Here is a 67,716-nt window from a genome sequence, read left to right as displayed (position 1 = left end):
TTGTTCGCTTTCTAATGCTTTATTTTATGTTTTTGGCTTTCTAGATTGATTTCACATTCTATCTAGAACATAAATCGCGTTAACATGTTTTGGCTTTTTTTTCTTCTTCTTTATCTTAATTATTTAACGACATCTAAAGTTCTAAACTCTAAAGCTTCTTTCTTACAGAAGCCATCTCCTACTCGAGTGGAACAAAATATTACAAAATGATTTTTATTCTTATTATATTTTCAAAGCACATATGTTTGTTTTCGTAACTAGAAAAATGATATTTGTAGTACACTTTTATGTTGGCAATTCCGGTGGATATGTGGATGTCTTTCATATAAGCCAATAAGAAGGGACACTAATTTAATATATATTTTATGTTAAAGGACACGAATTTAATCTTATGATAAGTTAAATTAAAAATTAGAATCAAGAACGGCAAATGTTGCTTTTGTCTTTCTTCACCTAACCAAATAAAGCATTGCATGTTGACAAATGACAATACGTCCTCATTCAATTATAGTATGTTTGTACCTGCTTGCTTACTCATCTATGATATATATAAATCTGATTATCTGATACAAAAAAGGAAAATAATATACCGAACACTCAAAATGAAAATTAAGATTAATACCATTAGCTGACTATGCTTGACGATAATATTCCAGTAATTATTGTGATTCATTTTTCCGTGTGATTTTAAATAGCGTAGATTTTGCGTGTGATTTTAAAATTTATCATATTATTTTACTTGGTGAAAAGTTTCTATAACAAATTATGCACCGTGAAAATGAACCACTAATTTTACAAACATGCAACCGTAGTTTTCCTTCAAATTATTCCTCCAACCCTTAAACCCTCAAAAAGTTACCAAACGAAAAATGGATCTCTGATTGAATATTGAAATTTGAAATATTACATCTGTTTATGTATTTATTTGTGTAAATGCAATATTAATTTTTCAAATGTATTAAATGTGACGCTGACTAATTTTGCCTATTATGAATTATGAGCTTTTAAAAAAGAAAAAAAGAAAAAAGATATTTTGCTGCTGTTATATGAAAGAATGGCTGAGAAGTCACAAATGAAAAAAAATTAATCTACCCTGCCATAAATTAATCTGAGTGTTATAAAGGACATGATTTTTCGAAAATGCCCTTAATGAAAAGTAAATATGGCATTGCTGATTGTCTTTGTTTTCTTTTATTTAAAAAATCGAAAAAGTTGAGAAATGAAAATTGGAAAATTATAAAACCAAAACCGAATCTGGTTTCTTCCCATAACCCGAAATTATGGGTTAACATATTGAACCGAAATCCGAAATCGAAAATTCTTCCCAGAAATCGTCCGATCGAATCTTCTATCCGTTTTCGTTTTTTATCGCTCGGCGCGGTGCGCCGGCCTTCTCTGAACCCGTGGTGTTCGGCAAATCTCGGTGCAGAGCCGTCGTTTGGTAATATGGTAACTTCTTCTACAGTTTGGGGATTAGGGTTTAGTAATCGATTTGTCAATTCCGGTCGTTTTAGGTTGCACATTGGATAGTAGAGTGGCGTATATATGTCGATTTAGTCTTCTGAGTGTTAAAATTTAACTTGTTGCCGTTGAATCGAGCTGAATCGGAGGTTTGTAAAGTGAATCAGTGAGATATGGGACAACTGGTACAATTAGGTTAACTGAATGGAAATGGACAACTGGTACAATTGGGTTAACTGAATGGAAAAGGACAACTGGTACAATTGGGATAACTGAATGTAATGGGAAAACCGGTACAATTCGGGTAAGTAAATGGAATGGGACAACTGGTACAACTCGGTTTACTGAATGGAATGGGACAACTGGTACAATTGGGATAACTGAGTTGAATTGGTTAACTTTTCAGGAATGGGACAATAAGGATAATTGGGACAATTGGGACCCGGAATGTATTGGGACAACTGGTACAATTGGGATAACTGATTGAGATAAGTGGGACAACTGGGACAATTGGTACAACTATGGGAAAAAAGGAAACATTGTTATTCGTTAATGACTTAGTTTTTTTGGTTTTGTGAACAGAAGAAGATGAGCGGCCACACAAACATACATTTTGAGTATGGAGGATGTTATTATAAGGAAGGAGAGGAGTTTAAATGGATATCAAGAAGCTCCATCTATGCTATATCATTTAAAACCTCTTTGGATGAGGTAACATATTCGATGGTGGTAGATGGTATATGCAAGAAAATTGGGGTAAACGATAGTGAGAAGAAGCTCAAGTTAAGCTACATTCCGTTGGTAGCTAAGCCACTCAATGAGTCATGCATTGTTGATGATGGTGATGTGTATGTCTATCTAACAACTGTGGATAAAGAGGGACTTAGATCTCTGTTGCATGTGGAGATAATGGAAGATTTGGAAAGAGATAAGATTCAAGAGCTAGAAACAGGCGATATCATGCTTGAAATCGTAGAAGCAGCGAAAGAACATGACGAACTTGCTATTGTGGCTGTACCTGAGACTGAGACACAGATAGTGATTGATGATACTGTTTCACAACCGGATGATCAGGGTTTAGAAGAGCCTGCAGAGTATGATATGGATGAGCATGATCACGTTGAGCCTGCTGGGGCTTCAGAACCGACTCAGTTTGTTATTGAATGGGAAGATGGTGCTGGTTTTGAGAAAAATCAAGAATTTCGATCGAAAGAGGCGTTGCGAGTATTGGTTGGCAGAGCTTCGTATAAGGGATGTTTTGAGGTTAAAACAGTGAAGTCTGATCCTGGCCGACTCAGTCTTAGATGCCGTCAAGCTGAACATGGTTGTTCATGGTATATACATGCTGTAAGAATGAAGGATTCAACTTACTTCAGCCTTAGAGTATACAGGAAAATGCATAGTTGCTCTCGGGTCCTTACCAGCACAATTGAGAACAAAAGAAAAGGTACTCCACAAGTTGTAGCAGATGTTTTGCGTGCATCGTATCCAGGTGTAGTGGACACACCGGCTCCTAGAAGTATTGTGAAGGTTGTTCAAAATGAAGCTCATGTGAATGTGTCCTACTCTACTGCGTTGAGAGGAAAAAAACTGGCGATTAGTCAAGTGAGGGGTAGTCCGGAAGAAAGCTTTCAAAGATTGCATTCTTATCTGTATGTGTTGAAGCTGGTGAACCCCGGAACAGTGACGAGCCTGAAAGTGGATGCTAATAATAAGTTCAAGTATCTTTTTGTTGCTTTGGGTGCCAGCATTGAAGGCTTTAGTTCAATGAGGAAAGTCATAGTGGTGGATGCGACTTTTCTTAAAAATGTTTATGGTGGTATGCTAGTATTTGCCACGGCTCAAGATCCTAATCATCACCATTACCCTATTGCAATGGGTGTAATCGATAGTGAAAAAGACTCTAGTTGGAGGTGGTTTTTAGAAATGCTGAAAACTGTTATACCAGATAATCCTGAGATCGTTTTTATGAGTGACAGACACACAAGCATAACGAAGGCAGTGCAGGAGGTATACCCTCTGTCTCAGCATGGATTTTGTGTGTGGCACTTGTCTCGTAATGTGAGGGGTAAAGCAGCCAATGGTTGGAAGGATTTGTGTTCTAAAAAATTCATTGAGTGCGCTCATAAGTACACCGAAAGTGAGTTTCTAATTGCATACACCGAATTTGGTAGAATGTTTCCCAAAGCTGCGGAGTACTTAGAGAATGGTCTTCCTCTTGATAAATGGGCACGGTGGAATTTTAAAGGGGACAAGTATAACTTGGACACAGGCAATGCCTGTAAATCAATGAACAGCATCTTCAAGAAGGCGAGAAAGTATGCACTATTGCCTTTGATTGATGCGTATGTTGAGAAAGTGTCTAAATGGTTCAACAGGCATAGGAATAACATAGCTGGTGCATCATATTCGAAGAAACTGGTGCCGTATGTGGAAAACGAGTTGCATAAACAATGTGCAATTGCGACCAAATTAGATGTGACTGAGCTAAATCTACCTGGGCTTGAATACTGTGTTGTTGGAGTTGATGGGAAGAGCTATCTGGTTAATTTGGAAACAAAAAGTTGTGGTTGTCGCATGTTTGATATTGATAAGATTCCATGTGTTCATGCAATAGCCGCAACCATTGCAATGATGCGGACGTCCTCAAGAAGAAGAGACTTACACATTTTCGATTTATGCTCGAGATACTACTTGATTGATACTTGGGCGATGGCTTACCACAGAACCATCTATATGGTGCCGCATCATTCTACTTGGATTATTCCGGAGGAGGTAGCTAATTTAGTTGTTTACCCACCAGACTACACCAAAAAAGCAGGAAGAAAGAGGGAGAAGCGGTTTCCTTCCACCGGAGAAGCTCGCAGGAGTCAGAAGGCCAACCCAAACACAAACATTGGCCGTTGGTTTCAACCACCAAACCCAAGGGGCGGTCAGAGCGGTCAGAGCGGTCAGAGCGGTCAAGGCGGTCAGAGCGGTCAGGGCGGTGAGAGCTAGGCCTAAGGAATATTTTAATTATCTTAGATTTCTTGCAATACTATGTATCTTGCAACTAGGACAATTATGTGCAACTATGACAGGGTTTAGGCAAAATAGAATAAAGTGGACAATTGGTACAATTGGGACAACTGTGAGAAACAAGGACAACTATGACAAGTCGGACAACTAGAACAACTAGGACGACTATGACAATTTGGACAACTAGAACAACTAGGACAACTATGAAAATTTGGACAACTAGAACAACTAGGACAACTATGACAATGTTGGACAACTAGAACAACTAGGACAGCTATGACAATGTTGGACAACTAGAACAACTAGGACAACTATGACAAATTGGACAAACTAATTTCTTTAAATTCGTAAACACTAAACAAATACAGCCCTAAACCATTAACTACTGGGTACTCAACGACTACCACTAAACACTTTAAAAAAACCCATTATTTTCTGAAAATAAGATATACCATTTGTGTTTCTAATGAAATAACTCTTATGGTATAAGGCATTTTTTGACAATGGTTTCCATCTTATAAGAGGCTACATGTAAAAATATGGGAAATACAAAAGTAAGGGCACGACACCCTTGGGGCATGTATAAAATGTTCAAGGGTTAAGGGGACAACTAAAAAAAGAATGTTCTTGTTAAAGGACAACTGAAAAAACTTAAAAATCGTCCAAAGGACAACTTTGACAATTTTGGGACAACCGGACAACTAGGTACAACTATGATGTCAACATAAAATGCACGTGTTTAGAATGGCGGCTGAGGATAAAATTATAAGTTTTTCCGCTGTACTTGTCTCTTTTTGGTTGTCGTTTAGCGTTTTCTCTTTCATAGAAAAGGGTCAAAGGGTTTCTTCTCCTCTTATTCTCTTTCCCAATTTTTCCCCAAATAGGTTTTCTAGGGTTTCCGCCGCATAATGGATAAATATCAGATAGCCCTTGCGAAATTGGCTGAAAAGAAGAATGATGGCTCTTCTTCTGTCTTGCCTAAGAAGGATTACGGGATGACCACTAGATGGGGACCCGAAGTCAATGGAGTCAGGACCATTCTTCCATGCTCTGTACAAAAGGGAATTCCAAAGGTTTGTTATTGCGGCATAGCTCCAATTGGGTGTTTAACTGACAACTCCACGCTTGACAGGGGCCGAAAATATTATGGTTGCTTCTACGGCTGCTGTGGCCCCAAAAATTTCCCTGAAGTAAGTCAATTGGGTTTTCAATTTTGATTTATAATTTGAGTCTCAGGGTTTATTTCTGAGTTTGGGGATTTCAGGTTCCCAGTTGTGGCTTCAAGAAATGGTGGGATCTCGCTATAATCGAAGAGATTGAAATGTTGAATGATACTCAAGAAGCCATGCGGGCTTTGTTTGACATTGTTTTCTCGAAGTTAAACCAGTTGGAGTCAAAGGTGGCATCCCTTGAAGCAGCTATAAAAAAGCGTTAAGGATGAAGAAGATGACCTTTTCAGTTTGACCTTTTTTCCCCTTGTTATGTTGCTACTATGCTTTGATTTATTTTGAACTATTTCTCCTAAATAAAACTACGCAGTTGTACCAGTTGTCCTAATATATCGCATATAGTTGTACGAGTTGTCCTAAATAAAACAAGGAAATTATACCAGTTGTCCTAAATAAAACAAGGAAATTGTACCAGTTGTCCTAAACCCTAAACAGATTGTACCACAAAGAAAAACATATAATCTTAAACATAAAACATCATACTTCTTGGCTTTCTTGGCTTTTCTCGCAGAAGTATAAGGCGACTTCTTGTACTGTGAAATCTTCCTGGCCCTCTTAGTTCCACCTCGACCTCTAACGGCCTTTGAGGAGGATGCTTCTGCTGGTGCTGCGCTTACATTGGCCGATGCAGGTGGTGGTGCAGTTGATGGCCGAACATCCCAATACATGAAATCAGCTTCCTCCGATGTGTCAACCAGTTTTACCTTGTAACGGTTGTTCGCCACAATTGCCCTCACTATCCCTTGATGCCAGACATCACGCTGCAACACCTCCACACGATCCAACAAAGCATACGACGAGTTTAGGGTAGGACGTGATGCACCTCGTCGTCCGGTGGCAACTGGTGAGGACGCGGCTGGTGGTTGACCGATGGCAACTGGTGAGGACGCGGCTGGTGGTTGACCGGTGCCAACTGGTGAGGACACGGCTGGTGGTTGACCGGTGCCAACTGGTGAGGACACGGCTGGTGGTTGACCGGTGCCAACTGGTGAAGAGGCGGGTGGTGCAGGGGATTGGTGAAGGACTAACTGCTCAAGCGTCGCCACTCTTTTTTCCAACAGACCAATGGTAGCCCTGAGCTCCAACAATGATGTCGACTCAGGTGCTGGTGCTTGAGGAATCTCGACTGTGCTCCCTACACCCCGATGTTGAATCTCTAACTCATACAAAGATCTCCAGAAGATCTTCTTCTTCTTCACCGTGAGATGATGCATCCAATCCTCAACACCTACATCAATGAGTCCTATCCCATCATCATATCTAGGATCTAATATCCGAGACAATAGTTTTTCTTCACCCGAGTCTGCAGGCTTCAAGATGCTATGGATGTCCTGGCAACAAAACAAAAGAAACAAATTAGTGACAAACCAAAATAAAAGAAACATAGTTGCACCAGTTGTCCTAATTGTCCCACGACCAATAATCTGTAATATTGCATAGTTGTACCAGTTGTCCTAATTGTCCCACGACCAATAAAAGAAACATAGTTGCACCAGTTGTCCTAATTGTCCCACGACCAATAATCTGTAATATTGCATAGTTGTACCAGTTGTCCTAATTGTCCCACGACCAATAAAAGAAACATAGTTGTACCAGTTGTCCTAATTGTCCCACGACCAATTATATTACATAGTTGTACCAGTTGTTCTTATTGTCCCGCGACCAAAAATTTTAATATTACTATGTTGTACCACTTGTCCTAATACCACTACCAACAAGTCAAACATAGTTGTACCCTATTGTCCAATAACCAAACCAATCAAATACTAACCTTTACACTTGTTCCAATTGCTGAGTTTATATCATCCAATGGAATGCCTTTCATGCATACATCGGCGAACTTGTGCTTGCACATCCTCGGACAGTCTTTCTCTGCAGGTACGGCTTCTCGAAATTTTCGCCCAAGGCTAGGAATACACTCAAAAGCAAGTATCTAGACACAAAGTCAAAAAATTAAACCACTAATAAATGTAAATAATTTAGATTCTATAAACTATTGAATGAGAATTACCTGTAGAGGAATAATGAAACCAGACAAGGGACATTCTGCTTTTTTGCCTTTCATGGTGCCATCAAACTTTGCCATCACACGCCGAATCTCCTTCATCATGTCATCGAATGTGTAACACCCCCAAGGGAATGATTTACACATATTCAAATCACTGACAACTCTGAGCAAGAACGGATCAATATTACCATCAGTCTTGTATTTCGCCTTCACTACCTTGCATAAAAACCAGAGGAGGGCCATTTTCTTCCTGTCCACAGAGGGATCCTTCATTTCATCTAATTTTTCTTCCACCTCCCCAATCTTGATTTTATCATCCCTACCAAAGTGCTTCTTAACAAACTTTGTGTTCCCCAAATTGTTGTAGTCAGCCGGATAATCACGACAGTCAAGTCCACTCAAAAGCGCATGCTCTCCCAGAGAATACCTTATCGGAACTCCGTTAACAACAAACCAGCACTCACTAAGCCTATCAGTATGAGCAGTGTGAAGGAGAAGCATCCACAACCCTTGATTCATGTGGTTGGGCTCCTTGAACATGTGAAAAATGTGCTTAAATTGAGGATGCGCTCTGAACCATGATTTCTCCTCATCAAGTTTTTCAATCTTGTCCACAACAGCTCTAACTGAGCACCTTGTCAATATCCTACAACCCTGGCTGTACTCGGTTGGACCGAAGTAAAGCTTCTCAGGCACCATCGGTTGCCTGCCATCATCGGCATCCTGAAATAAAAACAAGAAACACAATCATGAAATTTAGTTGTCCCAGTTATCCCAGTTGTCCAAATGCCAAACGTAATTTTGTGCAAATAGTTGTCCTAGTTGTCCCAGTTGTCCGAATGCCAAACGTAATTTCGTGCAAATAGTTAGTTGTCCTAGTTGTCCTAGTATTCCAAATGACAAACGTTATTTCATCAGTCACAGTTATTCCAGTTGTCCCAGTTGTCCAAATGCCAAACGTAATTTCTAATCACACATAGTTATCCTAGTTGTCCTAGTTGTCCAAATACCCAACATAATTTCATTCAAATAGTTATCCTAGTTGTCCTAGTTGTCCAATGACCAAACATAATTTCGTTTAAAGTATACTTACCTCTAAATCTTCATCTGCCTCTTCGCCATCCTCTTCTTCCGCTGAATTTTCTTCCTCTTCATTTCCTTCCTCTTCATGTCCTTTCTCTCCTTCTCCCTCGTCGTCTTTCTCGGGTGTCCCCCCTCCGTCTTCGTCTGCTTCTTTCTCGGACTCCTCTTCTCCACTATCTTTCTTGGATTGCTCATCCTCGACTTCCTCTTCCCCTGTTTCTTTCTCGGATTCCTCTTCCTCGGCTTCTTTCTCTGATTCCTCTTCCTCGGCTTCTTTCTCTGATTTCTCTTCCTCGCCTTCTCTTCCTGAAGCCTCATCCTTAGATACATCTCTCTCGCCTTCTTTCTGGGATTCTACCACACCCTCTTCCTCAGCTACTGTATCCGCTAAACCCACTTTTTCAGGTTCCTCGCGAGATTCCAACCGCTCCTCTGGTTGATCCGTCGCACTTTCTTCCATGGGTGTTGGTGCGGTTTCTGGGGCTTCTTTGGTGGTTTCCGTACTGACTGGTTTTGATTCCGTCAATGATTCTTCTTCACCCGAGTTTCTTCATGGGTTGTTTCTTCATCATTCGCTGGAGGGTTTGGTGTTATTCCGGGTTCTTTATCTTCCATATCTGCTTCTTCGCTGCGCTTGGGTACAGATTCGTTCGAATCATAGACCACACCCTTAAGTCGAATTTTAGCCATCGAGTTACGCTGGATTTAGGGTTTGTCTTGATGGAGTTAGAAGGCTCAAATTATGTAATATATAGTACGGGAATTGAAGAAAGGAAAGTTGAAGAATGAGCAGTTACAAAATCGAGCAAGTGTCGTTTGAAGGGGGAAGTTACAGAATTTTCGGAAGAGAGAAGGAAGTGGGGAAGAATCGGGGAAGATGAAAAGAGAAAGGGGGAGGACAAAATTTGATTTTCGTTTTTAAGGTTATGTTTGGTTTTCAAAATTAAATTCATTCGATTCGGTTTTCTTTACCCAATTCTCGGTTTACCAATTTCAATTCCCTGATTTTTGATTTCAAATTAAATAATTTTTTTTTTTACCCAGATATTCGGATCGGGTATAAAACGGGTGGGTTTAACCCAGATATTTTCGTGATTTTTGAGATATATAAGGATAAGGGTATAATTAACCAGGTTTCTGTTAATAAATTTAATTCGAAAATAAAATTGTTTATTGGGAGATAGCTTTTTAGCCAAATTTTTCTCCACATATGGCTTTTCAGCCTCGCTCTGCTGTTATATTGTACAATCTTGCTAAATGGTCCAATTCATGTGGGGCTATTTCACTACTTCTCATGATCTAAATAAATTTATGATGACCCCATGATTAAATGTAACGTTGGAAAAAAAATTCTTTTTAGTTTTGATAACAACGTTCAGATATGTATCCTAATGAATTATCCGAATATTTGAATTCTAAAATTAAGACGGAAATATCGTATCAAAAAGTGTTCAAGGTTGATTCAGCCTAAAATCGAATTTGCCGCGATTTAGGTTCACTAAAGATAAACCGGATTTAATCGAGTAATACATGGTTGAAGACGGAGACGAAAGGAGCATCTTAACTCGAGTGGTCGTTTATTATTATTATTGACAGAAGGAATAGTAAAATTAGGAGGTTTTACCATTCTTTCATTATTATGGTCTAGAGTGGGTTTGAATAGGCCCAAATTCACAATGTCCAAATATATATAAATCATCACACATTTGTCAATACTATTATTACCCTATATTGGGCCTATCATATGAATACTAGCCATACTACTATTAGTCCACCGCCCAACTTTCCGTTGCGATTTTAGAACAAACATCTCTTTATTTTTTTTAACAAACATATTTTTTGGATGCAATTATACCAACCAGATTCCATCAAAATTTCACAGTTAAACATGTTTAAGCGAGAATAATACTAGAATAGGTAACTTCTCGAGAAGTTCTCGTGTTGCACCTTTTAGAAACAAGAACAAACATATCTCAAAAACAAATTATTAGAAAAGAAAACCTACATGAGTATTATAATTTACCTTTATTCACCCACGGGCCACGGGAACATGTATTTGTCTTCTATTTCACCCTAAAAAAGATAAAAATAGATTATTGTTAGTAACTCTTACATTTAAAGTTAAAAAATAACCAACAGCCAATACAGAATGGATTAATCTATAGATTGTTAGTTTGACAACACTAGTTGGAGTATCTTTTTCTACTTTTATTATTTACTAGATGGCGCAGTAAATAGTGTAACTAATGGCATAGCAGTTCAGACCCATGACCGAGTACTAGAGCCGTGCCTTCCATTATTCAAAAAAGGCATTTGCTTTAGGCCACAAACAAAATTTCAAAATTAAGGGTCACATCTCTGTAACAAATAGTTTAATTAGTAGATTGAATTAACTTTTATATGTGGTTTTACCTATTATAAATATAAATTGTATGATTAAATTTTAGGATTTTAAACAAAATATTATATACTTACATCTATATACTTATATCATTATACTAATACATACATAAAATGGTTAAAATAGAATTTAGTTTATAATGATATATAAAATCATTAAAACAAAAGTTTTTTTAAAAAAAAATTACAAAGATTTAAAATTTGCCTTAGGCCTCTATAAGTTTAGGCACGGCACTGCCGAATACTAGTTTGATGTTTGTACTGTAGAAGTGGACGAAAATCAACCCTAAACCCTCCTCGTGACTATGATAGCGCTTAAAATCGACAAGAGGTTTTTCTTCGAACATAATTAAGATCCAGCCATTAAGTCTAGGTGGCATCTAATGACTACTTATTTTTAGGTGCAAAAGAAATAAAAAGACTTCAATCAAGTATCGTCAGTTACTATTGAAATTTATCGTAAATTTTTAAATAATTTACATCAATATATAAGGGAGTAACTAATTTTTTTTTTCTAGCGGTGATTACTAATTTAGACACATGTGTTTTCAGGATTCTTTTATAATGGCTTACAGGTACCGCTATAGGTTTCAAGATTCTGTTTCTTGTTCTTTCTTAAAACTGTTTACAATTCAGGCACAAACGTAAGCTTTGTAGAAGAAATATCTTGTTTGAACTTGATTATTGTTTTTTCCCAAGTTACGTGTATATATAACATATAATTCCCTATTTATTTTGTAATGATTCGAGTTGTGATTGTTTGCTGATTTATCAACGATATATGATGATATCAGTAATATAGTTCCCTAATTATTTTGGAACGACTAAATAATTCTAGCTGTGATGTTAGCTGATCTCAGAACAGATAAATATATATATATATATATATAATATTCTATTTATTTTGAAAGGAATAAATGATTCTAGTTGAGATGTTAGATGATTCTCAACGATATGATCTCAGTACAAATTATTGGTCTATTTAAGAACTTGAGTGTCGTCCCATTTACATCACGTAGTCCACTTTATCCTCCAGCTCTAGACAAAGACATACGTGCATACGAATCTATGCATGTGTCATGTGTACATCTGTTTAGCTATTTACGGTAAATATACATATATATTGCATAAATTTTATTTTAATATGGTGAAGAGAAGTTATTTGTATATTCTAGAACAGGAGAGAAACTTTTTGAAAAATATATACTAAATTAGGATATAAATGTTTCAAAAAACACAATAAAAAATAATAAGCTATTACATGTGACTATTAGATATTATAAATATTTATTTCTTATTGTGTTTTTTGTTAACTTAATAAGAAAATCGAATCTACAATTTTTCAGTGATACTTCAAATAATAATTAATTTTAAGTATGGTTAATTATTATATATAATTACAAAGGCAGACGTCTTTCTTGAAACACAACTATGGAAAGAAGAAAAGTTAATAACGAAGGCGTTGTCAGTTGTCACCGTGTCATCGTAAAGACGGCTTAATATATCTCTTTCTGCAATGGTATTTTTTGTTAACTTTTTTGGTGAATATAAATACTAAAACAAGAATAATTGTTTAGCTTTTTTAGTTTATTTGTTTTTTCCCATGAATTCTCTTCTCTCTCTCTTCTCTCTCTCTGGGTAATCTGTCTTCTAATGCATAAGAAAGAGGTAGGTCCTGAGTTCTGGCATGGTTCAGGTACATTTTTTGTTTTTGTTTTCAATTACACTACAAGAAAAAGACAATTTTACAACGGCCATAATGGTCGTTATTTCGTCGTAAAAGGGCCATTACGACGGACTACCGACGATTTCAAAATCGTCGTAAACTCATCGTCGTAATAGACAAATCGTCATAAAATCATTGTATAATATACGACGGTTTCGTTTCGTCGTAACATCGAGGGAAACAAAACGTCGTAATTGCGTCGTACAGTTTACGACGATTTTACATCTAATTGCGTCGATTTTGGTCTTCGCCGTCGTTAATTCGTCGTTAAGAATCGACATCAGATCGTCGTAAAATATACGACGACAAAATTCGTCGTAAATCAATCGTAAATTATTTTATCATTTTATCGTAAAATCGTCGTACAAACCGGACGTATAGTCGTCGTATTTGTCGTCGTAAATTTTGGTCGTAACGTCGTCGTACTATTTACGACGAGTATACGACGGTTTTTAAAAATAATAGTAATTATATTACGACGATTTTACGACGTTTTATTTAATTGAAAATAAAAAAAATTAATTCGAATTAAAATTTAAATTAAAAAGGAATTAATTTACTATTTAAAATTTAATAAAATTTCAAATTAAAATTAAATTTAGTATTTACAAAAAAACCCTAAAGATCTAAATCTAAATCTAAACATATATCGTCGATCCCGTCATCGGCCTGCTTTCCATCGTCTTTGACGTGTTCTTTGCCGGGTCTTCGGTTAGACTTCCGGCGCCTGATCTCCGGCTCTAGGAGGCTCAACCCCGAGAGATCGGAACATCTCTTCGTCCGTCTGCACCGGTGGTTGCCTCCTAGAAGATGACCCGGCAGACGATCCGACAACCTCATCAGCCCGCAGCCTGTCCAACTGCGCCATAAGCACCGGTTGTCGGCTCCCATGATCTCGAAGATACCGTAGAGCTGGTCGATCCTCGTCTCGTAACGGGTCCGCATCTGATCGATCTCCTGGCGGATAACCGGATCCGGGACCCGGACGTGACCAGTCGCCAAAGCTCTCGGGGTATCACGGATGGATCCCATCCCTAATACCCGCCTCTTTTTCTTTGGGGCAACCTAAAAATATTTAAAAACATTATGCTTAGAAATTCAATTTAAAATTAAAATTACATTAATTAAATATATTAATTGAATTTACCTCTGCGAATATCTGGTCCATCTCCGCCACCGTCAGCGCCGGAGTCGATTGGACCGAGCTACCTCCGGGAGACGTTGGACACGCTTGCTGAGTCAGTTGCGTCTGCCGCTCCTCGATCGCCGCACAGGCGGCGTTGTAGATCTCCTCCGCCCGAGGATCCGTGAATTCACCGTTCCGCTTCTTATGCGTCTCGGCGAAAACCTTCGTCATCGGACGAAGTTCTCCTCCGTTTTCTTCGACCTACAAAATCAAAATGAAAAAATTTATAAGACAAATAAGGGTTAATTATTTAAAAACAAAAAAAATAATTTTAATTTACTTACCATCATAAGGCGTCTTCTGGCAAAATGAATCTGGCCGGAAGTGTGCGGAACGTTCTTCCGATTTCCCGCATCGTCAGTAGCCTTCCTGAAAAATATTTTCATTAGAATATATTATAAGAAGAAAAACAGATAATGTAATTATTAAGGGAATTAACTTACCTAGATCCGGAAAACTTGGCGGCAGTAGTCTGGTTGTGCGGATCCAACCAGTATTGGACAAGACCCCGCTAGACGGAATTGGCCATAGGCGCCGGCTTGGCCTTGTCGCCGTCAACCTCCCACTTCCGTTTCCAGTCGGAAACAGTGTTGTTGAGGCGGAATTGGACCTTCTCCTTGAAGGCCGTCTCCACACGTCCGTGTGCGGATGTTTCCCGATGCGAGTTTTGCTAAGAAAAAACAAAAAAGTTAGTAATTATTGTAAATAGTAAAAAATAATAATTAAAATTAAACAAAATTGTAAATTACTTACCGCAAAACACTTGAATCAAGTGTCAAGTGTGGCTGATCCAGCTTCTTCCAGCTGGTATGGGGTTGTACGAAAAACCCCTTGATGATATCTGCAACGTTACGACCGACTGCATTGTCGGTCGTAAACTTAGTCAAATACAAAAAGAAAGTAAATTAATTTCAAAAAATATAAATATTAATTATTTTAAAAATATTTTTTTAAAAAAAATTTCGTACCAATATGTTCCCGGGGCTCGATCCGGGTCGAGTTTGTTCATACTCTAACGACCCGGCTGTGCCAGAAGATCATGTACCGTAAACTGGGCATACATTACAGGCTGGATCGGATCAGCTGCAGGATCGGCCGGTGCGGGGGCCGCTGGTTCGGCTGGTGGTGGTGGAGGCGGTGCCGGCTGCGGTACAACGACCGGTTGGGAAACCGTCCGTTGTGTTCCCGAGGACTCCGGGATGACTAATCCGGTCGCCGAGGTAGACGTGGCCGTACCGTCAGAATCTACCAGCTGTCGGTAGTGAAACCTCTTAGCCCGAGGAGCCATAGCAACGTAATTAAAAAACATCTGTTACTAATTTATCAAATATTTATTTATAAAATCTGAGTTTATCTAAATTCCAAAACCTAAATCTAATTCCCTAAACCCTAAATCTAAATTCCGAACCTAAATCTAAAAGAATCTGTAATGAAATTATTTAAAAAAAAAACTTACAAGTATTTGGCTGGGAGACTAGGGAGTGAGGGAGAGGTTAGGAGAGTAGGGAGTTAGAGAGAGAAAGCTTTTAGAGAGAGAGAGGAGTATAGAGGAATGAGCGACGGTGGGGGAAAACCGCGTCCCTTATATAGATTTTGTGATCGTCGTAAAATCGTCGTAACGTTACGACGATTTTACGACAATTTGGTTGTAAAACAGTCGGTCCATTGCATGACATGACACGTGTCATGATGAGAGCGTTTGACCGTTACAACGGTTTTACGACGATTTTACCCAAAATCGTCGTAAATCGGTCGTAACGTCTAAACATTTATAACCTCATACTTCGGATCAAGAGCCTATCCGGTGCAAACGTTACGACGGTTCAACGACGGTTTTAAATGAACTTAGTCGTAAAACCCTCGTAAAGTTACAATTATATTACGACGGTTTTACGATGGTTTTTTAAAAAGTTATTAAACCCTAAATCTTAAAAAAGGGATATTGCATAAAGAACAATGCAAAGGTTATTGTATCCTAACATATAACAAAAGGTTTACAACTTTGCATGTATGATGGATTTATGACATGAGATAGTAAATATTGAAATTCCGTAATCTAATAAATAACCTTTCACTTAACATTTACGAAAACATGCATGAACTTGTAAATATGTATGTTTTTTTCAAATTTTTGATTTTGATCAGATTGATAGCATTTCATATAAAATAAGATAACCAATCAAAAACATTTGTGAAATACCTTACAACCAATAAAATATAAAAGATTCAAATTCTTGGATTTCAACATTACGACGATTTTACGACGAAATAGTGTACTCGTCGTAAAGACGTCGTAATGATTAAACCCTATTCATTCAGGGCTTAAAACCTAGACTTAGGGTTTAGGGTTTATAAAAACCATCGTAAAATCGAATTTTTTCCATTTAAAAATTTCAAACAAACAAAGTTACAAATTACATAATAACAAACATTCACTAAATACAATGCATGAAACTCAATCAGATTCATCTTCCTCTATTACTTCATCACCATCACCATCGTTTTCCGCCAAATCGTCATCATCGGTTTCAGCAACTTCTCCATCTACTTGTGTATGTTCCGCATGTCATCTCATTGATGCAGCCGTCCTTTCAGATTGATAAAGCCGTTTTAACCTATCAGTTATAGGGAGATACCACATACGTTGGTACGGTATCCTTTTACGCCCACCAGTTTGCGGCCTGTATCTTGGTTTTTGGCAAAATCGACATTCCTCCAGCTGATTATCATCTTTCCAAAAAATCATACAGTTGTCAACACATACATCTATCATCTCAGAAGGTAGACCAAGACTAAAAATCAACTTCTGTATTTCATAGTATGTTCCCGCTGCCAAGTTATCCTCCGGTAGATACTCTTTCAGAAGATCAGCCCAATCATCCATGCAAACCTCAGTCAGGTTATGATCTGTTTTAATTGACATCATCCTAGCTGCCAAACGATAATTTAGACAAGCCTTCTCTACATCCTTCGTAGATTGGCTGATTAGCATTGTCTAACAAATCATAAAATTGTTTGGCATCTACATTAGGTTCCTCAACAACATTACCAGTATGCGTTTCATGAAATGCATCAGTCACCATTTCGTGCATCCTATCATGATCTACACTTTGATCATATTGATACTGATTAGACTGATGACCATAATTCGATTCATCAAAATCAACATGACTTTGATAATTACTACTACTACCAGCATTCTCATGAGTATTACTGCCATATCCTTCTCCATGTAGATACCAAACAAAATATTGCGGCATAAACTCTCTATTTAATAAATGCGTCCACACGGTTTTGGTTAGTGTATACCTCGTATTCTTGCATTTCAAACAAGGACAAAACATCTTCCCACTATCTTTCGTTCTCTCCATATTTGTAGCCTGAAACATAAATATTTCTAACCCGTTCTTGAACTCTTCTGTCAACGCCCCATCTGAATCTTTACGCATATACATCCAACTTCTTAGCTCGTATATAGACATCTTGAAAATAAACTCAAAATACTATCTCTTTTTATTGATTAGACAATTAAGGAGCTGGTCTCTTGTGTCACGTCTAGCCACGTGAATGGAGTAAATTAACCTTTTAATATTATTACTTCTTTTTTTCAAAGTAAATAACTCCTAATTCGGATTTCCAGCAATGGACAACCCAAGATATAAGGATTTACAACACTATACTAAAATTTAAGAGACCTACAATGGGTCTCCAAGATGATGATGCTCTTATGTTTGAATGATGATGTGTTGTGATTGAAAGAAGGAATGAAGATCTATTTATAGGAAAATTTCGGGCTTTACAACGCTTTTACGACGACATTTTACGATGAATTTACATTCAACAATAATATTACGACGATTATACGACGATTATGCGATAAAATCTTTCATCTACAATTGTTAGGTAAACATGTTTTAAATGTTCTTCACCTAACTTCTTTGTCGACGTAAAATCGTCGTAATATGTACATCGAAATGCAGTCGTCGTATATTCGTCGTAATTTTGCATCTCATTTACGATGATTTTACATTTACTAGCAAATCTCTCGTTATCGATGTATATTCGTCGTAATTCTTCTTAAATTGTACGTCGAGTTTACGACGATTTTTTTATACGATGGTTTTTAAATTTGACGTAACATCGTCGTAAAATCGTTGTAAGTTTGCGACGATTTTAAAACCGTCGTAATGGACCGTTGGAAGCCGATTGTTTTCTTGTAGTGTTAGTCCGTGTTCTTTTCTTGGATGTATACGCTCGTAAAAAGAGGAAAAAACTGGTAAATGGGGTCGTCTTAGGATTTTAATTCCAAGTTCTTTTAATAGGGAATTGCATATAGGACGACAATTAAGAAAATAGAATTATTGATTATGACCAATAAAACGATAAACACATGATAGCATGTTACACGTTTTGTTGAATCGGTTTTCAGAACTTTTAAATTGCAGAATTGAATATACCTGCTTAAGATTCAACACCAACAATTTAAGTTAAAGAATCTCGATATGGTTTAGATATGAAGATATCGAGATGACGATGATAATCTTTATGTGTTCACATTTCACAATTGTAAAACCAGTGAAACAGAGACTTGTGTAGCACACAATGGAATTGCAAAAACCTTTTGCCTTTTATTAGAAATCGCTTAGACAATCTATTCAAGATCTGTTTAATCAGAATTACACGACCTTGCTTAACAAGCAACTCGACACTGACCAACTCCTAATCTACCCAACTATAACACAACAACAGTTGTGTTGCACACACTTAGAACACTCACCAAGAAACCTAATGCTCTCTCTAGTTTTCTTGTGAACTCTCTCAATAATTCCTCTAAAGTGCTAACCCGTTCCCTAGGTTAGACTACCGTATATATACCACCTTGCATTCCACAGCTAGCGAATATACACTTTCCTTTTGTTGAGATCTTCTATGATTCTTCAGTATCAGATCTTCCAAATATCCTTTCACCGCAATCCTGCTTGCTCCTCACGAAATCTTCTTGAGTTGTTCAATCAGTTACTGCCACGTCACTCCCGTAATGCTCTTCTGTCCACGTCATCTTTGTGTGTCACACACCATCCAAAACTTGGATCTTACATTCTCCCCCTTTTTGTCTGAATGTGCCAATTCAAGCTACCTACAAGAACCATGACCAAAACAGCACACACGCAAGCAGTAGCCAAGCACACACAGAAATCCAAGATAAGATCAAAGCAAGACATTGTCATTCCAAATTCATCCATAAGTTCTTAACAAAAACCGAGGAGAAAATAAGAGTCAAACACACACACGTGGTGCCAACACAACAACCAGAAAATTCAAACTAAACGAACAATAAAAGCAAAACACAGACAACTCAATCACTCGTCATCATCTCCCTCTTTCTCTTCCTGCTGCTCCCCCTCAGTGTCAGATTCCATATCAGGATCATGTGACGAGGACGATGTCCCATATTCTCCCCCTGCTTGAATGCACATTTAGATAAAAAAAAACGAGAAGGCGAGGACCAAGGAGGAAAACCAAGAGCACTTACCTTTGAGACGTAGCTGAATGCGGCGTATCCAACGGGCAAGTTGATCGAGATCAGCAGCCAAGGTGGGATGAGTAGGCGGGCCCTCATCCTCAGAGCCTTTCTCGGCTTTCTTGTCCAAGGTGATCCGCAGAGGAAATCCTTGCATTGGTAGATCGCCACGATGGCCTGGAACGATCCGTTGAAACAGCAGCATCTGATGAATGAGGTTGGGGAACATCAGCTTGAGATTCACCGACTCCAGAGTACGAGCAATGGCGACGATCTGATCATACACCAGACGGCCAAAATTGAGCAGATGACCACGAATGAGAGAGGCCACAAACTTCACTCGATCCTTTACCATCGTGGTATGGTTGGATGAGGGAATCCAATTCCGGCAACAGAGCTTGTAGAGAACCCCGTATTCTGGTTTGAGATGTTTGGACGCAAACCCTTCCCAGCGATGTTTCCGTCCACCTGAGACAACCTGGACAGCCTCATCAATATTCATCTGATTCCAGTCCCCAGACGGTGAATTCTCATCCAGCAGAAACATCCGATTGATGATATCAGGCGTGAACTCATACATCTCACCACGAATATAAACCAGATTAATCCCGTTACGATACTCCAAGTCCGGCAAATTGGCATAGAATTCGTGAACAACAGTAGGCCGATACGGTTCAACATCCAGAACCGTGTAGGTCATGTTCACCGCATCCAAGAGACAGCGCATTCCAACGAGCTTAAAATCATCCAAGGGAAGAAACTTGTGGTCTTGAAATGAGCGAAGACGGAGGGAATCATACCTCTCACGAGCTGCAGTGGAAGCAAAGTTGTCGCGAGAGTATCGAAGAGGACGAGCGAGCTCGGGTTGCATGCGGTCGCGAGCCAGCGTTGTCTCGCGATTAGCGCGATAGCGAGACTCAGAATCGACATAGGAGTTAGGAGGACCTTCTCTCTCATCACCGGACCCATCAAGTATCTCTTCATCACCGGATTCAGCAAAGGGATTGGAGAACAGATCTGCAGGATCTTCGAAGTGCGGCGGAGGCTGAGAGGAGCGACTGGAGTCGGAGCTGCGATCCTCATCATCAGACACGACGACTGCAGACTTGCCATTGCGTTTGCTCTCCTTCTTCTTGGCAGATTGACGGCAAAGAGCGGAGGCAAGGGTTTCATTGTCGTCTGGTTCCCGACGAGAGGCCGCAACTGCAGACTCCATCAGTTGGAAGCTTGAGATCGCGTACGGCGAGACATTTACTGAGCTCAGAGATTGACACAGTGTGAAGTGGGGAGGAATGAGTCGCACATGGTTAGGGTTTGATGGCACACAAAACGTCAGCACAGCATATATTCAAGCGGGAAACCGTGGCATGACCTAACACACACTCAGTAGACAAGATAAGCCCAACAAAAATGGGCTAGAGGCCCAAGAAAAAAAATCCACAGAATGACACAGACCCAAGCATGAGTAACACACATGACATCACACAGAAACTGTGATCGAGTGACCCATGAGCATCACCTAGGCAAAACAACACCTAAGCACCAAAATGAAGAATTAATGCGGAAGAGAACACTCTTATGTACAACTCACATAGGAGGAGGTGATTACCAATGGTGACAGATTGCAGGAAAACCAAGAAATCAACTCGTGAGCAAGTAAGGCAGCTAATCCTCCAGCTGAAGTGCTTTCACCTCACTCATTCTGAGTAGGAGACGTCCCGGTGCGATCCAGACGTACATGGCAGATGAAATGACGTTTGTGTGGAACACGGGTATGAGATAGGGGAGTCACGTGTCCACTTCTCCTTCGGATTCAGAGGGTACTATGCCATGACAACAACAAGGACATTTTTGACCACACTGTGTGTAACATAGTGCATGTGCTGCGTACCCTTAGCCAAGGAGCATTCACACATCTCCCCTTTGTTTTTTTTTTTTTTTTTTTTTTTTTTATGTGCACGAAGCATTAGTGGATTCTGTCCCAGTTGTTATCACTGTCTTTTCATTTGTGCTGCCATCCCTCAGTTGAGGCGCATTCACACACTTCTGGAATCGACCCTAGACAGGCATAGAATTTCTCCCCTTAGCACATGACACCTAGCCCATATCCATGTTCAACCATTCCTGTCAGTGATCATAACCAGAACTGAAATGTGGTAGCATCTCGATCCAGTATGAGTGACGCTCATCACGGCAACGTATCATCCTTGCACACGTCCTGGATTACACACAGAACATTCCCTGACACAGAACTTGCTCAACAAGAGGTGTTAAAACAGAAAAAACTGTACAAAAACATACACCTCGATAATCACCTCTACAGATATGAATTTAGTGTTCACAGACTCCCAATGCCTTTCTAAGATACAGAAAAGTATTGAGATCAAGAGGTTTTGTGAATATATCCGCAAGTTGGTGCTTAGATGCTACATGCTTGATGATGACAAGTTTCTCCTCAACTAAGTCCCTGACAAAGTGATGCCTAATGTCTACATGCTTGGTGCGAGAGTGTTGGACCGGATTTTTTGTCAGATTTATGGCACTTTTATTATCACAATGCACAAGAAAATGGTCATTTTGAATACCGTAGTCAGCCAACATTTATCGCATCCATAAGAGTTGTGTGCAACAGCTTCCAAGTGCAATGTATTTCGCCTCTGCTGTGGAGAGAGAGACGCAATTCTGTTTTTTACTGTGCCACGAGACCACATTGTTACCCAGAAAAAAATATCCTCCAGATGTGCTCTTCCGATCATCAAGACAACCTGCCCAATCTGCATCACAAAAGCCTGCAAGATTTGTGTTAGTCTCAGTGGTGTAAAACAAGCCATAGTCTAGCGTACCTCGTACGTATTTGATGATCCGCTTGACAGCAGTCAAGTGTGACTGGCGAGGACATGCTTGATAACGAGCACAAAGACCCATGCTGAGACACAGATCATGTCGGCTGGCTGTCAGATAAAGTAGACTTCCGATCATTGCCCTGTACAGCTTTTCACTCACTTTCTCACCTTCTTCATCTCTTGACAGTTTGCTGGTTGTACTCATTGAAGTTTTTGCAACCTTGCAGGTTTCCATCTCGAATCTCTTGACCTGGTTCAGAGCATATGTGCTTTGAAAACCAAAAATCCCATCCTTAGTTTGTTTAACTTGAAGGCCAAGGAAGTAGTTCAATTCTCCAACCATACTCATTTGAAACTCCTTTGTCATGGTTTTGACAAAGGTATCCACAAGGTTTTGGTGAGTTCCTCCAAAAATGATGTCATCAACATAGATTTGAACCACCAGAAGCTCAGACCTCTCATCTTTAATGAACAAGGTTTTATCAACACTTCCCCTCAGATACCCAGCACAAAGGAGAAACTGAGTGAGTCTCTCATACCATGCTCTTGGAGCCTGCTTCAATCCATATAAGGCTCTCTTCAGCTTGTAGACATGGTCTGGAAACTATGGATCTTCGAAGCCTTTAGGTTGAGCCACATATACCTCTTCCTGCAGAATCCCATTGAGGAATGCACTCTTCACATCCATCTGGTAGAGCTTGATTTTGAGTTTACACGCGATCCCAAAGAGTAACCGAATGGATTCAAGGCGAGCCACAGGAGCAAATGTTTCATCGAAGTCAACTCCCTCTATCTGTGTATACCCCTGAGCAACTAGTCTTGCCTTGTTTCGAATGACATTCCCATCTTCATCAGTTTTATTTTTGAAGATCCATTTAGTACCAACTACATTCACGTGGGATGGTTTTGGAACTAGATCCCAGACATCTAGTCGAACAAACTGCTCTAACTCCTCATGACATGCAGCTACCAAGAACTCATCATTCAAGGCTTCGATCACCGTACTTGGTTCAAAAAGGGAGATGAAACAAGCAAATTTTGCCAGCTCTTTGAAATCAATCTTTTTACCTCGTGTGACTCTTCTCTCATCCAGGTTACCAATTAGATCGTTTGGAGAGTGATTTCTATGAACCTGGACTAGAACTTGAGGTTCGTCAGACACATCTACATCTTGAGTCACCTCATCCTTGGTGTCCTCGATAAGGCTTTCCTCTACAGGAACTTCTGAGTCACACAAAGGAGCAGAGGCAATCTCATCCACAGAATAACTGCTTTTGTCATCAAAGACAACATTGATGGCATCTGAAATCATCTTGGTACGTTGATTGTAGACTCGAAAGGCTCTGCTATGTGTTGAATAACCAAGGAACATACCTACATCACTTCTGGAATCAAACTTTCCCAGGTTGTCTTTGTCATTAAGTATGTAACACACACACCCAAACACATGAAAGTAGTTCACATTCGGTGTTCGACCATTCCAGATTTCATATGGAGTAGTCTTGGTCCCTGGCTTCACATAGACACGATTGATAATGTAACATGCCGTATTAATGGCCTCAGCCCAGAATCTAGTTGGAACATTATTACCCAGCATCATAGCTCTCGCTATCTCTTGCAAAGTTCGATTCTTTCTTTCAACTACCCCATTCTGCTGTGGGGTTCTTGGGGCAGAGTATTGATGTCTGATTCCTTGGCTGTTGCAGAATTGTTCAAACAGCTCATTTTGGAACCCCCCTCCATGGTCACTTCTAATTTGCACAATGTTCCCTTTCTCGGTTTTGAGCTGAAGAGCCAAGATCTTGAAGCTATTGGTTGCTTCAGATTTTTCACGCAGAAACCTCACCCAGGTAAATGTTGAGAAGTCATCAACCAACACGAAAATGTATCTTCTTCCTCCTATGCTCTCAGTCTGAACAGGACCCATTAAATCCATATGGATGAGTTCGAGAACTTTCTTTGACCTGATTTCAGAGATTGCCTTGTGTTGTACCTTAATCTGTTTTCCACGGCTACATGCTTCACACACACTATCTCTTGGAGCATCCAGTTTTGGTATTCCCCTTATAGCCTCAGCTTTTACAAGTCGACTTAGTCCATGAGTATTCATATGACCAAGTCTCTTGTGCCACAGTTCCATGTGTGATTCTCTTGCTGACTCCACATGTAACAATTATTCCCTGACCTGATGCCCAGAAGAACACTATTTCCATTTTCGTCCACTGCTTTGCAATCCACACGGGTGAAAATAACTTTAAGCCCTTCGTCACACAATTTGCTTTGAGCCCACGGACATAAAAGACATTCAGGAGTTGAGGTTGATCGTCTCTCTCCAAGTTCCCTACTCCTTGTATTTTTCCTTGTCCTCCATCACAGAATGTGACATTTCCAGCTTTGACAATGTTGATTGTGTCAAACAGGTCACAATTCCCGGTCATGTGTCTTGAACAGCCACTATCAAAGTACCAAGCATCACCTACATGTCCTTGAGATGACGTGTAGGCCACATTAGCTATGTGGTTGGTTTCTTCGAACTGAATTCGTGCAAGATTGCACACTACTTCTGCTGTTACTTCCTTTGGAGCGAGATTACAGGCAAGTTCTGCAACCACTTCTTCTTGAGCAAGATCAAGGACTACTTCTGCAGTTATTTTTCTTGGTGACGTTGTTCCATACAGATCGCGTTTGTTAATCCATACTTTACCCCATTGCTTAGGCTCCAGATAAGCAACATTTCTTCTCCATGCGCTTCTGATCTTGTTCCTGAACTTGAAGCATCTGAATTTTTTGTGCCCTGGTTTCTTGCAGAAGAAACAGCATGGTTTGGTATGTTTAGCACGTTTCGCAGGAACTTGATTGGTATCTGTACCTTGATGTGACTTCTTAGTCTGATTTGCTCGAGGATGATTCTCCTTAACCTGAACCGAGCCTTCTCCAATATGCTCAGGTTCCACTTGGACAAGCTCACTTCGGGATGTACCTCCATGGACAAAGTTAGACATGTTTCCATATGCAGTTCCACTGCTCCCAAACAGCACCTTCATATCCCAGACCCCAGTTCTTTTTGGGAGGTAAGCCCATGGATAGGATTTGATCAAGATTCTCTGCACCTGTATTCAACATCCTTATCTTTTAGTGATTTTCGGTTAGTTGAGACTGAAGATTGATGCTCTTATCTTTTTCTAGTCTGCAAACTTCCCTCAAATTCTCGAGTTTGATCTCCAGTTCCTGATTCTTGATTTTTTCAGCCTTCAGAGCATCTAAATTGATTTTCTCATCTTTGAGATTCTCAATTTTCTCCAAGACATCCTCCACCGGATCTTTCTCCATTTCAAGGATGTTAATCTGTGCTTTCATCATTGCCTTATCCTTTACCAACTGAAGATTATCTTTGCTCAGCTGAACCCAGTTGTCATACAGTTTCCAGTATTCGACTTTGGCATCAAACTCCACATCCTCATCTTCACTTTCTGAGTCCATGACCTGCTGAATCTCTTCCTTATCGTCTTTTTCGCCTGTCGCCACAAATGCAACGAAGTTCAGCATCTGATTTTCGTCATCTTTGTGATTCCATCGTCGCCGACCGTAGCAATAACCGGATCAGTCCACCCTTCTTCCACTGCAGTCCATGCATCCTCGTCAATTCCTCGGATTACATGCCTCATGCGAGCTTTCCAGTGACCAAAATTTCCAGCATCAAGACGCAGTGGTTTCTGCACAGCGATATACTTAGTAGTCTCCATTTCGTCCTCAGGACCTCCACCTGTAAGAAGGCGTTAAGCCTAAAGGTGTTCTGCTCTGATACCAAATGTAAAACCAGTGAAACAGAGACTTGTGTAGCACACAATGGAATTGCAAAAACCTTTTGCCTTTTATTAGAAATCGCTTAGACAATCTATTCAAGATCTGTCTAATCAGAATTACACGACCTTGCTTAACAAGCAACTCGACACTGACCAACTCCTAATCTACCCAAGTATAACACAACAACAGTTGTGTTGCACACACTTAGAACACTCACCAAGAAACCTAATGCTCTCTCTAGTTTTCTTGTGAACTCTCTCAATAATTCCTCTAAAGTGCTAACCCGTTCCCTAGGTTAGACTACCGTATATATACCACCTTGCATTCCACAGCTAGCGAATATACACTTTCCTTTTGTTGAGATCTTCTATGATTCTTCAGTATCAGATCTTCCAAATATCCTTTCACCGCAATCCTGCTTGCTCCTCACGAAATCTTCTTGAGTCGTTCAATCAGTTACTGCCACGTCACTCCCGTAATGCTCTTCTGTCCACGTCATCTTTGTGTGTCACACACCATCCAAAACTTGGATCTTACATTCTCCCCCTTTTTGTCTGAATGTGCCAATTCAAGCTACCTACAAGAACCATGACCAAAACAGCACACACGCAAGCAGTAGCCAAGCACACACACAAATCCAAGATAAGATCAAAGCAAGACATTGTCATTCCAAATTCATCCATAAGTTCTTAACAAAAACCGAGGAGAAAATAAGAGTCAAACACACACACGTGGTGCCAACCCAACAACCAGAAAATTCAAACTAAACAAACAATAAAAGCAAAACACAGACAACTCAATCACTCGTCATCATCTCCCTCTTCCTCTTCCTGCTGCTCCCCCTCAGTGTCAGATTCCATATCAGGATCATGTGACGAGGACGATGTCCCATATTTATGATTTTTAGTCGTCGTAAATTTACGACGACGTTACGTCGTATTTACGACGATCAAAAATTTTGTCGTAAATTCGACGTAAAAAATGACCCTCGTAAAATTGTCGTGATGTTACGACGATATTACAACGAATGAAGAACGAATTTTAATTCGTCGTAATGTTGTCGTAATATTTACATCGATAATACGACTAATTGTCCTCTATCTTGTAATTGACTTAATATCAATGTAAACGTGATGTAAGTTTTATTTCAACGTAAATTTGATGTAAATATGCAATGGTAATATGTTGGTAACCAAACAAAAAATTCTATATATACCCTTTCTTCTTTCATTATTCCATCAACCAAAAAAAACATATAAAGACACAAATTTTTTGAGTCTTTGAATGTTTAAGTAAAATTTGTAGTAGTTGAAATTTATATCAAATTTCAGAAACAAAAAGTCAAATATTTGTTTTTGAAATGTCTATATACGATCTACGAAAGTGGATGTATACGCCCAAAAATGGTGATGGGTCGTTGACTGAAGACTTCAAAAACAGATTGGAAATATTCATGTACCAAGCCGGCCTGATGCAAACTGTAATTGAAAGCGGCAAAATGTATTGTCATTGTGTGAAATGCAAAAATAGGAAACATATTCCTATTGACACTGTCTGGCAGCATTTATTGAATAGAGGGTTCATGCCCTAATACTTTATTTGGTATCAGCATGGAGAGGGATATGGTCAAAGTAGTGGTCAGATGGCTGCACGGAGTAGTAGTAATCATCAAGAACATGTGGATTTTGAAGCGTCCAATGATTATCAAAGTAGTCAAGTTCAGGGTGAAGATCATGATAGGATGCATGAAATGGTTACTGATGCATTTCATGAAACACATGCTGATACTGTTGAGAAGCCCAATGCAGATGCGAAACGCTTTTATGATATGTTAAACGCAGCAAAACAGCCTCTGTACGAGGGATGTAGGGAAGGTTTATCAAAATTATCATTGGCAGCTCAGATGATGACAATAAAAACTGATCACAATCTATCTGAAGTTTGCATGAACGATTGGGCAGATCTTATTAAAGAGTATTTGCCAGATGATAATTTGGCTGCTGAAACGTATTATGAAATTCAGAAGCTGGTTTTTAGTCTTGGATTGCCTTCTGAGATGATTGATGTTTGTGTTGATAATTGTATGCTTTTTTGGAGAGATGATGAGAAGCTTGAAGAATGTCGTTTCTGCCAAAAGCCAAGATATAGACCGCAAATTGCTGGGCGTAAGAAGATTCCTTACCAACGAATGTGGTATCTTCCTATCACTGATACGCCATATAACCTTCCTCCAGATATGTGCATGCAAAGAGAGTTTTTGTTTCTAAGTATATTAGTCCCTGGTCCAAATCACCCGAAGCGGGCCCTTGATGTGTTTTTGCAACCACTCATACATGAGTTAAACCAGTTGTGGCATGTTGGAGTACGAACATATGACTGTTCGAGTAGTAAAAATTTTACGATGTGAGCGGTGCTTATGTGGACAATAAGCGATTTCCCGGCATACGGAATGCTATCAGGTTAGACAACGCATGGGAGGTTATCATGTCCTTATTGTCTTCATAGGACTGATGCATTTCAACTTAAACATGGTAGGAAAACCTGTTGGTTTGATTGCCATCGTCGGTTTTTACCACCAAACCATCAATATAGAAGAAATAGGCGTTTGTTTATAAAGAACAAATTGGTTCGTCTCCCTCCACCAGTGTACCTAACTGGAGAAGAGCTTGAAGCGCAAATAGATCATTGGGGTGGACTTGAAACGGTCCCCCGAGGAGGAAATTGGCACACTCCTGCGAATATGCCTGAAGGATATGGGGTTCATCATAATTGGCACAAGAAAACTATATTTTGGGATCTGCCTTACTGGAAAGATCATTTGCTCAGACATAATCTTGATGTTATGCACATTGAGAAGAATTTTTTCGATAACATCATGCATACTGTTTTGAACGTCCAAGGAAGAACCAAAGACAGAGTTAAATCACGGATGGACTTACCTGATATATGTAACAGAATTGAGTTGCATATGGTGAGTAATGGGAAAGCACCTGTTCCTGTATTTCGGTTGGGTGCTGAACAAAAAACAGCATTGTTTAATTGGGTATCATCAGCCGTGAAATTTCCTGATGGATATGTATCTAATCTGGCTAAATCTGTGGATAAAGGACAAAAGTTTTCAGGGATGAAAAGTCATGATTGTCATGTGTTTATGCAACGGTTACTTCCTTTTGCGATTGTCATGAGGCACTAGGAGGCATTGGAGCTTTCTTCCATGATCTAAGTACAAGGACATTATCAGAAGATGTAGTTGCACAACTGTCTACAAATATTCCAATATTGTTGTGCAATTTAGAGATAATATTCCCACCTGCTTTCTTCGATGTTATGGAACATTTACCTATACACCTCCCTCATGAAGCAGAGTTGGGAGGACCTGTTCAGTTTAGGTGGATGTATCCGTTTGAACGATTTATGAAGCATTTGAAGGGTAAGGCCAAAAACTTAGCAAAAGTTGAAGGGTCTATCGTGGCGGGAAGTCTGACAGAAGAGACTTCTCATTTCACGTCTTATTACTTTGCTCCAAAGGTTCGTACACGCAAACGGGCTCCAAGACGTTACGACGATGGGGGTGTAGGACAAAGTTACGCAGTAGAAGGTGTGCCTGATATATTCTCACCAATTGGACGTCTAAGTGGGAAACTAAAAGAAACTTGTTGGTCAAACGAACAAGACTACCACAACGCACATACATATATACTTCTGAATTGCGAGGAATTGGCACCTTACGAGAGGTACATAATTATAACCATGCATGATTAAAATTTGATTGAACAGACGAAATTTCCTTAACAATGTTTTAAAATTTCAGCACCTTCGTCAGTCAAGTCCGAGAATGCATTGACGGTGTTTCAGAAGATGAAATTAACAAGCGGAAAGACCAACATTATGCATTGTGGTTAAAAGGTCAAGTCGAGCATGATGACATGACATATGCAGTATGGTTTCATGAGTTGCTCCTAGGTCCTATTTCGAAGATAACTACTGCAGCTATGTATTTCACACGTGGTTATGTTTTTCATACTTATAGTCATGGTACTCAACGGGCAACTACAAACTATGGAGTTTGTGTACGAGGTGAAGTAGACTTTTATGGGATCATCAAAGAGATAATTGAAGTGGAATACCCCGGATTAGTCAGAATGAAAACTGTTCTATTCAAATGTGATTGGTTTGATCCTACGGTAGGTCGTGGAGTGCGAATTAACAAATTCGGAGTGGTAGATGTAAACGCATCTCGGCGATACAATAAGTTCGAGCCTTTTATACTTGCATCTCAAGCAGAACAAGTCACCTTTGTTCCATATCCTCGAGTTTGGAATACGGGAATTTCATGGCTGGCGATTGTCAAAGTTGCTCCAAGGGGTATAATTGATGGTGTAGATCTCCCGCCAATGCAACAAGATGATTGTGTCGACATTACAGAACCGGATGTTGAAGAAAATGTTCTTTTAATTGATCCACGTAATCGACAAGTTGAAGATCTACATGGGGACGAAACTGAAGAAGGTGCTGACGAATTTCAAACAAGCAGTGATGATGACAATGATGATGAGGACACCGAGGAAAATGTTGATGAAGACTAATTAAATATGTTGACATTTAATTGCATGTTTCAATGTAACATTTGTCAAATTTAAATTTTTGAAAAATTAAAGCCAATTAATGAAAATAAAATTTGTTAAAGTGTTGACTTGGACATATGTTGACTTTTACGACGAATTTACGATGATTATTTAGAAATCGTCGTAACTTCGTCGTAAAATGCAAACCCTAAACCATATAGAGTTTAGCTTTCCCAACTTACAGAATGGTTTTTGGGTTTATTTTCCTAAGTAAACTGATGTATTATATAAGGGTCTGTAGTATAAGGTTCAGGAACTTGTAGATATGTGGTTTTTATTACGACGAATTTACGACGAATGGGTGTGATCGTCGTAAATTCGTCGTAATATACCATCGAGATTACGACGAAATGTAACCCCTAAATCTTATAATCAATCTTTTCTGGGGTTCAGGGGGGATTTTGATGAAGAGAATGATATGGCTTACCATCTCATAAGGTAAAACAACTTTCTAAACAAAAAAAAAAAATTTTTTTTTGACATATATGTGTTTATCAAGTAATCTTAAGGTGTTATATACATTTACACAAGATGTAAGGATTTATCTTAGATCTTACTAAATTCTTCATTAAGTTATGTAAACATGCTAGAAAGTTATACAGACTACATTTATCATGAATAGACATGCTTGTATGTGCTTATGGATGTTTCAATTTTTGAATTTCATCAGTTTTGGTATAATAATACCACCATACAAGTAATATTACGACGAAATTTACGACGATTTGTGGATACACAGCCGTCTTAATTTTTATGATTTATACGATTCGTCGTAAAATCGTCGTAACATTACGACGATTTTACGACGAATAACACGGATCATCGTAAAATCGTCGCAAAGCCTAGATACAGCCACGTGTGTTTGTCTTATTTGCTTTCTTGTACGGTGGGACCATTACGACAAATTTACGACGAATCCGTCGTAAATTCGTCGTAATATTTCCGTCGAATTTACGAGGAAAATAAATTCTATATATAGGACCGCATCCCTTCCTCATTTCGTCGCTCATCTCTCCTTCCTCTCTCTCTGCTTCCTCCTCCCTTGCATTCCTCCTTCTTTTGACGCGAAAAAAAGGTAATTAGTTTTTTTTAATTACTTAAAATTATAATATTATTAAATAGTTTAGAAATTTAAACGGTTTAGGTCGGGAATTAGTTTAGGCTCGGAATTTGTTAGATTTAGGATCGGAATTTGTTAGATTTAGGATCGTAATTAAAAATTAATTGTAATTAATTTGAAAAATAAAATTTTATCGGTTTTGCAGACGATGACTCGACGGAGGACGCATTACATCAATTTCATGGCGGACGGACACTCTTCCCGGCGTCTGCCTCGGGAAACACCGGGACCGATGTCCCTTCATCTTCCGGAGCCTCCCAGGTTCCGAATACCGCGGAGCAGTCTCCACCACCGCCTCCACCACCGCCTCCACCACCACCTCCACCGCCGGCTGCCGAACCGGTACCCGCCCCTCCTCATCCGTATGCCCAGGTTACGGTTGAGGATTTACTAGCCCTACCGAGACGGGGGGCTTTACGACGTCTGGTTCCCGGAAAAGTGGAACCAGGCTCTTATTGGTAAGTAAACTTTTTTGTTTTTTATATTTTTTAAAATTAATGCTTTAATTTACTTAAATATTAATGTAACAAGTTTTTTTTTTGTTTTCATAGGTTTGATTTAGATAATTGTGTCGGTCGGAGCGTTTCCGACAGAATTAAGAGTCATTTCGTGGAGCCGCACTACAATTGGAGCAAGGTATCGCAAGAGACGTTCGACACCTGATACAAGTGCTTCGCGGTAATGTTTTTAAAATCTTATTTATATCATTTTAAATTTTTTTAAATTTAATAATCTTACCTTTATATTGTTTATCTAATTTTTTGTTTTCTTTTGCAGCAACGGTGGAACTAGGACATCGGGATCAACGAGACGGTCCGCGAAGCTTTCCGGCTGAAGGCGCAGAAACGCCTAGTCAACACCGTTTCCGATTGGAAGCGGAAGTGGGAGACCGATGGAGACGACGCAAAGCCGAGCTCCATGTCCACTTCCTGTTGGAACGGGTTGAAGGCGTATTGGCTGGACCCGCATGCCCAAACCACTGCGGCTAAGTGTTCGGCCGTCCGAAACCGGGTCGATCCGGTGAGTGGTCAGAAGTTAGTGACCCCGCACACTTCTGGCCAAATATCTTTTGCGGGAAGACATCTCATGATGGTAAGTAAATAAATATAAATTATTTCATTATTATTTTAATTTTAATTATTGCTATAATTTATTAAATATTTTTGACTAATGTTTATTAATTGGTAGGCCGAGGAGAACGGAGGAGAACTACCTCCAATGACGAAGTTCGAGACCACTCATCGGAAGAGGGACGGGAGCTTTGTCGACGCTCGGTCCGACGAGATTTACAATGCCGCTATGCAGCGGATCGCCGAGCGGGAGACCCAGGCCACACCTGACGGTACTATCCAAGTACCGTTGACCGTCGCTGAGCAAGACCAGATTTTCGAAGAGGTATGATCTATTTCAATTTTTTTAAAATTTATTATATTTATTACTTAATAAATAATTAACGTTTTCATTTTCCATTTGTAGGTTGCTCCGAAGAAGAAGGGCCGAACCTTAGGGATGGGTTCTATTAGAGACTGTCCTGCCGCCTCGGCTTCCGGATTTCGCACGCAGGAGGATCCGAGTCATCTTCGCCAGGAGCTTGCTACGGCCAATGCTGAGATCACCACTCTCAGGCATGAACAAGTGGCCCAGAAGCAGGAGCTCACCGAGATACACGATCTCTTCGACATCGTTGCAGAAGCGGTTCCGCAGTTGGCCACCGCAATCCGAGCGAGGCAACAGCGAGCACGAAGGGTTTTTGAGACCGGTGGTACTTCCGGTACTGGACCATCGGACCAGCAGACACAGGGTCAGTCTTCGGCTCCGGTAGTGCAGACGGGAAACGACGGCCCAGCAGCGAGGGGCGGCCAAGACGGAGAGCCTCCTCGTGACGTCGATCTCAACCTCGACGATTACGAAATCACATTGTAGATTAGGTTTTTTTGTAAAAAATAATTTGTATTAAATTTTTTCTTTTATTTATAAATTATTTTCGAATTTAAATTTCAATTTAAATTGTTGTTTTCTATTTTTAATTTTTTAATTATTTTAAAAATTCATTAATTAAATTAAAATCAAATTAAATAATTAATTTATAAATCGACGTAAATTCGTCGTAAATTCACGTCGATCTAACGTCGAATTATTAACGACGAATTTACGTCGAATATGAATTTATAAATCGACGTAAAATCGTTGTAAATTTACGTCGATCTAACGTCGAATTATTAACGACGAATTTACGTCGAATATGTTTACGTCGGATTTACGTCGAAACTTTACGACGAATTAACATCGACAATTAAAAAATTAGTTTCCCTTAATTGAAATTGTTCGTCTCCTAATCGTTGTTACATCGATTTTACGTCGTTCTTATGATGGACTTCTTTCGTTGTACTTTCGTTGGAAACTTTACGTCGCGTTTACGACGAATAGTTTCCGACGATATTACGACGATTTTCCCGGGTTGGTAATTTTACGACGATTTTACGACGATTTCGGTTTTACGACGATCGTTTTACGACGATTTTTTTTTTCGTCATTAATTCGACGTAAATGCTCTTTTACGTCGAATTTACGTCGGCCGACGTAAAACCCAATCTTTCTTGTAGTGTTTGATTTAAAATTTCTTGCGTCTTTAAAATTCTGCTTTGGATTGTTTGAACCTTAATGGCAGTTCCTCAATTGTAGATAGTTCTAGGTAGAATCATTCAAACACACTAATTATTACAATGTTTGGGTTCGTAAATTGTAACAATGGATCAATTTTCTAGACTTTAAAAGCCTGCAGATTTGAGTGATGGATAAGGTCTGTTAGTTGTAGATTTTCTATTTATCTTCTATGTTTCTGATTTTTTTTTCCCAGAAAAAAATGACCTACCCTACATCGACTGATGAAGGGATTGGAATCGAAGGAGAAGGAATTCACCATATAGATGGAGACTTCGTGTTCTTCTCAATCGTGTAGCCGTGTAGGGAGGTTAACAAATAATACAGGTCTTGTCTCATCTCTATCTCCATCAAAATCTTAGGTTTGTAAAATTTGACAAGTCCACCTGATTAGATAGGCAAAGAAAGAAAGAGGGCTATGTGCGAGTGTTCAGGCCAATCCCCCCATTGTCGCTTCTCCTACTTTCCTGAAAAATTCCAGTCTTTCCTTCTTTGAATCCGATTTCAGTTGAATGATTATTAAGTAAGTTCAGCTATTTCAGTTCCAAAGAAGGAGCTTTGCTGTGAGGAAAACAATGACTGGTGGCAGTTTCTAGCAGTGGCTCGACGGTGTTGGAGTAGGACGAAGACATCAATTTTAGTATTGGATTAGGGGAAAACAGTAATGGTTGAAAAAATCAGGTATCCACTAAAAAGGCAAACGAAAAATCTCACATTTGCACCCGTTTGGGCCTCACTGTTTGAGACGTCCTCTGTGCTCACTAACAATCTCCTTCTAACATATCTGGTCCATTTCTCATTTGATTTCTATTGTTCTCTTCTTAAAACCTTGCATTCAGCTACGTCTCTAATTCTGTTTCAAGGTATTTTGCTGTTCAATGTGCTTTAGTAGATCTTACCATCACTATGATTGTTTCGTAAATCTTATGTTTATTATTGGAGACATGTCTTCACACAAATCTTATGTCTCTAGACACTGGTATATTCTCTCAATTTCTGCTCCTTTTGCTATTCATTAATAGTTCGAGCTTTGATGTAGTATGGAATATTTAGAGTTATAAACAATTCGAATAATTTGAATTACCATCATCACTAAAAAGCTCTTAGTTATGTATGGAAAGAGAGAAGATATGAAGTGGTTGTAATTCACTAATTATCTTGGATTTGCTGTCTTTAATATAGATTTGCCTGAGTATTTGAGTGTCTTTGACTAAAAACTAATGGTTGTTCACATTGATGCAGCATTAGCGTTAGATCGAAGAAGCTTCCGTATCAGAAAAATCCACTCATGGAAGAAGTTATGTTTAGAGTGCGATCACATAGTCATTCTGTCATTGGAAAAAGTGTTCGTAGTATGGTAATTCAGACACCTCTCTATGTACAAATCCCTCCCCCGGTAAAATGTTACATCTTCAAATTATCACCTTCTTGCGTTTTAGTGATTTTGTCTCTCTTCTTTGTGTTGGCATATATATAAAAAAATCATGTTTTCTTCTTTTACAAAAATTCGTAATACATGTGTAAAGGAAAGATCTCTTCGAAATGTATAAAGGAAAGACCTCTTCAAACGTATTAGTTTTGACCAGTTGTGATGCTGTCTTAATAACTCTCTTATCACTGAGAAGAGAACAAAATAAAGAAGGGGTATTCACTTGATCCTTGCAGGGTGACTGAGTTGCTGAAAATTAGATGTGCATATATATGCAGTATTACTTGATTTGGCTATTTCGACCTTAACTAAAACCCTCAAAGAAGAAGAAAAAGACAGACAAAACACAGGAAATGACAATAATTCTTTTATATCTAATCATTCTTTTACAGTTTGAACAAAGAAATTTAATGTACGTATATCTTAACTTTTAGTTACATAACAAAAAAACATAACAAAAAATATTATTAATCTATCTAAAGATATAAACAATGGGAATAAAAACACTGCGAGTAATATTTTAGTCTCATACACCATCATGATATATATAAATTGAAAAAGAAAAGAAAACCACAAAACAATAAAAAGTATAAAATAATTTGAAAAAAAAAGCCGGCGCAGGTACTCATCTAGTTCACCTAAACTTTGTTTAACATATGCGTGTGTCATGTGTATTATTATTATATATGGGGAAAATGCAAAACAAAGAAACTCCTTTAAATACTAGAAAAAGAAATGCTATACTAAAATCATTGGTTAGAGTAAACCACACTTATATAAAAACACAACATTTTTTTTTGTCGTTAAAAAACACAGCATTTAAATTACGTGATATTATTTTTTTTTGTTATAAAAGTTTTTGTCAATACTCATATTATTTCTCGCGAAATCTCTTTTCAAGTTATAAGGCCAAACTTTTCACTTTTGTATAACAATCTAACACGAAAATGTTTTGATTTCCGTTGAAAAAATCAATGTTATCGTTGTAACTAGATTAAAGGTTTTTAATTATATTATCTCTATATTTTTTTGAACTGTTTTTTTGAAGTTATATCAAATGTTTTTAACACAGTTTTTCTCATAATAAGGTTACATTTGTATCTGGTTTGGTCACACAACAATGTTTTATTTGTTTTGTTTCGCTTCTATAAACATTAATGTGTGACAAGTTTGACCAGAATTTTTTATTTCACATGAAATACGTGTTGTGAAAATAGTAGATCCAGTTTTAGCGAAAATAAAATAAAATGGTAGAAGTAATCAATCGGGTCTCCCCTTCCCCCCTGAATCTTCTAGGGTCCACCATTGATATGCTTTATTTGTTAATTACGTCTAATATACTTTTTGTTAACAAGTTGTTGATAACTTACTTAACGTCTGGCATCACATTTTACGTCGCAGCTTCGAAAGTGCTGTCAAGATTTTTTTTGCCAAACTAAGTGCTGTCAAGATATTAATAAATAATATGTGTTTACCATTCACCGAACAATTTGATGTTTTGTACCATTGGTTATTTACACACAAAAAATTTCTAGATTTAACAGTATTAGTATATTTTGACCAAGATTAACAATTCCAACAAGAAAATAGATTAACAAATTCCAACAACTTTCCCCAAAAAGAAATTCCAACAAGAAATTTTGATTAAGAATTCCAACAACGAATTAGAATCGTCTTATCCTTTTCACATATCCAGACAAATATTTTGTTTATTTCATTTTTTATAATGCTAATTTTTGTTGTTGTTGATAAAAACAAAATATAGTTTGTCCTTATCAAATTGAATGTAAAAATAGGTAAAATAAAATACAGTAGAATAAATTAATTGGTTTCGGTGAACCTGGTGGTGAAAACAAATTTCACAGTAAATTGGTAAGAAAAGGTATTATTAGTTTTCAACGTGAGAAGAATTTAACTTCTTCTACTTCTCCAATGACACAGCCCTCAAAAAACTCAAAACTCTGTCATGTTTTATGGATTTTAAATCTAATCATCGCCGCCTTTGTTAGAGTCAAGAAGGTAAAATAATATGTATTATAAGGGCATATTGCTTAATAGAAAATCTGTGGTTACGTCGTACTTTTGCTCTCTTCTCAGGCTTATATATTTTCTTTGCAGATAACTGCAGAAGAAGAAGAAGAGAAACAAGATCCGAGCTTGACCCATATTAATAATCCATTCACCACCATAATTCCAATAAAAAATATCGTAAAAGATGGGATTTTTTTCATTGTTGGAGGTGGCTTCTATGCCAGTTATTCAAGTTCTTATCATAAGTCTTGTTGGAGCTTTCTTAGCCACTGATCGATGCAAGCTCTTCCCTGTCGAAGCTCGCAATTCCATGAACAAGGTAAACCAAATCTTAAAACATTTTTCGGTTCTCTAATGAAGAACATATCAAAGAATCAAAGATTTTTTTTTTTTTTTTTTTGAAAAAGAATTCCAAATTGTAGGTGGTGTTTGTGATATTTGCACCGGCTCTCATGTTTGCAAATCTAGCCCAGACGGTCACACTTCAGGATATGATCTCATGGTAAAAAAAAATCCTTTTTTTTCTACCCTTTGCTGGATTATGGTAAAATGTTCAACTCTTGGTTCTTATTGAATGAAAATTAAAGGTGGTTTATGCCGGTGAATATGGGACTTACATTCTTAATTGGAGGGATTCTTGGTTGGATGGTTGTTAAGATTCTGAAACCACCTCCTTATCTTGAAGGTCTTATTGTTGCAACTTCTTCATCAGGTATATATCATATATGTGACAAAATTTGGAACCTATGAAACGTCATCATCATTCAATGTGTTTCTGTTTTGTATTATTCTCATTGACAAAACTCAATTTTGGTTTTGAAAAAAGGGAATATGGGGAACCTACCAATCATACTTGTCCCAGCTATCTGCGACGAGGACAAGAGTCCATTTGGTAACAGGAGTGTTTGTAGAACCGTTGGGCTCTCTTACGCATCTTTCTCCATGGCGGTATGTAAATGTTAGCATTCCTCTGTTTCTTTTAGAGATATGAGAGAGATGTGTAAAAATTGAATCTTGTTGTGTTAATTGGTGCAGCTAGGGGGTTTCTACATATGGACTTACACATTCCGGTTGATAAAAGGGTCGGCGATGAAACTAAGAGACATAGAAGAATCGGAGAAAGCAACGATTAAATCATCAAATAGTGACTTAGAGGCTGATCACAAGACACAACTCCTCCTAGGTGCATCTCAAGACAAGAAAACGAGTGTGGTTAAGGAAGAGACAGGTTTTTGGAGAAAAGGAGTAGACTTGGTGCATGAGATACTAGAGGAGCTTCTCGCACCACCAACACTTGGTGCAGTAAGTTCAAACTTACCAACTAGCTTCTGAGGAAGGAATTAACATACAAAATACAATGAAAAATGTGACATGTTTGTTTGTTGTTTTCAGATTGTTGGTTTCTTCTTCGGTGCAGTTAAATGGCTGAGAAATCTTATCATAGGTGATGATGCTCCTTTACGTATAATCCAAGGCACTGCAAAACTTCTTGGGTAGTTACCATAATCTTGACCATTTGCATACATCCATCTTTAAGTTTTCTAACTTTAACCGATTGTGTGCAGAGACGGAACCATTCCATGTATGACGATTATACTAGGAGGCAACCTCATACAAGGTAACTCCCTCGATCAATTTTGCTCTTAGTTAAAGAAAGAAGAAAACTTACGAGCTTAGTGTGATTCAAATCGATCCAGGTTTACGTTCTTCGGCAGTCAAACCAGTGGTTGTACTTGGAATAGTCTGTGTTCGGTACATAATTCTACCGATTATCGGTATAGGAGTCGTCAAAACAGCTGAGAGCTTCGGGTTTCTTCCACAAGATCCTTTGTTTCAGTATGTTTTAATGCTTCAGTTCACACTCCCTCCTGCCATGAATATCGGTCAGTCTCTGTAAACCATCAGCTGAAAATCTCAAAACAATAGTATATATTCACAGGGAATGACAATAATTGAATACTCTTACAGGTACCATGACACAGCTGTATAATGTTGGGCAAGACGAGTGCTCAGTGCTCATGCTTTGGACATACTTGATTGCGATTCTGGCCCTCACTGTTTGGTCCACAATCTTCCTTCACTTGTTAGTCTAGGAAAAAACCTGCAATTCTGTGCAAGAACAACAAGATTTACATCTCTCTTCAATGAGGGAAACAGAGGCAACAAAGATCCTCTCGTCAAGGGATCTCAACATTCTTTTCTCTCTTAATCTGATCATAACAGATCAGATTTTTTTTTCTGGTTCCATTTGTACCTTTAGCAAGTCTTCATTCTTGACCCAATTGTATCAAGTATTACATGAATTTAATGAAAAGCCATATGGTTATCAAGAAAACACACAAGATTACTAGTGATGCATATCACAAATCTCACATCCATTAGCCAATGTCAATTTTTTAAAGATTGAGCTGCGAGAAAGTAAGCTATTTAAAACAAGGAAGCAAGTTGCCGTTGTAGAACAGTGGCTACGGAAATAAGACAGTGAAGACAAAGAAAAAGAAACTCACCACGGCTCGGTCCAGTGAATCAGCCAAAGCTTTCAAGACATTTACAAAAAAATGAAAAATAAAGACAACAATTTCAGTTCAGACTAAGAATATATCGTTTGTATGCAGTTTGGTTCTTGCATTTCTCTTGTTGACGCAACACCGGTTCAACTTTGAAAGTTCATTTTCTTGCATCTTAGGATATGTTTTGAAATCTGTTTTGCGCAGAGAAACACTTGCAACATATAAATAATGATTTGCCATCTTTGAGAAGCAGATCAACGATGTATGTGCAAACCAGTAAACCTTCAAGAACAAATGCAAATTTTACCTTAGTAGTGAACAAGAAGAGATTTTTTTAAGAAACAACACCAAAAATTAAATTTTGATTAGTGGGTTGTTGATTTTTATATCAGAATTCCAGTGATTTAACAAAACGGATCGACCCGAGTTTTCATATCGCATGCATTTACCAATAATTTTGTAAAGTCTCGATCTTTGCTCAGCTCCGGCCAAAGATATCATTTTTTCGCCGCACCGGCACCGTTTGATTCATTCTTCAACATCAGCAGCAACCATCGGAACAATCAGTTCGTCTCCACAGATTCGATCGGATCCATAAGATTTAGAGATCTCCACGGATTTGATCAGATCCATTTGGTTTTCGATTTCGAACTTCCTCGCTATTTCTAATTGTTTTCTCGATAGTTTTCTCTCTCCGGCGTGAAATAGTAGACGACGAGATTTGAACGGCGGGAAGAAGGGTTTAGAAAGAATCAAAACTACGAAATTGCCATTGATAGTAGATACGGTTTATATTAATCAGACCGAGCTGGTTATGAAGAAAATAACCGAACCGGAATAAAACCGGCGTCGTTTTTGTTTACAAAGAAAGAGGTTCACTTGTTAGCTTAGGTTTAAGGGATTTAAAAAAAAAAGCTTCCGACGACTGAGTTCTTTCACCGGCGAAATTTTCTCAGCGAGAGAGAGGTTAAAGAAGATGTTGCAGAGCAAAGTTTTCAATAAGAAAACAAGAGGAGGGCGAATTCAAAAGGTATCCTCTTTCTCTTCTCTCTCTATCTATGATTGTATCTTCTTCTTCCTTCTCGAGGTTTTAGTTTGTTTTTTGTTAATTTTGTGGCGACAGCAAGTGAGAGAGGTTTATCTACGAGATGACATATACTGTGGAGCTTTTTCTTGCAAGTCTTGCGATACTTCAGCTGCTCGCTTGTCTTCTCCTAAGATTATTGTTGTGGACACCAACGTCGTTCTTCACCAAGTAATTTCCTTTGATTCTATACATAAAGCTTGAATTTTTGTGCTTCTCAGATTTTCTATATTAATTTATAAATCTCTCTCTTCGGTTTGGTAGATTGATCTGTTGGAGAATCAGGCCATAGACAGTGTTGTTGTTCTGTCTGTTGTCCTGGACGAGGTTAAGAACAGGAATAGATCTGTTTACAATAGGATCAGAGCTCTATGCAGCAATCCAGCGAGACAATTCTATGTTTTCTCTAATCATGTCCACAAGTAAGACCTCGTTCTAACTTTGAGAGATTTTAGATTATAGATAGAGAATGTGAAATTTGACGATTATGGATATTGATTTGATGCGCTCAGTATGATCAAATGCACTTACCGAGCTTTAATCCCTTTTTTGTTTGTCTGTAATGTGTTCTTATCGCTGTTTTCTTTCTCACCTTTACTAAAATTTCCACAGGGACACTTATGTGCAGGCCATGGAGAGAGAGACTGCCAATGACCACAACGATAGAGGTTTTATCTGCTACCTTCTTCATCTGCTAACATCTTGTTACTTCCTTGATGATGTATCAGTACATATAAAATAAAATATATTGCTTTCAAATCCATCTTCTGATATGCAATTTTTTATTTTATCTGGAATTCAGCTATTCGGGTCGCTACGCTATGGTACCAGAAGCATCTAGGGGATTCATCTCAGGTGTTGCTTGTAACTAATGACAGGGAAAATAAACGGAAGGCCACTGAGGAGGGAATATCTGCAGAGACAAGTATGTAAATCATCATTTGCACCATAGGAATTGTCTTACTTTCCGCATTCGAGATATCAAAGCTCGGTTTTACATGTAGGAGAAATTTATAAATGAGTGTTTCTGTATTAGTTGAGGCTTATGTAAAATCAATTGGACAACCTGAATTGCTGGATCTGCTTGCGCAACCAACCACTGAAGACGTAACCATGGAAGATGCAGATGATTCCAGACCTTCAAAGAGGAAGCTTGTATACCTAGAGGTAATGAGATAAACATACTTGTTTTTCAGTGTCAGATACTGCCATCAAACAACTTTCGTATCCTATAACTATGCTCTTTTTTCTTGCCTGCAGCATAAGCCCATGTCTGAGATTACTGCTGGCCTACACCGTGGAATATATCATCAAGGAAAACTCCGTGTCAATCGTTTCAATCCTTTTGAAGCTTATGTTGGAAGCGAGAGCATTGGCGAGGAGATAATTATCTATGGGCGCAGTAACATGAACAGGGCTTTCGATGGTGATATTGTTGCTGTAGAACTCTTGCCTCGCGATCAATGGCAAGAGGAGAAGGCATTATCTATAGCTGAAGAAGGTTTCTTTAAATATCTACATATATTTTAAACTCTTTATCTGCTTGCATGAAGTGGTGTAAAACTTATCGTTCTTTCACATATCAAATTCAAATGCAGATGAGGAAGAGGACGATACTGTTCATTTGGCTCCCAACACTGCTGACGATGCTCCTAGAACCTCAAATTTGCCCCAAGAAACTTCTGGGGATAAAAATGCTATCCCTGCTCGTCCTTCAGGCCGTGTAGTCGGTATTATCCGTAGAAATTGGCATTCGTGAGTTGATTTCTTGATTTTGATCGTATTTGATTATCCCTATCTTCTTGCTGCTTTTTTTCTTAATAACACAGTGAAGCATCATATGAGATCATGTTAATGGACATGCCGATATACTCTCCTTAGACGTGTCAGTTTCTGGTGTAAATATTTGAATTGACGTTTATCTTTAATTCTCTTGGTCTCAGTGTCTCTTGTCTGTGCAATTATGCATCGCTTTTCCTTAATTTTGTCTTATTTGAGTCTGTTTCAAGCGTTTCTGGACGATTCCTAATTTGCATTGATATCATGCAGGTATTGTGGATCTCTTGAACCAATGTCACTACCTGCTGGTAGTGGTGGAACGGCGCATGCTTTATTTGTTTCTAAAGATCGCAGAATTCCCAAGATTCGCATTAATACTCGACAGCTTCAGAACCTTTTGGATATGAGGATAGTAGTGGCAGTTGATTCTTGGGACCGTCAATCTCGATATCCTTCTGGCCATTATGTCCGACCAATCGGGAAAATAGGTGACAGGGAAACTGAAACAGAGGTAGGGGCATTATATTAAATTACTGGGATGAAGTGGGAGGGCAAGATTAGGACAAGTATATTGGTTTATTTTTTTTTCAAGGAAGTAAATGACATAGATAATTGGAATTTGGAACTAACATCGTTGCTCTTTCTTGTGGATGATACAGGTTGTCTTGATAGAGAACGATGTTGACTACTCGCCATTCACTTCTCAAGTTCTGGCATGCTTGCCACCCTTACCCTGGTCTGTATCTCCTGAAGATGTATCCAATCCTGTTAGGCAAGATTTACGACATTTGCTTGTCTTTAGTGTGGATCCTCCTGGTATGTACCTAAAGCTTTACTCACTTGACAGTATATATGAGTTTAGCCAATTTAAATTTCTTTCAGAGTCTGTAGTTGGTTGTGTACAATCATATTAACTTGTTTATGATGCTAACAGGTTGCAAGGATATTGATGATGCATTGCATTGTACATCACTTCCAAACGGGAACTTTGAGCTTGGAGTCCGTATCCTAGAGCCAGAATCTCATTTATTTACGACTGAGCTCACAATTTAGGGCATGTCAAGAGTCAAAAAGTTACAAATCACTTTGTGGTGTTATTCTAACCATAGCTGTGAAATGGCTCTTGTTATATCGTTTTGCTTCGATTTTATCATAATTATCTAGTGCTGAAAATGTTTTGGAGGTGATCTGTTTTATCTTTTTCGTATTAAGTGTCTTCCAGAATTATTGGCTAGTTCCATTGTATTCTCTTCTTATCTCGGGAGTGAATTTTTGATGCTTATCCTTGACCATGTTTAATTAGACATTGCGGATGTAACAAATTTTGTTCACCCTGGTACTCCTTTGGATGATGAGGCATCAAAAAGAGGCACATCTGTCTACCTTGTTGAGCGCCGTATTGACATGCTTCCCAAGCCTCTAACAGAAGGTAACATCTTCTTACAGGATACAATCCCTTAATGCTAGATTTTCAGTGCACTCAAGAAACATGGTTTTCCTTGCAGATATTTGCTCGCTTAGAGCTGATGTGGAAAGGCTTGCATTCTCGGTTATTTGGGTATGCTTTATCCATTTTCAATCGTCGCTATGAGGCTCAAAAGTTTATATTACACATATTAGCAAGCCTAAGCATAATTCATATATTTAGGAAATGAACCCTGAAGCTGAGATTATTTCAACGAGATTTACAAAGAGCATAATCAAGTCTTCTGCAGCATTGTCCTATGTTGAAGCTCAGGCTCGGATGGATGACAGGTACATTCTGTTTTACCATGGTGTTAGAGAGTCAGTGGTTTGCTTGCTTACCTTTGTTGTGACAATAAAATAATTTCATTAGCGTTTAAACAGTATAAATGATACTAGCAAGGGTCAGCGGTTTTTTTACTTACCTTTATTGCAGTTTTTTTCTTCAGAAAATGAACCTTTCTATTGATGTATTCATGAATTTCATTTTCTATTATTTTGGTTTGTTGAGTTCTTTCAGATTCCCTCTTTTACATTATGCCCAAGTTGATAAGTGTCATTACTTCTTTGCAGCCGATTGACGGACTCGGTGACTACAGATCTTAGGAACATGAATACTTTGGCAAAGGTTTAAGACACCTCCTTTCACATGTTGTCATATGCTCCAGAAATCATTGAAAGAGCACAATAATTTAACCTGTTTTCTGCTTTCGAAACCTGCAGATAATGAGGCAAAGGCGTATTGATAGGGGAGCCTTAACTCTTGCTTCTGCCGAAGTTAAATTTCAGATTGATACCGAGACTCATGATCCTCTTGACATTGGTATGTTTGCTGAGAAAAATTTACTCTTCTTGATGAATATGAACGATATATTCTTAGTCTTTGTCGCCCAAACTCCCATGAAGTACAACAAGCTCTATCCTTTTGAAAGATGTATTCATCTGTTTGACACTGTCTGTGACTCTGTGTTTTACTCAGGCATGTATCAGATTCGAGAAGCAAACCAAATGGTTGAAGAATTCATGCTTGCTGCAAATGTTTCAGTCGCTGAACAAATACTTAAACATTTCCCTTCTTGCTCACTATTAAGGTAAAGTTTGCGATTGTTTGTGAAGGTTTAATACTTTAATGGCTTGCTCTTACATCAGTGGTTTACTTCTCAGAGATGGCACTCACTCTGTATATGTGGAAGTGCGCCTCTGTGTAAAATTGATTTTAATTTTTTTTTCCCAACATGTGACCAAATTAACTTTCAATTGTTGCCAAAACTACAGTATACTGCTATACTGGTTACATGAATTGTTTACCATTGCGTTCCCGTAAATTTTTGAGCTTAAGTGATTAAATTAGATAATGTTGTGCGTATTTAGCATAATGAGCATTTGCTGCATTTTTTTGTTGATTTTTATCACAGCTCTGGTTTGATTGTTCATGCAGGCGTCATCCCACTCCAACAAGAGAAATGCTTGAACCGCTGTTGCGTACTGCTGCAGCTATTGGGCTTAACTTGGATGTTTCTTCATCTAAAGCTCTGGCTGATTCACTGGACCGAGCTGTGGTGAGTTTTTTTAGGTCTACATTGTCTTATTTCGCAGCCACTGTTAAGCCTTTTTTAGTACCTCCTTGGTTCCATTTCTACAACTAGGGGTGTACATTCTACTCAATTAAATTCAGTTTTCACCTTTTAAGTGCTCTTTGAATGCTAGACCTCTTGTAACTAAGTATCTTGCTTCCTTGTTTAAAATAGCTTACTTTCTCTTGGCCCAATCTTAACAAAACCATTATTCTTCAGGGTGAGGATCCATATTTCAATAAGCTTATCAGGATATTGGCAACTAGGTGCATGACACAGGTAAGGCTTCCGTGATGTTTGAAACATTGCTAATGCTGGCGATTTTCGCAGGATATCGCCATATCTAAAACATTTTATTCTACTCAGGCCGTGTACTTTTGTAGTGGGGATCTCACTCCTCCAGAATACCTTCATTATGGGCTTGCAGCACCTTTATATACTCATTTTACGTCCCCTATCCGGAGATATGCTGGTAAGTGAAAATGGCTCTGTTTACCTTTTGTTCACACCTGTTAGATGCTATAATTTTACTTCTTTCCCTGGTTCCAGATGTCTTTGTGCACAGATTACTTGCCGCGTCATTAGGAATATACAAGCTTCCAACGGTGTTTCAAGACAGACCTCAACTTACTAGTGTTGCTGATAGTAAGAGTTCGCTTTCCTTCTGTGGATTAACCAAGGACTTATTATTTTCTAGCATTTTGAGTGTTTAGACAAAAAAAGAATGAAACTTATGTCTTTGTCACTTCCTGATTTGATTTGGAACCTGAGGTCTTGTCCTGTCTAGCTCAGCGATAAGGAGAAAAATGTCTGAAATTAAACTGTTTGTGTTTCCTTGACTTGTTTCAGATTTGAACTATCGGCATAGGAATGCCCAGATGGCAAGTCGAGCTTCAGTAGAGCTGCACACACTCATCTACTTCAGAAACCGGTATAGATCGTCTATTTTTCTTGAATCTTATTTTAAAGGCCTGGACTGGTAAAGACTAAGAGAGAATTCTGTGTGTTGTTTATGTTGCAGACCCACGGATGCAGAGGCGAGAGTTGTGAAGATAAGATCAAACGGTTTTATAGTATTCGTCCCAAAGTAAGTTCTCCATTCTTTGCTTATTTCACTACCATATTAGAATTCATTAGCATTTGTAGCAAGTGTAGCCTATATATCTTATCTTTTCCTCTTGCAATTGGGAACTTTGGGGCAAAATGTACCCACCAAAGGTTTTGGCTACTCATTTTATTAGCACGTACTGTTTTCTTACGGTGGAAATCGCTATGGATTGATGCAGGTATGGAATCGAAGGCCCTGTTTATTTAACAGCAAAAGGTGAGAAAGGAGCCGGTGACTGGTACGTAGACGAGGAGAAGCAGAAGATTGTTAAGATGGATGGAAGTTTATCTTATAGTGTCTTGCAAACAGTGAAGATTCACATGGAGGTAGTTGAGCCTCAGCCTAATCGACCGAAACTCCAACTCACTCTTTTATAAAACTCTTTAAAGTCTCTCACTTTTCACAGTTTCACTTATATGTCAAAGAGTTCGTGTGCTATTCTACATTTGTTTTGTTTACTTTACGCATGTTTACTAGTTGGTGATCTGCGTTTCGAGCTGAATTTTGTATTATTATTTACTAATATGGTTAATCACTGTTAAGTCACATTCATATATAAAGCATAATAGACTTAATCATCTAATGCTTTACAACTATCCAATTACTTGATTTACGAAAATGGATCAATTAACTCTTATTAGAAAACAATGCATACTTGTATGTAGGCTTGAACAAAGCTGGATATTCGAACTTTTCAAGGTATCTGGATAATCAATTTTATTATCTGAATCTAGATCCGAAAACTCTGGATATTTGGTGTGAACCGAATATTTACGAATATCCGACTGGATATCCAGTTTCGTTGATTTTAAAAAAAAATCTGAATTTTTGTAAATAATATATAAAATAAAATTTGACACTAATTTTAAATCATAAAGATTGATGAATTCAATATAAATTTTTGTCAATTTTATCTTAAATTAGTAAATACCAACCTTTTATCGAATAACATATTGTGTGTGATAATGAATTTTTATTGACAACCAAGAAAGACAAAAAAAAATTCTCCAAATTTTACTGTTTTAATGAGTACAAATTATACTTGATAGTATTGAATTACCTTTCAATAAACTATTAAATTAATTTTTGGTATATATGAAAATAGATTTCGTATTGTCACCCTTAAATTATGTTTAAACCACTAATTATCTCCACATATTAATATTTATGTTGTTTTTTATATTGTAGTAAATATTTTTTTGTTTTTGTTTATAATTTTAACTCATATAAATATTTTAAATTCTTTTAATGCTTGTAGGTTAGTATACTAAAAAGATAACTAAAAACTATAACAAAATAATCAATTACTATTTAATAAAGATAATATTGACAGGAAAAAAATTAGTATATGTTTCTTCTCTAATGGAAAAAAAAATAAAAAATTTTTATCTTCAATTTCATTCTTTTTATATCAGTTTTATACAAAAACCGAAAAGCAATGTTAAAATTTACTTTCATTCTATAATTGATTGTATGTTATTTTATATCTACGTAATTGATATTTTGTTTAAGAAATATTTTTAATTTAAAATTATTTTAGTTTTTGTTGTAATGGAAAATATATATATATATATATATAATTTTCTTGTTTTTATATATATATTTTATTAACAATAATATTTTTTTGGAAATTTTTTTAATTTTGATTGTTGATGTGAACCAATAGAATTGCATTTTTTAATCCTATGTGGACATACTTAGAAGTATATAGCTTCAACTTTTATTAGTAACTAGGTGAATACACACGTAACGTGCGGATTTTTTTATTTTCAACTATTTCTAATTTATATTTCTGTAAAAGTAAATATAATTATAATTTATTAGTATGTTATTATAAATACTCTTAAAAATCAATTTAAAATATATATTGAATATTATTAAGTAATATAAAGTTATATTCAAATAAATTAAATATTCATCAATATTTTTAATTAATTATAACATAAATCTTTATCTAACATTTACATAAATGTTTATTTAACATTTAATCTTAATTAATTAAAAATTTATTTTTTTAAATGTTTTAAAACTTACACCTGTATTATATCATTTATTATATTTGTTTATGTCACTTTTTGAATGATGCAAATTTGTTTGCATCATTTATAAAACTGATTCTGGAAATGGGGATTCTAATGTTGCATCATTTTTATCGATTAATGTAAATACTTTCATCATTTATAATAATTGATGTTAATAAGTATCACTTGTAATAAATGATGTTAACATTTGCCTCAATAAAAATAAATGATATTATATGACAAATGATTGTAAATATTTATATCAATTTTGACCAAAAAAATAATATTTATATCAATAATTTTAATTGATATAATAATTATATCAGTTACAAATAAGTGATGCCAAATAAGTGTCAGTTATTATAAATGTTAGTAAGATTTGTATGATTTATTAAAAACTGATGTTAATATTAGTATCATTATGTAACTGATAATAATTAAACTCGTTTTTATAAATGATTATTAATATAAAATTAATTAATATTAAAATCTTATATATAAATAGACATATGTCAACTTTTCTCGTGCTGACATGTCAAACAGCTGGAGAAAGTTGATCATGTTTTATATATAAGATAAAATAAGAAGATGCTTATTTTTCAATTGTTTTTCTTATTTCAAATTTTACTGAATTGTACCAATGTATTCATAGACTCTTAATCCTTTTTTGTCAAATAGTTAAAAATAAACTATCATAAATTCAGATGTCTACGCATTATGATATTTGGTTTCGCATGAAAACGAGATCCTTATGATTCTAGGTTATGCAGCGTCTAGTGTAGGTTTTGTTTTAGCCTAGAAATTAGAAGGAATATCACAAAGGATACCAAAATAGCACAAAGGATATATTAACAGATTATTACCTTCAGAAATTAGGTGTCATTCTAATTGAATAAGTAATGATAGTTTTACAGCTGCTACCAACAATTCTGGACAACGATCGGACATGATGTTTGCACAATGGTAAAAAGATTCTTTGAGTCAGGCGAAATGGAGAAAGGGATCAATCATACGAACCTATGCTTAATACCAAAAATAACTAATGCTAAGAATATGAGTAACTATAGACTGATTAGTTTATGCAAGGTTTGTTACAAAATCATATGATATCCAAGCCGGGAAAGATCTATTAAAAAAGGGTCTAAGAGTTCAAATAGAAGATGGGAGATCAACAAATATATCGACAGATGCTTGGCTTCCAACTCTACAGTAAACATGGTAGTTTATGGTTTTTTCCCTTTTTTAATTTATTTCATTACTAATGTTCAACATTTTTGTACAAAAATAATAATTGTTAGAAGATTAAAAAACGCATCTATTGTAAACAGATGTATTCTTGTTCTTAACCTCATCAAGGACAACAACATTCTCTATCCCCTGATTCTCCAAAAGATCAATCTACCAAAAAAAAGAGAGAGATTTATTCTATTAATATACAAACTCTGAGAAGCTCAAAAGTTTAAGCTTTATAACAGAATCAAAGAATTACTTGGTGAAGAACGACGTTGGTGTCCACAACAATAATCTTAGGGGAAGACAAGCGAACAGCTTAATCTCCATCTCCCAATTTTTAAATCTTATCTCCTCTTCCGATCATCACACCTTCCTCTGTCACAAATCATCATCTCTATTTTTTCGAAAAATGCCAATATGCTGATTTAGGGGAGATCGCTCTTGTCCTCTCTATGAGTTTCTCTTTTTGTTTTACTTTTTTGAATGACTTAGTTTATGACCCTGATAAAATTTTTGCATCAAAACCTAGTGGAGTATTGATTAGGTTTTGTAATATTTTACTTTTTAAAACATTAAAACAACATATGTATAAATTTATATTTTTAATTATATTTTGCTATATATATTATTATAGCAAATAATTATTACATCTTATAATTAGTTCATAAGACTTGAAACAAATAACCAACTTACATAAAATTAGTAAATTTTAGAGAAAATAAAAGTTTATATATTTGTTGAATTCCAGTTAAGTACATGTTCTACCGGTTTCTTATAATCTCTTGTAAAATAAATTCCATCAAGTCTGGCAGTCCATTGACGTAGTTGACCAGATCTTATTATTATACCATTTCGATATACTTCAAGGTTATCAAAATAATACTCTTTATCAGTCTGGAAGTGTAAATCACAATTCCATACTATTACACCTATACTATCGAAAAAGGTATGCGTCCAATTAGAATTGAATTCACTTAAAGTTCTGACGCCGGTGTCTTTATCTCCGTTATCATGACAATGATATTGGAGAGGAATACCTGAACCGAGTTGGTTATGAACTATTATACGATTTGGATTTTTAGCTTCATACAACCCAAAAAACAAGAGAAAAACTAACATAAAAATTTTCGAATGATTCATTTTTTTTGTATGGGAGATAGTTTAAAAAACTCATCATTAGTGTGTAGTATTTATATATTTTTTATGTGTGAAAAATGTATTACTTTTACTTATTAGAGATTCTATTCTATTTTTTTTCAATTTTATGTGGATAATAGAAATTTTTTTTTGGTTAATTTATAATTTTTTTTGAATATTAAAATAAAATTGCTATAAAATAGATGTAAGTTGCATCATTTTCTCACACAACTCTTTCAATATAAAAATGGTTAGTTTATGGTTTTTTTAAATTTATTTCATTACCCTTGTTCAACATTTTTGAGAAAATAATAATAATTGTTAGAAGATTAAAAAAGCTAAACAACGACAACGACCAAAAAAGAAGAAGCTAAACACGTCGGCTCGGCTCGGCTCGAACGCGGCTCAATAGCAGTAGGAGTTTATGGTGGGGCAAGGGAGAAGAAACTGAAACTAGCCGGCACGGAGATCCCAAAACCGTAGCCTCAGACGAAGCTTCGCATATCTCTCCTTTGTTGACTTCACCGAAAAGTAAACTCGAAAACCCTCCGCTTAATCTCCGATTTCCCGATTCTTCTTAAATCTTATCTCCTCTTTCAACCATCATCGCACCTTCCTCTGTCACAGATCATCATCTCTCCGATCGGACTCTGTTCCCGGAAGATGCCAAGATGCTCCTTTCTCCGCCATCTATTCTTCTTTCTATTGCTTCTGTCTCCATGGACGTCTTATTGCGGCGGCGCCGCCGCTGAGTCGTCCAATCAGATTTCGCTATACGGAAAACCGGCTGGGAGATCGCTCTTGTTCTCTCCGTGAGTTTTCTCTCCTCATTTGAATGACTTAGTTTGTGATACTGATGATAGTTTAGATATGATTAGCATCTAAACCTTGAAAATTTTTGGTGCCTAGACTCTGTGCTTGCTTTACTTGGTTGAATTAGTTCTTAAGAGATTTAGCTTTCTGAAATTGAATGAATTTCCAGTTTCTCGATATTGTGTATACAATGATGAATTGGTTTGTACATTTTTGATGTTTTTTCATCTCTCAATGCTGTTACTGGTTGTGATGTCTTCTCATCTGTATCCAAATCAGTGAACGTACAGAGCCAAACACGGAGCTTGTTGTTGATCGTTCTGGGAAAGTGTCCTTGATACTGAAGCATTCAGAGAAACCAATATGGTCTTTTTCGTCAGGATCACCGATTCATTCGTCATATCAAGCTCCTCTAAGTGCTGTGAACAACACAGAAAATGCTACCGAGATAAGTAAAGCTTTCATAGTCGAATATGTGGATAACTCAGAGGCTACTACGGTTGATGATCGCTACACCAGACGGGTATGTGAAAAATTAAGACTTTGATAGAAAAATTAAGACTTTGATAGTTTCTGGCATCTCTCTTTATGGCTCGTCATTATATGTTGATGGCTTGATTTGCTCATTAAATGCAGACTATGGAGGACTTGCTTAAGATGACGCCCCTTGTAACTGATGATGGTGTTACTCTTGGGTCAAAAACATCTATGGCATATTTGCTTGATGGTATGTCCGGGAGGCTAATCCATGTTTATGAATCGACCCTTTCTTCCGGAGATAGTAGCAAAATCAATGCTATGGTGAAGCCCACTAGCACAGATGATTTCGTGAAGCTACCACTTCTTATCACACGAACAGATTCCAAACTAGAGCATTTTGATAAGATCACTCGAAAGCTTGTGTGGAATGTGACAGTTTCTGACTTCAGAGCTGATTTAATATGCAATAAAGTTTTCAATGCAGACAGTATGCGCGGTCCTGAAATTCTCACTGGGATTTATATGCCATTTCAGTGTGGATCAAATGGTACAGTCCGTGCTCATATTAAATCAGAATTTTTCATTAGGGTGCCTCGTGATCATTATGAAGCGAAAGAGCTACCCTCTAGGAAGTTATGGGAACAAGATGGGCAAAACTATACAGACGTGTTTGGTAAATCTTTCGGATGGTCGCCACTAAGATTATTGGTACCTTTGTTCTTTCTTGGTGCTATTGTTACCGTTTTCATAAAAATGTTTTCATCAAGGGGCAGTGATTTCAATTCAAAATCTGGACCTTCCAAAAAGAAAAGGAACCGTAAATCGGGGAAAGATGGTATTACAAATGGGCAGAGAGATAGCCAGTCAGAATTCGAGCTCATTGAAGGAGGTCAGATGTTATTAGGCTTCAATAACCTTCTAAATGGTGCAGCTGATGGGCGAAAGATTGGTAAGTTATTTGTGTCGAATAAAGAAATTGCAAAGGGAAGCAACGGGACCGTTGTGTTTGAGGGTGTTTATGAAGGCCGGGCCGTAGCTGTAAAACGCCTTGTTCGGTCCCATCATGAAGTTGCTTTCAAGGAGATTCAGAACCTCATTGCATCTGACCAACACTCGAACATAATTCGGTGGTATGGTGTCGAGTATGACCGGGATTTTGTATACCTTTCTCTGGAGCGTTGCACATGCAGTTTAGATGATCTGATCAAGACCTATTTAGAGTTCTCAATGAAAAAAGTATTGGAAAACAATGAATCTACGGAAGCAGTAAGTACATATAAGATTTCACTGGATTCTTTGGAAGGAATTGTCAAAGGAAACAACTTGTGGAAAGTGGGGGGCCATCCGTCACCTGTCATGCTGAAACTAATGAGGTTAATTTAGACTTCGTACTTTATGCATATGCCATAATATTTTTCGATTGAGAAATGTGTTATGTTCCATTTTGAATATCAAAAGTAGCAACCTTGGTTAGATGCTTTTGATAAGTCTAGGCTATATGGTCTTATAAAAGCTAGACTTATTTAATACCTTAGTTTGCTGATTTACTTTTAAAACTTATATTCGTTGTACTGTTTGTATTGTGATGCAGAGATGTAGTGTATGGACTTGCCCACTTGCATAATTTGGGAATAGTTCATCGAGACTTGAAACCACAAAATGTATTAATAACGAGAGGGATGACTTTGAGTGCAAAGCTTTCTGATATGGGCATTAGCAAGCGTCTATCTGGGGATATGTCATCCTTGGGTCATCTTGCCACAGGTAAATTTTTAACTTTGTTTGATACCCATGTCGTTGGATTTGTAACTCTTTCAATGGTAGGACTGTGTGATCTTTATAGACAAAATTAACATTCAGAGCATAACTACTTAGTGTCCTAGGATGGTTATGAAAATGCTTGCCAGTATCCGAATGTGGTGGATGATTGTTGGTTGAATCTGAGATTATGCTTATAAAACGAGTTTCAAACCACTTTCAAGTAACGTTTCTGGTAGAATAAAATTTGCAGGTTGTGGTAGTTCTGGTTGGCAAGCACCGGAACAGCTTCTTCAGGGTCATCAAACTCGTGCAGTAGACATGTTTAGTCTAGGATGTGTACTATTTTACACCATAACTGGTTGTAAGCATCCATTTGGAGATGATCTTGAACGTGATGTTAATATTGTGAAGAACAAAGTCGACTTATTTCCGGTAGAGCATGTTCCTGAAGCCTCGGATCTCATCTCTCGTTTGTTGAACCCAAACCCTGGTTTACGGTAACACCATCCTCTTCTCTGATGATTCAAAACTCACTCACCAAAACCCAATTTCTTATGCACCGCTTGCTATTTTGCAGTCCTAGTGCAACCGAAGTGCTGGTCCATCCAATGTTCTGGAACTCAGAGATGAGACTGTCTTTTCTTCGTGATGCTAGTGATCGAGTAGAGCTTGAAAATAGAGAGGCTGATTCTCAAATCTTGAAAGCAATGGAGAGTATAGCTCCAGTGGCTATAGGAGGGAAGTGGGATGAAAAGATAGAACCTATCTTCATTACAAACATCGGGCGATACAGACGTTACAAATATGACAGTATTCGCGATTTGTTACGTGTGATCAGAAACAAACTGAATCATTACCGAGAACTTCCTCCAGAGATCCAGGTTTGTCTTAAATAAATCCCTCAAACAATGTTTACACACGTGAGCTTAAAACTGTGTTATTTTGGAACTTTTGATGTGTTAGGAACTTGTGGGAACGGTTCCAGAAGGATTCGATGAGTACTTTGCTGTTCGGTTTCCAAAGTTGCTGATTGAAGTCTACAGAGTCATCTCTCTGCACTGCAAGGAAGAAGAAGTATTCAGAAAATACTTCGAATGCAACAGCATCTAAATAACCATCTCGCTTCATGTTAGTTATTGTAATCCATGTTTGTTATTATTATTGTACATTACATAACTTAATTGCTATCTAAACTAATTGCGACATGTGTGACTAGTGTATGTATATATCTTTTCATGTAAGATTTATGTTTCAAATAACGTATTCTGAAATTAAAATAAGATTCGTACGTCGAAATGTTTTCTTTTTTGTAATGTAGAATCTAGCTGAGTGAGTACTTACGAAATGGTTTTGATGAGCCAGGATGCTCGTTTCGTCTCGATCCGTAAACAGAGATCATCGGTTTTAGTTATGAGCTTGATTCCAAACAGAGACTGAAATCAACAAAATCGGAAATCTACAGCAGCTTAGATGAAGAAGATGGAAAATAGAAGAGATCGGGATTATCGGAACTTTATTTTGAAATTTGTTGTGTAAATTGTCCCACATCGACAATTGCTATGAAAGAAGTATCTGAGAACTCAATATAAATAGGATGTTGTGTTGTCCCATTTGAACAACGAATAGGCCTCTCTCAAAAGCCAACTAAGATCTGTCTAGTCAACTTGAGGAGATCCAACAAGTTAAATTTTTGTCACTATACCGGAAATCAGTCGGTTTATGTCAATAGACTGGGCAATTAATTGGTTCTAAATCAGTCGCCGATTTGTTTGACTGATTCGGTTCAATTTTCAGCGATAGGGCAGCGCTGAGCGATAGGGCAGCGCTGAGCGCCTAAGAGACCGGTAATTTGGTTAGGCTCGATATCTTCTGTTTGCTTCTCCTAGATCTGAAACCCTATTTCTTTATTTCGAGCCATGGACTCCAATCTTGCTTTGCTTGCTTCGGATCACTCAAATCCTTCGATTTTGACTCCTGAAGTTTTCAATGGTTCTTTGCCTGAAATAAACGATTCTGTAGCAAAGTCTGAACGACCTTTACTATCGGAGAATGGTGTTAAGGAGACGTTGAATGGTAATGACAAGGATCAATCTGGCGGAGAAGAGGAGACCACAAACAGGAGAAAACGTCGAAGTCGGTGGGATCCTCCGCCTACTCAATCGGTTAATAACCCTGTCACCGAAGGTGGTGGTAGCGGTAGTGATTCCAAAACTGGGACGAGGAAGCGTAAGTCTAGATGGGCGGATGATGAGCCGAAACCGGTAATACAACTACCTGATTTTATGAAGGATTTCACCAGTGGTATCGAGTTTGATCCCGAGATTCAAGCTTTGAATAGTAGGTTACTTGAGATCAGTAGGATGTTGCAGTCTGGTGTGACTTTAGATGATAGACCGGAAGGACAAAGGTCTCCTTCACCAGAGCCTGTGTATGATAACATGGGAATTAGGATAAACACTAGAGAGTACAGAGCTAGAGAGAGATTGAATAGAGAAAGACAAGAGATCATCTCTCAAATCATTAAAAAGAACCCTGCTTTTAAACCCCCGGCGGATTATAGGCCTCCTAAGCTCCAAAAGAAACTTTTCATTCCGATGAAGGATTTTCCCGGTTACAATTTCATCGGTCTTATTATTGGTCCCAGGGGGAATACTCAGAAGAGAATGGAGAGAGAAACAGGTGCTAAAATTGTGATTCGGGGCAAAGGGTCTGTAAAAGAAGGTAGGCTCCAGCAGAAAAAGGATTTAAAATACGACCCTTCGGAAAATGAGGACTTGCATGTTTTAGTCGAGGCTGAGACTCAGGAAGCTCTTGAAGCTGCTGCTGGTATGGTTGAGAAGCTGTTGCAACCTGTTGATGAGGTGCTGAACGAACACAAGAGGCAACAACTCAGGGAGCTTGCCACCTTGAATGGAACAATAAGAGATGAAGAATTCTGTAGGCTGTGTGGTGAGCCAGGACATAGACAATATGCGTGTCCTTCTCGTACAAATACCTTTAAAAGTGATGTTCTTTGTAAGATTTGTGGTGATGGTGGACACCCTACTATTGATTGTCCGGTGAAGGGTACCACTGGAAAGAAAATGGACGATGAATATCAAAATTTTTTGGCAGAGTTGGGAGGAACTGTCCCTGAATCTTCACTTAAACAGAGTCCCACCTTGGCTCTTGGTCCGGGAAGTAATCCTCCGTGGGCTAACAATGAGGGAAGTGGGGCAAGTACACATCATGGCTTAGGGTATATTTCAGCCAAACCTTCCAAAGAATATGATGAAACAAATCTGTACATTGGGTTCTTACCTACGATGCTTGAGGATGATGGTTTGATTAATCTGTTTTCACCCTTTGGTGAAATTGTGATGGCAAAAGTAATCAAGGACCGTGTGTCTGGTCTGAGTAGAGGCTATGGTTTTGTGAAGTACGCTGATGTCCAGATGGCCAATACTGCCACTCAGGCAATGAATGGTTACTGGTTAGAAGGTAAAACACTTGCTGTTAGGATTGCTGGTAAACAGCCAACGCCACCTGGACCTCCAGCTCCTCAGCCACCAACTCAAGCTTATCCTCTTCCAAACCAGCCGTCTAGTGTCTATTCTTCACAACAATATGCCACTGGTGGCCAACTGCCAAATCCTCCCTATTCAACAGTTCCAGTTCCTTGGGGTCCTCCTGTTCCTTCCTATTCTCCATATGCTCCTCCCCCTCCTCTTTCGGGTTCTTATCATCCTCCCCCTGGTCAACATATTTCTCCTTATGGAATGAACTACCCACCACCACCTACTCCTCATGTGATACAAGCTCCTCCACCTGGCACCGTTTCTAGTGAAAGCCAACAAAACTTCCCACCAGGGGTACAAGCAGACAATGGTACTACTGCTTCATCTGTGCCAACGAGTGTCTATAATAACTCTTTGCCTAGACAGCCTCCGTACATTAGTTATCCATCTTATTACAATGCTGTTTTACCTTCACCGCCACCAGCACCGGCTTTGTCTACTGATCATTCCCAAAGCGTGGGTTACAACATCCCACGGGCTAGCAATCCTCCTATGTCAACATCTGATCACTCACAAGGTCTTGGTAATGCACCTTGGGCACCTAATCTTCCTATGCCACCTTCTGCTGGATATTCACAGAGCATGGGGAACATACCCTGGGCTCCCAAGCCTCCAGTACAGCCACCTGCAGAGAATCCATCTTCTATTGGAGATTCTGAGTATGAGAAGTTTATGGCTGAGATAAAATAGCATGTGTGTTCTGAGGAGTAACTCATTAGGGAAGAAGGTAAGATATCCTCATTTAATGTTTTTGTTTTGTTCTCCCTAAAGGTATTGAAGCTCAATTTTGAAATTGAATCTTATGGCAACTAGCTCAATTTTTTAGCTAATGATAAAAAAATTTCTTTCTCAAAGTTTTCCTACGATGTAATATTTTCCCGACATCATTTTTTAGACACTTGCAATTGCAGGATAAACAAAGTCGAGCATGTCTGCCTTGTTTCCTTCCTTTTTCTTCAGAAAATTTTTTGTACTTATGTTTCTTTTACGTATTTCTCTGTTTATAGTTTTGTCACATCATAACTAGTTGTTGTAGCTCATTAATCTGGTCACTGTGAGCAATCGCACAGCCTAAAGGAGCACATGTTCTGATATCCGATACTGAAACATAGAATTCTGAAGTTGGATGTTTGAATATTTGTCAATTTAACCTGTATTTTTTTTTTCACTTCTCTTTTAACTCTTTATTTATTAAGTAACTCTTAATGTGTTATTGTCCCATATAGAATGCATTTAGTGTTTCCATTTGACAAGATCTAAACTACTTCTAGCATAGGTTCGAAAAGTTTGTCTCTGTTATTGTATATGGCTCATTAACACAAATCTTTGTTTTCTTCCTACTGTTTAATTTTTTTTTTCAGGCGTGATGTTTCTTGGAGCTCTTGTACCATGATTTCCTTACACCTTTCTTGTTGGAAGTTTGGGACTCACATCTTAACCCTTGCTATGCTGTTGTGAAATATGCAGAGATACAGGCTGGAAGCTCCCCAAATTCCATACAGTTGCGCTTGAGAAAGGCGATAAGATTTTTATTCATGTTACTGATAATAATTGCTGCTCTTTTGTAGGACTATATATGTCTTGGTTCATGTTTTATTTCACAATACTCATATTTACTGGTGACCAGTGTGTTAAATCTGTCTTGAGCTCTCTCATTTACTCACAATTGCTTTTCACAATTGCTTTTATACCTTTCCAATTTTGGAGCTTGAAACTTTTGGTGGTATCATAATGCGAAACATATATATTATTCATTGTGAAGCAAGATATGAATCCTCTTGGTCTTGATGTTTTCTCTCTTTTATTTATATCTCATCTCTTATGTGCATGGGGAATTATTATCTATCACGTTTCATAGGAACATGAAGGCAGCATAGGTATGTTGAATACTTTGATCATTCTTTTCCTTAATGCAATCTTATATAACAATGATGATATATTTGATAGTGATATAATATATATCAAGCTTATATGTGACATGTGCGAGTTCTTGTCTAGGGATCCTAGTTAACTTTAATGCCATTGTTATTATACTCGGCTCATCTATATCTAGCCAAGTGTATACATGTGTTTCAAAGTCTGTGTGTTAGAAATCGGCAGTACATAGTATTGGTGATTGTATAGGATATGTAACTTTGTAATAGGATTCATTTAGTTCCTGAATCATGTCTAGAATTATTATTACTTTTTGATAGAAAGCTTTTTAATAAGTTGGGTTTGTTTGTCTGTATTGCATATTTGTTTGACTGTATTGTCTGCATTAAAAAAAGAAGCTGTTTATTTTTCAATCATAGAAACCATTTTGTTCATTTGTGCTTACTTTAACAATTATGGGTTAGTGGTGTGATGTAATAAAACTAGAAAGGGATATTGGCATGGAGCGTTTATAGAGGAAGTTGCTCTCATCTGCTTTGGCCATTTGTTATCATTAGCTATTTGCGGGAGCTTATGTCTGAGCTAACTATGTTACTGTATCTTGTCTTGAGTCATGTCATTGTTTTTTTAATATTTTTTTTAATACACAAAATTCTTTTTTTCTTTCTAATTTTAGTTTATAAAAAGCTTAACGTTATTGACTTATTTCTTCTCGCACAGAAGCTAAAAAAAAAATAAGAAAAGAGTATTGGCTTGTGGTACTTTCTTCCCCACCTTTTCTTTTCTGCTTTGAAGTAGAAAGCTTTATGAAAGAAGATATTCAAAACCTCACAAGCCTTACACCGGTTTATCTTCTTTTGTATTACATGACCACAAGAATTAGAAAAATAATAAATAAGACAATTATTTCCCTTTTTATTCAGTAATATACTATCAAAGTTGCATTTTTTACAATAGTTTTGGGTTTTGACTTTGAAGTTACCGAATTAAAATGATATCATATATACAATATACATGTTATTCTACTTATATTACTCAAAGTTAATGCTCTGATTAACATTTTTCTTATTAAGTATAGTTTGAGAAACTATACTCTTCTATACACTGTTAATTAATTTTTTATTATAATCAAGAGTGGACGGAAAAAGGAGAGACTTATATTAAGCCCGTATCGGGCCGGATGTGTCCAACTTTTGAATTAGCCCATGATTCTCCAATGAGTGTGTTACCTCTTAAGGTATTTTTTAGAAGATAATACTTTTTATAGTCACTTTCTGAGTTTGGTGGATTTTTTTGCACTGTTTAGAAACTGTTCACTGTTGGAAAAACCAAAATGCCCCTGTGTTAAGTTGTATATGTAATGTGAGTAAATCTTTTTTACCAACCTGGGGCTGGTTCTAGTAAAAAAAAATAGACCGAACACGTTATATATTATTGCTCTTATATCAGTTGATGGCTGTATTCAATATTACTCTAACCAAAATCTAAATTTCAAATTCAACCTAGTAGTCGATTCGAATCAATCTCTCCCATTTTTGTTTTCTCTCCTGCTACAAATCCTACAACAATGGCGCAGCAGCAACAATTCCTTCACCAGTGTCCCATCGAAAACCCATTTTCAAACCCTTTCTCTTCCTCTCCTCTTCCGAATTCTACATCCTCAAACCGTCCCATCTCTTTCCTCAGCCGCAAAGGTCTCCTCCTCATCCTCATCGCACTCCTCCTTATCCTCGGTGTATTCTTACCCTGGGCAGGATCTCCCTTATTCCTATTTCAAAGCAGAAGCTCTTCTTCTTCTTCTTCTTCTTCTTCTTCTTCTTCTTCGCATTCCAAATGGCGCAAATATTCCCTTGGTCAAGCCGCCAAATATTCCCTTGCTCATGCCGTTCTCATTCCTCCGACGCTGGATTCTCAGACCGCGCACAAATTCGGTTCCCAAGTACTATCTCTTCACTGAGTTTCATCTCTATCTTAACTGGTAATGGCTTATAATACTTGGTATCTGTGTGTGAATACTTGGTTTTCATCATATTGATTCACTTTGATAGATGATGGATGTTCGATGATTAGCTAGTGTTATTTCACTGATTCTCGGTTTTATCGCTAAAGGGAACCTAAACATAGATTAGTTTGTGTAAACTCTAGATCATAAGTTTGTGTTGTCCTCGGTTTTGAGCTATGTTTATAACTTCCAATGGCTGATCCCACACATAAAAATGGATTGTGAGCTTGTGGTTATAGTAGCAGTTGTTTTCTTCCTTAACTTGATCGAATGATTATGTAGTTTAGCTTTCATGTGGTTTAGTTTTATAGTTAGATATGGGATTATGGATTTCATAATCTTTACTGATTATTGATTAGCTAATGTTATTATAGTGGTTGCTCGGATCATTAGTTTGTGTAATCCCTCGAGGTTATGGGTTTAAGCTGTGTTTGGTACATCCATGACTGATAGATATAATGAGTAACGAAAGATGGTGAACTTGTGGATGTGGTAGTAACCACTTTATTTATTTATTTATTTTTTTTTTTCTGATTTTGATCGAATTTGAGTGATTATGTATCCCCTGTTTCTGATTTTGATCGAATTTAAACGAATCGGTATTTGACTAATGGTACAAATGCGGTTAGAGTTTCTTTAATTTTACATCTTGGAGCCTGCAACATCTCTTGCACATTTTGGAGCTAAGAAACAATTTGGAATAGGTTCCTGCTGCTCTTGTAGCTCTGGACCTAAAAACTACAAGAGCTTGTCCTAAAAACTTACATTATGGAGCCTAAAGCATAAGAAGCCGATGAATTAGTTACTTGAAATTGAGTAACTTCTAAATCGATGTTGTGAAATTCTTGTGAGATTGTTATATATGGTGAAATATATTCCCTTAATTATTGCCATGATCTCCTCTTATAATTTGTTTATAAGATTCCATTTAAATCATCATGTCCATGTTAACATAACTAAATGGACATAAGAAAGTATTATGGTTTAATCGAGAAATTGAAATCCATACAAGTACATATCGTTTCTGGAAACTATGTGAGCATAACTATGGTTTCTTGAAGTGGACATTTTAATAGATTTCATAGCAGCAAACTTCTCTAAACAGCAAGTCATGGATAAATCAAGAACTTGAAGAAGAGGTTTATGAATTACCAAGAGATCTATGGATGGGTAAGGACTTTCCTTTACTAATACCGACGACGATGAAATCTTCAAAACATCAATGATCATATGGGCCACAAATGAAACAGAGGGTGCTTCTAATGAGACTATCGACCACGTCAATGTGAGTTAGTGTTGCTTTTTTTTCACCAATCTCCTTATTACCATCTGGAAACGTGTAAAATTTAATATTACGAATGTGTTTAATGATCTTAGCGTGCTTCTTCTTTTGAATAAGGATGTGCCTTATGTGGCGCATGGAAGTGTTGCTTAGTTTCAAGGTAAAAGCATCCACAAGAGTCATGTTGCTTAGTTTCAAGGTAACAAGCATTTTACATCTCCTGGTATATATGCTCCATGGAAGTACGACCGGTGTTGAAACGAAAGGACTATTCATATTGACATCCAACTCACGCACACGGTGTTTAACAGCAGTTTTAAACCCATACTCCAATATCTAAAACACCAGACTTTCGATAAAGTTTCAAACAAAGACTCTCTAGAACTGGAGCCTCGTGTAACAGCAAAGAGCTGTAAACAAACCGCAAGAACCTACTGCCTACACCAAGGTATTGGTACATAGCATAATCATATTCAAGTCTTGGCACCAACACCACAATACACTTCCATCGTTTAGACAAAACCATTGTGACTACGACATCTTTGGCAGGCAGCAATGATAATATCCTCAAAATCAACTCCTCAGACAAGTGAGTTATCATATCCGCATGAGCCATTCCCTTTCAAATCTCCATGAACCATTCACTTTCATATCCCAACCCTGTTCTGTTCTACAAAGCTCTTTATTTTTTTTTTTTTTTTTTTTTTGACATTCTCTTTATTATTATCCAGAAACATTATGTAAATCTGATATTACTAATGCTTAACAGATCTGACATTCTTGTTTTGAATAAGGATGTGCCTTAGTCTAAAGATCTCATGTCTCCCTTGATAATTCAAATTAGTCAATTTCTTATTAATGTGCATGGTCATTGTCGTAGAAAATTCAACTTCTGATTAAATTGATAAGAACCAGATATGCTAAGACACACACATATTTTCTGAATCATCTAAAAATCCAATCTGACAAAGGAAAGCTCTTAATTTATTTGCTATCCATTGTCGTAATAATCCTTTGTTTCATATTTCATAAGCTTAAGTCCATCCTATTCTTAGTAGGAACTGGAATTGAGCTTCAAAGTCAGTATTTGTTTTGTTTAACTTTTGTCTGTTTATTGGTCTTGATCTTGGTTTCAGAACATGTGTGCAAGAAAGTTGAGTATGTGTTTAGTATCCGTGTGTGTGTTTTTTTTTTTCCTTTCAAATCTGAATTTTCAAATTTAAGCTACACAAGTGAAATATGTCAAAGATCACTGAGATAAATTCCTGTTTGAAGAAAACCATATTTTACTTGCCGGGCACATAACAAAAAGGAACAATGGAATTATGGAAACAATTTTAATTACACACGAATCTCTGTATATAGGCGATGAATTGTTTTTGTCTTCGACGAGGAGCTATACTAATAATGGAAGCATCATAAATAGATTTTTTAAAATTGATAATATGTTTATAAGATTCCATTTAATCATTGTGCCATGTGAGCATAACTAAATGGACATAAGAAAGTTGCATCTACGTGAACTTTGTCTGAGCTATACAATATTTATACCTGTTATGCAAAAAGAGGGGGAAAAAAAAAAGTGAGAGAAATTCAAATCCATACAAGTACATATCACAGTTAATCAATGGTTTTATAAAGTTGGTCAATTTCATAATATAAATCTGAAACAATGGTTCTTGTATAACTCTTGGTCTTTAGTTCTCGATGGTAGATAAGGCTTGATAGCATCCATGCAAGTACAATTGGATAAATATATGTATACAAAAGTAGAATAAAATCAACGACAAGAAAAAAGTGCCTAAAACAAGTGTTGTTTATGTTCGTTGATAGTGTTCATATAGTACAATATATATAGTACAATATATATGGACAATCGTTAATGCTAAAATTATACACTGAAAACCTGAAAACCAGAAAACCTCTAGTAAGGGGAGAGAGATCCACATGTTCGCACTTGCGTGGACTCATATCATTTGAAGGTACTGAAATTATACACTGAAACCCCGATTATAGTCGACAAGACGAAGTGATATCCGCATGTTCTCGTTTGCGGGAGACTACATCCTTTGGAACTGTTATAATGATTCACTAAAAAACCGAAGATAGCCGACAAGAAGATTTGCGTTGACGCTCTATCATTTGTACCATAATTTGTTTTTTCCTTCAAATCTACCACTACAAACATCATCCATCTTTGATAAGAGCAGCTTTCATTAATCAGATTGCCAAATTCAGGCCTATTCATCTGAAATAAAATTCGTTCATGCAACTTTCTTTTGTCCATTTAATTATGCTCACATGGACATAATGATTTAAATGGAATCTTATCAACAAATTATGTTCTTTCTTTTCCTCCATTTTTTATGTGCATTTAGTTATGCTCACATGGATATGCTGATTTAAATGAAATCTTATCAACAAATGGAATCCTCCATTTCTTATGTTCTTTTAGCAGAAATTTCTGCAGACAGTAGATCCACATATGGCGAGAATCCCAAAACATATGAAGCTATCAATCTGGTGAATCAGAATCAACATCTATGACTCAAAACCATACGTTATCAAAAATCAAAATGTGGGAAATAAGTAATTTCAGATGCTGATCGATTTAAGACTGGTTAAAGAGATGAAAGAGTGGCACAAAAAAGTCCAAATAGATGTCAAGTCTGCAATTTAAGCTAAATTGTTTCCCATATCATATTCGATGGGTAGTCCAACGGCAGTACCTTGAACTTTAATCAACGTCCAAATTAGGAGCTCCTTGTAGAGAAGTAACGAAACAATAAAAAGTAAAGTTGGATGAATCCATGGAGCAGAAATAAAGACTAAAGTAAGAGTATAGTTACCACTCAGATACTAAATCATTTGGATGTTTGTGCTGTTGGAAAAATCGTATAAAACATTATTTAATTTTATGTTTGAATATAAAATCCTAGTTTCGCAACTTCCACACATTACAGAAACATCCACAATTATTTTCCCACTCAAAGCCAAACCCTAACCTATCTACTGCATTCAAAACTCTTTCAAGCCCTTAAATCGATCGGGAGAAGAATCGAACAAACAAAACCCAGCTCGCGAGCAGAAATCAAACAAGGAAGGGGAATCAAAATAATAAAAGAGGATGTGTAACAAGAAGTGTGAAACCTGTCCAGCAGAAGAATCGATTGCTTCTCGGAATCAAACCCCATGGCTACGGAAGCTTGATATGGAGCCCGAGATTCATGAGTGTGGTCTGTTCAAAGAGACCCAGGTAAAGATGGAATTAGCTTCAGCATGCAGAGGTGGAGGTCGTGGCAAAATAGACGATGATAATGAAATCTCTCTCCTTTCACTTTCTCTCTAAAATGATCTCTCTCACGATTCTGCGAAAAAGAAGAATTAAGAACACATGCTTCGACGACGTACGTGGATTGACGAATTCATCGCGACACAATGCATAAGAGGGCTGTTTTTTATTTGTTTTTCCCTCTTCTGGGTTCAACGAGAAAACCCTAGCAAATTAAATTGGGTGAAGATCCAGAGCTAGGAGAGAGATCTCTTCTATGCAATAGAAGAAATATTAACCGGTGAAAAGGAAGGTAAAAAATAATGAAAGGATGAAATAAAGGTAAGTGTAAATGAAATGTATATTTGGGAAAAAGGTGTAACAAAGAATTTAAGTACACCAAAACACCTAAATACTTATTGGGGTACAAAAAAGTTGAAAAGTGCATTTGATGGTAATTATCTCCTCTCCAATCAGATCTACAAATCCACTCTCTGATGCTGAATCTTCCTTTTTATAACTATTTCAAATCACATTATGTTCTTTCGTCGGATATTTTCATTGACGTTCTTACTACTAAAATCCAATTTGGAGTTCTTTTAAATCCAATATGTGGATGT

General features: G+C 37.4%; 4 protein-coding genes across 9 annotated transcripts; all 4 read left to right on the top strand.

The window, feature by feature from the left end:
- The first annotated feature begins 38,059 nt into the window (after nt 1-38,059).
- LOC18026087 (protein PIN-LIKES 5) lies at nt 38,060-40,470 on the top strand. Of its 3 annotated transcripts, XM_024160667.1 has the most exons (10): nt 38,060-38,133; nt 38,233-38,464; nt 38,568-38,647; nt 38,733-38,857; nt 38,972-39,093; nt 39,181-39,447; nt 39,538-39,638; nt 39,711-39,763; nt 39,843-40,028; nt 40,114-40,238. In XM_024160667.1, the coding sequence occupies exons 2-10, from the start codon at nt 38,330-38,332 to the stop codon at nt 40,236-40,238; spliced, it is 1,194 nt and encodes a 397-aa protein (XP_024016435.1). In that variant the 5' UTR covers nt 38,060-38,133; nt 38,233-38,329. The 3 variants fall into 3 exon arrangements, with proteins under 3 accessions (XP_024016435.1, XP_006409300.1, XP_024016436.1); XM_006409237.2 differs by lacking the exon at nt 38,060-38,133 and having other exon boundaries at nt 38,330-38,464; nt 40,114-40,470; XM_024160668.1 differs by lacking the exon at nt 38,060-38,133 and having other exon boundaries at nt 38,387-38,464; nt 38,553-38,647; nt 40,114-40,470.
- Nucleotides 40,471-41,550: 1,080 nt separating this feature from the next.
- Nucleotides 41,551-48,215, top strand: LOC18026086 (exosome complex exonuclease RRP44 homolog A). 2 transcript variants are annotated; one of them, XR_002901289.1, is made up of 24 exons: nt 41,551-41,685; nt 41,779-41,910; nt 42,004-42,161; nt 42,352-42,407; nt 42,542-42,664; nt 42,776-42,906; nt 43,000-43,240; nt 43,338-43,494; nt 43,789-44,029; nt 44,178-44,334; nt 44,453-44,521; nt 44,822-44,947; nt 45,024-45,076; nt 45,167-45,273; nt 45,556-45,610; nt 45,706-45,805; nt 45,962-46,073; nt 46,421-46,541; nt 46,776-46,835; nt 46,940-47,028; nt 47,106-47,201; nt 47,406-47,487; nt 47,578-47,643; nt 47,843-48,015. XR_002901289.1 is itself a non-coding variant. In XM_006409236.2 (24 exons), the coding sequence occupies exons 1-24, from the start codon at nt 41,632-41,634 to the stop codon at nt 48,039-48,041; spliced, it is 2,802 nt and encodes a 933-aa protein (XP_006409299.1). In that variant the 5' UTR covers nt 41,551-41,631; the 3' UTR covers nt 48,042-48,215. The 2 variants fall into 2 exon arrangements, 1 of the variants encoding a protein (XP_006409299.1); XM_006409236.2 differs by having other exon boundaries at nt 46,923-47,028; nt 47,843-48,215.
- A 4,294-nt stretch (nt 48,216-52,509) lies between these two features.
- On the top strand, nt 52,510-56,367 carry LOC18026084 (serine/threonine-protein kinase/endoribonuclease IRE1a). 2 transcript variants are annotated; one of them, XM_024160677.1, is made up of 8 exons: nt 52,510-52,586; nt 52,683-52,867; nt 53,148-53,391; nt 53,505-54,721; nt 54,940-55,112; nt 55,360-55,606; nt 55,687-55,990; nt 56,073-56,367. In XM_024160677.1, the coding sequence occupies exons 2-8, from the start codon at nt 52,719-52,721 to the stop codon at nt 56,217-56,219; spliced, it is 2,481 nt and encodes an 826-aa protein (XP_024016445.1). In that variant the 5' UTR covers nt 52,510-52,586; nt 52,683-52,718; the 3' UTR covers nt 56,220-56,367. The 2 variants fall into 2 exon arrangements, with proteins under 2 accessions (XP_024016445.1, XP_006409297.1); XM_006409234.2 differs by having other exon boundaries at nt 52,519-52,867.
- A 374-nt stretch (nt 56,368-56,741) lies between these two features.
- LOC18026083 (splicing factor-like protein 1) lies at nt 56,742-60,392 on the top strand. Of its 2 annotated transcripts, none has more exons than XM_024160397.1 (2): nt 56,742-59,393; nt 60,134-60,392. In XM_024160397.1, exon 1 carries the CDS (start codon nt 57,026-57,028, stop codon nt 59,354-59,356), a length of 2,331 nt encoding a protein of 776 aa, XP_024016165.1. In that variant the 5' UTR covers nt 56,742-57,025; the 3' UTR covers nt 59,357-59,393; nt 60,134-60,392. The 2 variants fall into 2 exon arrangements, with proteins under 2 accessions (XP_024016165.1, XP_006409296.1); XM_006409233.2 differs by having other exon boundaries at nt 60,028-60,392.
- Nucleotides 60,393-67,716: the final 7,324 nt, after the last annotated feature.

Source organism: Eutrema salsugineum, unplaced genomic scaffold (genome assembly GCF_000478725.1).
Source record: "Eutrema salsugineum unplaced genomic scaffold, Eutsalg1_0 scaffold_11, whole genome shotgun sequence".
Taxonomy (NCBI): domain Eukaryota; kingdom Viridiplantae; phylum Streptophyta; class Magnoliopsida; order Brassicales; family Brassicaceae; genus Eutrema; species Eutrema salsugineum.
Note: the sequence above shows the minus strand (reverse complement) of the source record. Positions and strands in the feature narration are given on the sequence as shown.

What these genes read in the sequence shown, in the direction of transcription:
- LOC18026086 (XM_006409236.2), top strand. Translation starts at nt 41,632, where the DNA reads ATGTTGCAGAGCAAAGTTTTCAATAAGAAAACAAGAGGAGGGCGAATT. An exon ending in CAATGACCACAACGATAGAG is followed by an intron (nt 42,408 to 42,541) that starts GTTTTATCTGCT and finishes TCTGGAATTCAG; the next exon opens with CTATTCGGGTCGCTACGCTA. An exon ending in TTGCATTCTCGGTTATTTGG is followed by an intron (nt 45,077 to 45,166) that starts GTATGCTTTATC and finishes TCATATATTTAG; the next exon opens with GAAATGAACCCTGAAGCTGA.
- LOC18026083 (XM_024160397.1), top strand. Translation starts at nt 57,026, where the DNA reads ATGGACTCCAATCTTGCTTTGCTTGCTTCGGATCACTCAAATCCTTCG.
- LOC18026087 (XM_006409237.2), top strand. Translation starts at nt 38,330, where the DNA reads ATGGGATTTTTTTCATTGTTGGAGGTGGCTTCTATGCCAGTTATTCAA. An exon ending in GGCACTGCAAAACTTCTTGG is followed by an intron (nt 39,639 to 39,710) that starts GTAGTTACCATA and finishes GATTGTGTGCAG; the next exon opens with AGACGGAACCATTCCATGTA. An exon ending in CCCTCCTGCCATGAATATCG is followed by an intron (nt 40,029 to 40,113) that starts GTCAGTCTCTGT and finishes ATACTCTTACAG; the next exon opens with GTACCATGACACAGCTGTAT.
- LOC18026084 (XM_024160677.1), top strand. Translation starts at nt 52,719, where the DNA reads ATGCCAAGATGCTCCTTTCTCCGCCATCTATTCTTCTTTCTATTGCTT. An exon ending in AGATCGCTCTTGTTCTCTCC is followed by an intron (nt 52,868 to 53,147) that starts GTGAGTTTTCTC and finishes TATCCAAATCAG; the next exon opens with TGAACGTACAGAGCCAAACA. An exon ending in AACCCAAACCCTGGTTTACG is followed by an intron (nt 55,607 to 55,686) that starts GTAACACCATCC and finishes GCTATTTTGCAG; the next exon opens with TCCTAGTGCAACCGAAGTGC.